Source organism: Miscanthus floridulus, chromosome 6 (assembly GCF_019320115.1).
Source record: "Miscanthus floridulus cultivar M001 chromosome 6, ASM1932011v1, whole genome shotgun sequence".
NCBI lineage: Eukaryota > Viridiplantae > Streptophyta > Magnoliopsida > Poales > Poaceae > Miscanthus > Miscanthus floridulus.
In genome coordinates this window covers 80143091-80215179 of record NC_089585.1, presented here as the reverse complement: position 1 = coordinate 80215179, position 72089 = coordinate 80143091, and the positions used below count along the sequence as shown (strand labels likewise).

General features: G+C 45.1%; 3 protein-coding genes and 1 pseudogene across 4 annotated transcripts; 1 reads left to right on the top strand and 3 right to left on the bottom strand.

Annotated features, from left to right (window-relative positions):
* Window positions 1-24068: 24068 nt before the first annotated feature.
* LOC136456206 (uncharacterized) lies at window positions 24069-30978 on the bottom strand. Of its 2 annotated transcripts, XR_010759382.1 has the most exons (3): window positions 30280-30978; window positions 25355-25401; window positions 24069-24412 (listed from the first exon to the last, which is right to left on the bottom strand). XR_010759382.1 is itself a non-coding variant. In XM_066455992.1 (2 exons), the coding sequence occupies exon 1, from the start codon at window positions 30955-30957 to the stop codon at window positions 30289-30291; it is 669 nt and encodes a 222-aa protein (XP_066312089.1). In that variant the 5' UTR covers window positions 30958-30971; the 3' UTR covers window positions 24069-24412; window positions 30280-30288. The 2 variants fall into 2 exon arrangements, 1 of the variants encoding a protein (XP_066312089.1); XM_066455992.1 differs by lacking the exon at window positions 25355-25401 and having other exon boundaries at window positions 30280-30971.
* Window positions 30979-36299: 5321 nt separating this feature from the next.
* LOC136456205 (protein MLN51 homolog) lies at window positions 36300-44029 on the bottom strand. The gene is made up of 12 exons (XM_066455991.1): window positions 43292-44029; window positions 40896-40995; window positions 40590-40807; window positions 39668-40503; window positions 39429-39543; window positions 38603-38722; window positions 37932-37975; window positions 37600-37645; window positions 37446-37515; window positions 37286-37363; window positions 36649-36729; window positions 36300-36561 (listed from the first exon to the last, which is right to left on the bottom strand). The coding sequence occupies exons 1-9, from the start codon at window positions 43882-43884 to the stop codon at window positions 37488-37490; spliced, it is 2100 nt and encodes a 699-aa protein (XP_066312088.1). The 5' UTR covers window positions 43885-44029; the 3' UTR covers window positions 36300-36561; window positions 36649-36729; window positions 37286-37363; window positions 37446-37487.
* A 5836-nt stretch (window positions 44030-49865) lies between these two features.
* Window positions 49866-50395, top strand: LOC136458451 (uncharacterized). The gene has a single exon (XM_066458386.1). The coding sequence runs from the start codon at window positions 49938-49940 to the stop codon at window positions 50289-50291; it is 354 nt and encodes a 117-aa protein (XP_066314483.1). The 5' UTR covers window positions 49866-49937; the 3' UTR covers window positions 50292-50395.
* Window positions 50396-58933: 8538 nt separating this feature from the next.
* Window positions 58934-61022, bottom strand: LOC136458450 (uncharacterized; annotated as a pseudogene).
* Between the last annotated feature and the right edge of the window lie 11067 nt (window positions 61023-72089).

Below are 72089 nucleotides of genomic sequence, written 5' to 3'. Positions count from 1 at the left end.
TTCGAACCTGATAAGCAGATTGGACAATCAGAAGTAGTAGACAGTAGTAGTAGGGAAGTAGTAGAAGTAGCAAAAAAAGCAACAGCTGCTTAGGAGAGGAGAGGAGTAGAGTGGAGTAGAGGAGAGTAGTAGTAGAAGAGGAGTACAGAGAAGACAGCAAGTACAGAGAAGATTAGTAGCCACCGGCCACAATAATATAAACAAACAAGTGCAAGGCTGCAAGCATACAAATGACAATGTAAGAAGAAGAATATAAATGCAAGGATTATTTCTACTCAGCAGATATTTATTCCTAAAAAAATGAAACTAGATGAATCGAAGTCCCACTAATTAAACAAACAAGTGCAGAAATGTATTGTTAACTTATGGACGTCATAGATACTCAAATAAATGACATCATCCAAGTTCTCACTTCTCAGGCATCAACTGCACATGCATTAGGATAAGAATAAATAAAAATACAAATTGATTTTATCTTTTACGTGCATATATATCATTATTATACGTACTACATATCCATCACTAGCTTCAATTTTCTGGTTGCATATTTGTTGCCTACAATTATTCATTAACCATCTTTCATAAAATAAATGGCAGGTCTTTCACTTTCTGCAGTGGCAATGGAGTTTTGTACCTGCAAATAGATATATGTAGGTGTAGGATAATATGACCATTGCATCGGTTATTCATTAACCATCTTCCATGCTTGATTCTAGCAAGTACCAATTAATTAGGGGGTGGGGACAATCAGGAATGGATAAAGGTGCTAAACTCATAGAACATGCACTTATATAGAGAACAGTCATAATAAACTATATAAAAGAAGAAAAAGAATGTGTAGCAAGCAAAACGCTAAAATTGTAGCACTAGCATAAGATAGTAGTAACACTAGCATAAAAGAAGACAAATCTGCGTGTGGCTTGATCACTCTATTTTGATGCAAAATGCCAAGTTAGAGTACCAGAAATAATGATGAGTTTAGAAGAGGTAATAAAGCGTAGGGGCAAAAGCTTGCCTTGCTGTTCGGCAGTAGCTTGTGATGCTGCACTAGAAGATTAGAGGAGCGCAGGGCTAAAAGATAAGTGGCTGACAGTATGTTCAGAGATCATCTTGAAGAACAGAACCGGCCCTGTTGCACTAAGTTTCCGAAAAGAGAAGCAAGGTTCGCTGTAAAAGTGGTTGAGGAGCAGAGTTGTTCAGTCCTGATACTTGCAGTGCGTGGACTTGATTTAGTTCAGCCATACAGATTTTTTTAGTGCAAAGCAGGCAAATTGAGAACTTTAGTAAAGAGTGGAGGTATTTGTGCAGCCTGACGAAGTTCATCAACGATGATTTTAAAAAAAATACAAGACAAGGAGATGCCAAATGGAGGATAGATGATCACAGGGCAGTGTATGACTTTTTTTGTTTGAATGAGAAGCTTGCGGCAAGTAGCACCGGTTATACAGCCCTTGATATAAGCAAGTAGTAAAGTCCAAAAATGGAAATGAATGAAACTGAAAAAAAAAAAGACTACTAAAACTAAACCACTAATAACTATAAGCTAATTAAGGATTCAAAAGGCAGCCAAAGGATTCAAAAATCAAGGATTCACAATTCCAGCAACCCCTCCACAGATTGTTACTTATGCTGAAAAATCACAGTAATGACTCGGGATTTTGAGAAATATGAAGTACCGACTGGTTCAGACATTGAGTAGCTATATATTAGCTGTTTAATGTGTAGTTTGAGAATATTTGAAACAATGGTAAACATCTGCTGAATTTTTTACAGCTCAAATACCTGGAACAACATAGGATCACCTTCAAATATTTAACATTGAGGCTAAGACTAAGATCAAGTCTCACCAGATGCCGGAGCAGGTACAAAACACTTTTCAATATGGTTGCATATGACATCATTTTTCTAGCTGTCAACAAGATGTACTTGAAGTAACATGTTCCATATATTTACTTTTCAACGGCAGGTTGTATTTTGGAAATGGATCACTCCCAAATTGTTGGGTTGAGTGACACAAACATATGTCTCAGTTTTATTTATATTTTTAATAGATACAGATGATAAGTACTACAGTTAGTTTTCTCACATGTACAGATGATAAGTACTACAGTGACAAACTGGAGTGCAGTGAGGAATTGGTAGATCTTGTCAAGGTAAGATGGGTCCTATGTTGTCTATTGATTTTATGGTTTTTCTGTACTATGCCAAACTACATTCATTTGTCTTGGTTGTTGCTAATAATTTCTTTTACCCTTTGATGTAGACTGTGGATAATGATTTGGGAACTCCTCTCTACCGACAAACTCACAAACAGAAGCAACGACCTAGAATGAAATGGCCAGCTAGGAAGGTCGGGGAATGGAGAAGGGGTTGGGAGTACCTGTAGAAGACTTGACAGAGAGGGAGCGCCGGTGTCGGGGATGTCGAACCGGGGGTGCAGAGAGGTAGCCTGATGGCGGAGCTCAAACCCTAGCCACCGCTGAAGTCGATCTGCAGCTAGAGCACGCGGCCGAGCGCGGCGTCGTGGCGGCCTGGGGATGTCGAGCTATGGCCTCGGGGTGCGGAGTGGGGGCGCCGGCGTCGAGAGAGGTCCAGGAGGCGGCAGAGAGGCGGTGCGGAGAGGGAGGCGGCGGCGTCAGGGATGTTGAGCTATGGCCCGGGGGTGCGGAGAGTGAGGCATCGGCGTCGGGAGAGGTCCGGGAGGCGGCGGGAGGCGACAGAGAGGCGGTGCGGAGAGGGAGGCGGCGGCGTCGGGGGAGGCTGTCTGGGGGTGTGGAGAGGCAGCCTGACAACGTCGGGAGGAAGAAGAGAGCGCCTACCAATTTGTCACCCGAGCGTCCCTGTTTATATACCAAGGGTGATTTATAGGGGCGGTTCCTAATCCACCCGCCCATACAAATGCATTTGTAGGGGCGGTTCCTGATCCAGCCGCCCCTACAAATATTTTCTATTTAATTTAATTATTAATTCTGTATTTTTTAAAACTTTGACTATAATTTTATGACATTAAATGAAATATAATGAAAATGTTGTAAACATTAAAAGTTGTATAACTCATCAACATATACACCTTTTATTTTGGTTATCTTGTCATGTGACTTTTTTTGAACGATTCAAAATTTGAAATTCAAACAATTTCAATTTAAAATAATATTTTGAAAGAGTAAATGATTTCAGCTGAAAAACTCATGAATACCAGAGTTGTAGAACTCATCAATATATACAACTTTTATTTTGATCATCTTTTCATTTGACCAAATTTGAACAGTTGAAATTTTGAATTTCAATAAATGGCAACTTCAAACAAGATTTTGAAACCTTAAATGATTTGAACAATAAAAGTCGTGAACATAAAAGTTGTTTAACTCATCACTATCTACAACTTTTATTTTGGTCACTTCTTCATGTGACAAAGTATTAGTAAACATTGTTCACAAATTCACATGACTCATAGTTTCCTGAACTATACGAGAAACATGTTGATTTGTGAACAATATTTACTGTAACTTTGTCAGATGAAGAAATGATCAAAATAAAAGTTGTAGATCTTGAAGAGTTATACAACTTTGGTATTTATCACTTTTCCAGCTGAAATCATTTAATGGTTGAAAATCTCGTTAAAACTTGTCATTTTTTTAATTTTGAAAATTTGAATTGCTCAAACTTTGTCAAATGAAAAGAATGACCAAATCAACACAGTAACTTGATAGGGCATGATTTTAGAAAATTTTAGGAAAAAATCATCACATTTGCAGTTAGTATGAGGAAGAAAGACTAGTTACAAAAATCATTACATTTGAATATAAAAGTTGTATAACTCGTCAAGATCTCCTACTTTTATTTTGGCCATTTCTTCATTTCATAAAGTGTTAAGTGATTTCATAAAGTTTTAGTAGTAATAGAGTGGATGTTCAAATAGAGTCATCTAGATGTTGCAAAGGGTAGTCTCACACACATGCATAAAATGTAGTCTCACACACATACAAAAATATGTAGTCTTACACACGTACATAAATATATAGTCTCACACGCATGCATAAATGAAGTCTTACAAACACACACTTATACAAACACTCCACGTTCAACAACTAGCTAGCCCGTTGTAACGACTTTTCCCTTGACACATTTTTGTTCCCATGGCATTATGTCTTTGGGAGGGTTCTTTTCCACAACACTGATCTTCTTAGGAAAGTCTGTGAATAGCGGCAGGGACGGACCTACATGGTATGCAGGGTGGGCCACCACATACCCTGGGGTCCGCCAGTGATAGAGATAGGTAGAAATTTTCAATATAAAAAAATTACATAAGAAATTTTTTTGGTTTACCAAATTACATCAGATTTTTTGTTGTTGCGCATACCCAGAGGTAAAAACCTAGGTCCGTCACTGAATAGCGGCATCTCATCGTAGTTATTGTAAGCTTCAACATCGTCCACGCCATCAACTCCAATAATGTGCTATTTCCCAGAGGCAACCACATGCTTTGTCTTCTTCTTCGGGGGGAGGTTACTTTATGGGTCAGACATATAGAAAACTTGTGCGACACGTGAAGCGAGCACCCAAGGGTCATCTTGGTAGCCTAGATTCTCGAGGTTCAGGACTCTCAATCTGATCTTGTTCAGTTGGTGTTGTTTGATCCAGCGGCATCAAAACAGGGCCACCGTTATATCCCTTCCATAGTCAAGTTTCCATATCTCTTCAATGATGCCAAAGTATTAGATTTTTCGCCCTAATCCATCGAGAGCCTCTATTCGAACGCTGCTGTTTTGGTTCACATATTTACTATCCTTTGCGTGGGTATAGTACATATACCCATTGATGTCATAAGCATTCCAAGATGTCACTTGTCTCGATGGCCCCTCTGCCAACCTACTGATGGTAATAGAGTCTATGGTTTCTCCAGGCGATATGTTTTGGTCCTTCAACCATGTAGTTAGTCGTTGCTTGTGTTATTTCATGACCCAATCATCCGAATGGCCATTTCTCTCCGCCATAATGATAGCCAAGTGTTTATCAATATACGGTTGCATCAGTTGTGTACTCTGCAAGACACTGTAATGCGCCCAACACACCTCTTTGTAATCATGGTCGATGAACACTTTTCTACCACTGGTGCCCTTCCCAGCCAGCCTACCCTTGTGATGAGAATTGGGTTTACCAATCCCTTTCTGTACTTTTAGGTACTCTTGACAGCACTCGACTGACTTCTTTAGTACTGTAACCCTCTATCATGGAGCCCTCTGGGTATGCTCGATTATGCACGTATCGACTTAGAACCGACATGAACCGCTCATAGGACCACATTTCATGCAAGTAGCAAGGGCCAAGCGCCTATATTTGATGAACCATGTGAATCATGAGATGTGGCATTATATCAAAAAAACAGAGGGGTAAACACATCTCCAGTTGGTTTTGTGTCTCCACCACAAATTCATGTAGGTCACTCAGCTCTTCCTTGCCAATCGTCTTCTGTGAGATCTTCGAAAAGAAGTAGCACATGCAGGTGATGGCCATTTTTAAGAACTCTGGCTTTATAGCCCTGATTGCAATAGGTAGAAATATTGTCAGCATCACATGGCAATCGTGAGCCTTGCAGTGTGTTATTGACAAGTCCTTCATCGACACAAGCTTCTTCACATTTGCTGAAAACCCAGTCGGGACCTTGATCCCTCTTAGGAAAGTGCATATAGCTCTCTTCTCGTCTGGTGTTAGGTTGAAGCACGCCAGCGAGCAGAGTGTATTTTCCATTAGCCTCAGGTACCGAGTGAAGCTGTGGCATCACGTTTAGCTGCACCATGTCTTTTCATGCTTTTAGACCATCCTTTGACTTGCCTGTGTCCATCAAGGTAACAATGAGACTCTCAAAGACATTCTTCTGCACTGCATAGCATCAATGGCATGGGGGACCTCCAAGTCTGGCCAATAAGGCAGATACTAAAAAAAGATCGACTATTTCTTGAAAGGTACGCCTTCGACAGGAGGTGTGCTTCTATCTATGTTCGTCCCATCTGGATTCTTCTTTCCATAGATGACGCATATGTTTTTTACCATTCTGTACACATGTTCTCCGTTATGACGTCTCTCCGGAGGGGGTTCAATCTCTGGGGCGTTGTCATAAAATCTAAAGAACAATTTGCTACGGTACTTGTGACTTATCTTTAAGAAGCATCGGTTCCTTAGGTAAACTATCTTCTTGGATGCATCCAGGTACACCCATGTAGTACCATCCAAGCAAACCAAGCATCCCATCTTCCCTTTGATCTGTCCAGACAAAGCAAACAGCGCGGGGTAATTATTGGTAGTAACAAATATTATTGCTCTACATATGAAGTCCTCCTTTCAGGAACGCATCGTACATCTACTCCCCATGCCTCCATAGCCTCTCCATTTCTTGCATCAAGGGCTCGAGGAACATGTCTATATCAATGCCTAGTTGTTTAGGGCCAGAAATAAGAATAGTGAGGAGAAGGTACTTTCTCTTTTGACACAGCCATGTTGGGATGTTGTACATGGTCAAGATCACTAGCCATGTGCTGTGGTTGCTCATCCTCTCATTGAAGGGATTCATTCCATCGGTGCTCAAGCCAAACCGTATATTCCTTGGGTCATCGCTGAATTCTTTGTGCTTCTCATCAAACCTTTGCCACTGACTACAATCAGCTGGGTGTGCAATCTTATCATCATCCACCTTGCGCTCATCATCCCACCATGTCATGAGTGCGGCTTTTTTAGGGTTTACGAAGATACATCTCAAGCAGTCGGTCACTGGCAGGTACCACATTACCAGGGCAGGAATTCTTCTCTGCTTTGCATCGTTGCCTAATGGAGTGTCCTCTAAGGGCTAAGATTCTTGTACCACCTTTTTGTACCCTTCTTATTCCTCTTTTTTCCCATGGAGGGTTCCTCCCCATCGTAAAGGTCATTGTTCTTGTACCGGCTGGCCCCACACCGGGGACATTTATCCAGTGACTTGAACGTTTCACCATGAAAAAGTATACAGTGGTTGGGGCATGCATGGATTTTTTTCAACCCCCATTGTCAATGGACTTATGACCTTCTTCGCTTGGTATGTGTTGGTGGGAACTGAGTTTGGTTATGGCAGCACCCATGATAGGAGATGCAATAGATCATTGAAACTATAGTCTGACCAGTCATACTTAGCCTTCAGGATGAGCAGCTCAAGCACAAAATGTAGCAATGTCCAATGTATCGGACAACCCTTTTCAACACCATACATAGTCTCCTTCGATGCTTTTGTCACCCTTTCCAAATTTTCTAGACCTTTTGGGATATTTAGTAAAATCTTTGGTCCAAGGGCTCGAATCATGTCCTCCAAATCATCTTCATCCCCGACACGTGCTCCACCATCATTTTTGGCACCACCTTCGTCGTTACCATCCCAACCACCAGCATCACCACCTTGTTCATTGCCAAACTCGAAATCCATTCATGCATCAAGCTCTGCTGAATATTGGGACAGGGATTCTATGGTTTCGTCGTCGTATTCCTCCTCATCCTCGTCAGTTAACAATAACCGTTTTACCATGATGAATCCACACTGTGTAGTCCTCAACAAATCCTCGCATAATCAAATGTGATCTAATGATAGTCACATCTATCCATGCCATACGGTTCTTGCAATCTTTACATGGGCAAATAATTGTATCCTTATTCTCTTTCAATGTCGTTGCATGCTTCTTTGCGGCTTCAATAAATTTATCCACCTCTTCACGGAAACCTACCTTGAACCTTAACGAACCATACATCCAAGAGTTCATGTACTACATCTTTTACAACAACAACAAAACAAACATTAAAGGAGTACTTATTCAGATATATATAAATGAAACAAATTAATAATTACTTGAGAATAATTGTATATACTTCAGATATATATGAATATAAATCTAATATAATTACATGAAGCATACAAACACACCATGGTAAAAGAAAATTAATTAACGGTCCCATTTATCCATAAATAATTAAAATACATATTTATTAATTACAATAAATAATTTCAAAGACAACAATTAGCAACAATTATACTTTACCCAATATCTTTCATACAAACCCTAGTCCAATTTCATTAAACATAAATTTACAAAAACTGAAGTTAATAAAAAAAAACCAAACCCTAGATCTAGATCCACATGCACATGAAACATCCATAAAACTAACTAATTGTTCACTAAAATCAAGAAACATGGACCAAATAAGGGTATGATCTTATTCCCCTCCCTAACTTACCCTAGTACATTTAAAAGGTGGGTCTAATTTGCTTCATAAATAGCTTAAGCACCATAGAAGAGAGAGAAAAACAAAACTCTAATTACTCACTAACCAACCATTAAAACTTCAAAAAAAGTATGGAATAGCATTTACTTACCTTCTACAACCTCTCCACCAAAGAATTTAAGACCAAAACCTTCCCCCTTAGTAGAGCAATTTTTGGGAGATGCCCAAAGCCTCCCCACCTTTTTCACGGGTTGGAGTGAGTGACCCGAGGAGGAAGAAGGTGCTACATCTATTTTATATGGGAGGCATTTGTAGGGGCGGCTGGTGATTGAGCCGCCCCTACAAATCGGTGCTATAAATATGGGGCCATTTGTAGGGGCTGGCTCAATCATCAGCCGCCCCTACAAATAGCATTTCCAGGGGCGGCTGGTGATTGAGCCGCCCCTACAAATCAGACCCCATTTAGTAGGAGCGGCTTGTAACACCAGCTGCCCCTGCTAGTTCCATTTATAGGGGCGGCTGGTGTCTGGGCACCCGAGCACGCCACTGTAGGGGCGGCTCCATCACCAGCCGCCCCTACAAAAAAATCGAACCATTGCTAAAAATCGTTTTCTACGTAGTGACTAGTAGATGGTCCTTTTTGTGTACAAATAAACATGTGAAAACAGCAATTTTCTTACTTGATCAACGATCTAATATAAATATGGGACCATTATATACTCTGGGCTTAGTGAATGCAGAGGCATGATAAAATTATCCATATTAATTAAGTAAAAGAAGGTGGAATATGGTGGTTTTCTACTGCCATCTTAGGGTTAGATATATTTTTTTTTGTCTTAAATGGACTTAGGCAGAGTGGAACAATAGTTTTATTGGTCTTGTCCTCTCTCCATGGCTGACCAAACTAGATAAAGTTTTATTGACATAATAATACAACGAGTACATTTAACTCTTTGCAATTATATGCATATTGAAAATTACAATTGGCGGATATATTATTGCATACTAAATTTACATGTGACGAAGCTATACTTTAGAACCCAATTGAGGAGCATAGGTCATGATTGATGTTCAAATTGTGCTACATGCTTATTTATGCTTTTCTCTCCCAGTCTCCATGTTGATGAACTCAGATCGGAAATGCGAACATAGCTGCTACATGTAAAATAGGGAGTATGTACAGAAAAATAGATTCATCTTAATAATCTCAGTGAAGGGCGGGCCTGGTGCAAGTGGTAGAGTCTTACCGCCTGTAACCGGAAGGTCCTGGGTTCGAGTCGTGATCTCCTCGTATTGCACAGGTGAGGGTAAGGCTTGCCACTGACACCCTTCCCTAGACCCCGTACAGAGCGGGAGCTCTCTGCACTGGGTACACCATTTTTTTTAATAATCTCAGCAAGCTTGTATCATTCTCCCTCACATTGAAGCAGCCCGAAGCACCTCCATCAGCTACAGTGAAATCTTCTCATCTTGTCTATCAGGTATCAATCAAGACCACTGCCTCTTTTTTCTCTGGCCAGAATCCTTGCAGTAGCAAGGAAAATGCAGCAACTTATTTGAGCACAAGCAGGATGAATATAGTCAGTAGAGCTGATGCATTTTTTCATTGCAGAACACAAAAACAGAGCCCGAGGTTCATGCTCCATAGCTTTTGGGTTGCTCACTTGATACATAAATCTGTTGACTTGTCGACCAAAATTTCTCACATCACATAGACTCAAGTTTTTCATATGCTTCTTCATCCATTGCTTGATGACAGCCTAATAATGACGGCTTTGGGCCTGCAATAGAAAACACTTACTGTTCAGTGTACACATTACCTGAGGAGGCATTTGTTTGATCAGCAGTTGATCATCGTCTTTTTGGGTGAGGTCAGTGGTGATTTTTTCTCGGATCGACACATATATCATTTTAAGAATCATATTAGAGGCAAACTTTAGGGCATACCAGCGCGTAGGTAAATAATATAATGAGCTGAGCATCGTATATTTTGGGTGAGCTCAGTGGTGAATTTTTATCGGATCTACAAGTATATCATTCAAAGAATCATATAAGAGGCAAACTTTAGGACATTGACAATGCGCAGTTAAATAATATAATGGTAAATCGCAACAATCAATTATATGCCTCGATCTTATACGAGTAAGATTTTCTAAAACTAAGCATATGTCACAGATTAGATTATTAATACGTTGGTATAAAAGCCTAGGCCATGTATAAGTATGCCCAATACTAAAATGTCTTCTATAATTTTTTTTTTTGTCATGAGCAAGGTTATTTGAAGGGTGATGCATTAAAGTTTTGATTGCCTAAGAATGGGGAATGCCACAGAGGTAATGACTGCATGTATGATTTTGCTAAATCAATTGGAGAATCTATGTCAGAGTCGATGTGCTGCACGAGATGCCATCCATAAAGGTAAGCAACAATTTAACCTTAACCAGCAGTTGGTTCGCCAATCAGCAAAACCAGAAGATCTATACAAAGATTTCTCTTAGAAATTACCAACAATTAAATCAATAGACAAATGTGTAATTATTGACTGAGATGGCATGATGTTTCGATAATTCATTTCTTATGTAAATGCCTCAATTACAAATCTAATGGATTGTTCTTTCTTCAATAAAGGGCGTACCTAGTGCAGAGAGCTCCCGCTCTATGCGGGGTCTAGGAAAGGGTGTTAGTGGCAAGCCTTACCCTCGCCTGTGCAATGTGAGGAGACCGCGACTCGAACCCGGGACCTTCCGGTCACAGGCGGTAAGGCTCTACCGCTTGCACCTAGGCCCGCCCTTCATTGTTCTTTCTTCAATGACCATTGGATTTTTGTTGTATATAATTTTCTTCTACACAGCTTCTTTGAAGGTTTGCTTGGAGGAAGTCAATCTAATATGCTAGATTGGTATATAACAGTTGGAAAGATTGTCAAATGTATTTTAGATGATATAAGTGTGCTGGTGACCGATTGAACCTGGATAAAGTACATATGTTGATCAGGGTAAAGCATCCATTACAAACTAGTGATAAACAGGAAATTGGAGGCCATGTCTTGGATATTTGAGCTAGCTCTGTACTATAGCACTATACATCTACTTGATTTTATATCATACAGAATCTAGAAGACCAGAAGAAATGGATGCTTGATCTAATCACCCACAAAAAAAGATTGTTTGATCTCAATTTGGCGTACTTGTCCAGAATATCTGTTCAAATATACTATATTTCTAAGCTACAGAAAGTTGCTGTATGTAAAATCCAACCCAAATGCTTGTCCTGCATTTCATCAAGCACGTCGAGGGTCTCCAGATTCTAGAAATCAACTATTGGCTCAAAATGGCACTCAAGATGTGCCTAGTTTTTCTAACGAACAAGAGGCCTTGCGTGTGCTAGCATACCTCCGCAGCACCAAGACAGTGGCGTCTTCCATGGGGATGTGCCGCCGTTCTTCAACGCGCGTCGCCGGAGTATTTGGAGCGTCGACGTCGAGATGGGACGAGGCGGATGCTCAGTGGCGTTGCGCGTGGGCTTGGCGTGGCCAGGGACTAGGGCCACTGTGCCGGGAGCCGGCGCCGTGTCTGGATGCCGCAGCGTCTGGAGCCCACTGCCGCGTCGAGAGCTCCCGCGGCGCCTAGGAGCCCGCTGCCTCGCCAATTCACTGGTGGCAGGGACCTGCGTCGGTGGCCTACCGCGCCAAGGGAGCTGAGCCGATGGCTTGTGCGCCGCCGCTCGCACCGGCGACTCGTGGCCGGCCGTACCCACGCCTTGATCGGGAGCCGCCATGCCGGGGGCACGCCGCCAGATCCCCGCCTCGTAAGACTGTCGCGCCGGGGGCTAGGCGGCAGCACCAGCTTGCCATCGTGCCATTACGCTTCGCCAGCTCGCCGGTGACCATGATTCTAGCCCGCTCCGGTGGCGCGACAAGCGGAGGGCGGAGTGGAGAGCATGGGGCGGCGGAGCAGGCGGAGGGGACGAGGAGGAAAAGGTGAGCGGAGAAACGCGTCGTGCGGCCCGTGAAGCGTCGCGATGCCTCGGGTCGAGAACGAAGTGGGTATGAGACCCGAACCGATCTGTATCGGACGTACCAGATTGTTTTGTTGCCCTATCTAACGGCTAGCAGGTTCACGGGCGACGTGGCCCTATCCATTAGCCCACTTTTAGAAGCAGGATTCCTATATAGAGATGTGTTGTTGTCTCTTGAAACATTGTTGCACACTTGCATATCACTTTTTCCTTTTTTAATAATAGACACCTATATATACATGTATACACACTCATCCTTTGAATCAGGCTAAACAGCAGGTTTCACCACAAGAACCCAACCACGCTCGTTTGCGCGCATCATGTGTTTAGATGTGTAAATGGAACTTCTTTTTAAAAAAATACAAACATGGAGACCATGTTTTTAGATTTTTACCTAATAAAATAGTTTCACAACAAATATAACCATTTAATACTTACTCCATTCGTCCTAAATATAACTATTTCTAGTTTTGTCTTAGGTGAAACTTTGATCAAATTTATTTTGAAAAAGTATTAACATTTGCCACATCAAAAAGTAAATTTCTTTGGGATAATTGGCATCATAATTTTTTTTGTTCCTTTGCACAAATTGATCCATTTAGGATATATAGCTTGACTTAGGGTACAACCAAAAATGCTTACGCTTTTGGAGGAAGAGCATAGGTACAAGATTAGAGTGGTTAGAGTAAACTGATGTTGGGCACCTCATGGTGAAATCTGTTCACCTGGTTCTAAGTCTCTGCTTTAGCACAGATATGTTGTTTGTCGATATTGAGGTAACTTCATCAAGCTTAAGATATATTGGTTCAGTCTCAAAGTGTATGGTTGTTTGCTTTTACTACCACATAGCATCTGGTCACTCTTGATATGGTGATGCATCAATGCACAAGTGCCTTTTTAATTTTTGAGCTTTGCAAGACACTCTTTGTGGTAATCCACCCACGCATGCCATTTCTCAGGTTGTGGAAATATTCTATATAGTTCATACCCATTAAGCAATAAATTCTTATACCACGATAATTTGACACACAAACACAATTCAAACTATATATTTTCTTGGACACATCTTATCTAATGGTGACTGTACGTACCAAACAGCACACATACAGTCACCCTCAGTGGAGAAAGTTTTATATTTGGGACTCCAAACAACGCGCTTCGCAGATTTGGGACTCCAAACATTGTCTTTGTAAAAATAACCCTTCAAACGTTGGACTCTTGATTTCCTTGACACTTGGTGTATTTCATCTCTTTTTCAATCTAAATACATGTATTTATGTCCTACTTTGACCCTTTTGCCCTTCTGGCGTTTTACACTTGCATGGATACGAGATCGATCGTTCTATCTCCCACCGCTCGACCCTGACGTATTTGTGGTAGAACCGCCCGAAATAATACATTTCCGGAGGCGCTCGTCTTCCACTAGATACTAAGCGCCTCGAAAGGGAGCTACATCAGGACAGTTCCGTCGAGCACACCCCAAGGGAGAACTCGAAACAATCCACGTTTTACATCCAGAATCCAATAATGAGTATGAGTTTATAATACTTAGTCCATTTCATACAATAAGAGTTCTTAGAAATTATTTATTACAATACCAGAGTTCAGAGTAGGATAATTAAACAGTAGATTGAAAATAAGCATCTAGCAAAAACGATATAAGGATCCATCTGTGCCCACCAGAAGAATCCTCCACACAAGAGCTACTCCTCAAGCTGCATCTGCAACAGGGGTAAAATAAACCCTGAGTACACAATGTATTCACAAGACTTACCCGACTAGTGGAAATAGTTTTCTGACTCCAAGGAGTATGATAGGCAATATGGGTTTGATGTTCTCTTTTTATTTGTGAAAAGCATTACTAATAGTTCATCCTTATAGTCAAGTTTTATTAGCAGTTATGATTATTTCATTAGCTAATCATTCTAGGTACGCACATGTTCTACTTTCAAGCAAGGGTTGAGCAATCAGAACTATTTCACCTAACTTTCATCTTTCAGTTCTTACTATGGTGCTAGACCATAGCCAAGTCAGTACCAGTCTCACGGGAATGGCGATTCGCGAAACCAATGTATCCTAGCTAGGAACCCCGAAACACACGTCCCATTTGTGCCCCATGTACAAACAAGACCAACCCATTCCACTCATGTCACGGGGTCTAGGTCCCCGTCTAAACTTAGACTCCAAGCCCCCACACTTTAGACCCAGTCTTAGTATGGTGCTTTGACCTCCACCTTTTCCCACCTCCAATCAGTCGGTCTGAAAAGAGCCAGGAACCTACGACAAGAGCATAACGAGCCTTTCCGCTCCCATAAGCAAGTTTGTGCTTAGGATAATAAGTCTGTGACCTGACTACCATACACAGCAACAGACGGTCCTTAATCAACACGAATAGGAAAAAACAGTGTAACCAAGCTAAGCCCCATTGGCCGTGGGACACAACCTGTTACACCCACCAATACTCATACCATATCTCTGCCCTGTCTCCATTTTTCCTTTCATCATTTTATCACGAGAGTAATTATAATAATCATCTATTGTGAGTAACGGCAGGTTACTCACGCTACCAAAAACCTAAGCATAGCAGCTACTTCAACCTGCACTAGTAAGACTCTTAGGATAGATATATTTGTGCAGGTGGTTTTCATAAAATTCCTATAATATAAATACACATAACATATATATATTCAGTGATTATAAAAAATAAGGGTTATGCACCGAGGCTTTGCCTTGGGCAGGCGCGGTGTCAGCTGAGTCAGTCAGTGGTGGCTCTGGGACCTCCTCCTATATGAGAATCTCCTTCTCATACTCCTCGATGATCTCCTCGAACTCATGACGCCGGTGGTCACGATCGCCGCCAACTCATTCTCTACATACATGCGATGATGATGCAACACTTAGCATTTATGCAACAGCAACTCTTAAAATAAGAATACGCATACTAAGCTACTAAGCTAGCTCTAATGACTAAGGTACTAAGCTAACTATCATTTTTACCAAGTAAAGTGTTGGGTTCAACTAACAAATACCTAGCTTTACAAATGAAGAATATATCTTTATTTCTACTAATGGTTCGATGTATATTGAAACAAAGAGCATTTAACAACCCTAATGCTTAGTCTATTCTAAAGCTACAAAAATTACAATGAGCACATAATAATTCAATGAAGCTACCATACAAATTTTATGACTAAAGCTATCACCAATTTACCACAAAAATTCCTACAATAATTCTCCTAACAATATTAAATATTTTCAAATGATTTAATAGCTCCTGGTATCAATATGTACATATATGAACTAAATACACTAATAGATAGAGCATAATTTTAGGAACCTAACAAAATTTATTTCATAATTTTTGGACGCCTACATGATTTTATATGATTTACCAAAGATCAGCTCAAAATTAAATTAGAAAACTATTTCTAATTCCTTACGAAAAAGAAAAACAAAACCTCTCGTGCTGCCCACACGCGCGGCCCACGCAACACCAGCCCACGCACGCGAGGCGGCCTACAGCGAGGAAGCCCATGCGTGCTAGCGCTTTTGTAGAAACACCCCCGCGCTATCCTCTATTAACATGATGACTATACGCAATATTTCTATAGACAGCGTTTATGCAAGAAGACCCTCATATTAACCCATCTTTGCATCAGAGAGGTCCCCGATGCCTCCGCACTCGCCGGCATGGCATTGACCGGCACTAGGCCACTACGCCGCCCAACTGGGGACCCCCTCAACCCATCTAGAGGACCGATGCTCACCTACAGGACAATGCACAATAATGGGCAACTGTTCGAAGACCGGAGATGAAGCGGGGCGACCTCTCCATGTTGGAAGACAACATGCAGTGGCGACGACAACGTTTCGATGAGCCACGATGCTAAGGAAGCAGTAGAGGTAGCGGGTGAGCATCAGTGACTCACCAAGGACCTGGCCGAGGTGATGGTTCGGTCGGAGACACCCCGAGCAAGGCTGGCCACGTACGCATGGCGAGCTCGACGATGAGCCATGGCGGACATGACTACATCAACAATGTTGGGACAGCGGTAGGGGTACGACTCAGGTGCACATGGCGAGGAGGGGTTTTAGGCGAGTCTAGTAGTGCAGGCAATTTGGCTCGAGGTGGTCAGATGAGAACTGTTGTAACACCCTCGGTGTTACCCTGTACAATCTTTTGCTAAAACACTGCATGTGCATCATATTTATGTGATAGTGTATGAAATATAATGTGTAAATAAATTCTTGTGACTTGAAACAGTTTATCGAAAACACAAAATGAATGTTGTATTTTATGTCGTGTTATATCGCTTAGAGTTCTAGATGAATTTTTATTGAACGAAAATGCTATAGAACGCATACCCAACACTTTAATAAAGTTTGTAGTGCAAACTTCATAGGTGGTGATGAAATACTTGCGGTCGAGAATGGGATTCGCTAGATAGCTTACTTAATAGATTGGAAACCGAAGTTGACGTGAATCCGAACAAAAACTTAGTCATTTTCTTAAGTCGGAAAATGGGTCGACGAAGCTAAGTCTGGGAATTTTTATAGGAGAATCGGGTTAAGTAGTGGCATGGTCTTAGGGTTTGTTTCAGTAGTTTGATATACCATCTCGAGCGTAAAATAGTCAGTTTAGCAATTGAAGCATTGAGGTGGGTTTTGGGATGCTTTAAAAAGCGTGCAAGGCACATTCCTGAGCGGGTGTAGTGTCTGGCTGTGGTCACTAGGCTACGGTTCGGCTTGGCGTGCAACACTGGCCTACCCTTGGAGCACACGCGCGCACCGCTACGTGGGCCCACACCACCACAACCATGTTCACACACGTAAGCAACCGTGCACGCACGAGCACACCGCGCCCGGCGGCCTGGCCGCTTGGCCACCCCCATCGTCGTCGTAGGCCCACTGCTCTGGCCTACCCACTAGCGCCGCTTCATCGTGTCACTGACCCTGTGCATTGCGTCACTGCGCTACTGCTAGCCACAACCTCTTGTGCGAAGTCGTCGCGTGCGCTCTGCCACCGCCATCACGTCCGCCTACCGCCCTGCCGCCTCATGCTCGCCTGTGCAGTACTGTGCGCATGTGGCCACACTTAGCCCTGCTCACACGTCGCCTTGCCCACCTACCTTGCTATCACATCGGCACTCCATGATGCTGCAGCTGCTGCCTCCTCGGACTAGCGCCATGCCACTGTGGCATAGGACCAGGTCGCTGTCATCAGTTTGTGGTTTATGGTCGTGCGGCCCACCATCCTAAGGCACATTGGTCATTTCCCCATCGCCTTGTAGCCCATGCATGTTTGTGAACCGAGTTGATAGCCATGTCCCACCACAACAGCGATGAGCCACGCCATGCTAGTCATCACCTGTTCCTCTGACGTCGTGGTCAGTCAGACCTGCTCCTCTAAATTCAGCTTGGTGGAGCCACCTTAGTCCAATTAACCCTGTCCACAGCTCCATAGTGTAGTCATCCAATCGCTCGACCTCACTTTGTAGCGAGCCTCGCCGTGCCATGCCCCAATTCGGAGTTTTCCTCTCGCCGGGTTGTTAAGACCGCCGTGGCACGCGTCGAAGGCAAGCTCCCTACCTAGTGCTGCTTGTGTCAATTCGTCGCACCACTAACTTTGCCTCCACCTGCTCATCACCTTGCGCACCTTTACCTAATCGCTACCACCGCCTAGCCTCCCCTGACACAGCCTTGCCACCGTCGTGCGCCACCGCACCATCCGTGCGCATGCGGCCAGCTCGGCTCGAGCCGCCTCCGGCCGAACCACTACCTCATATGTGTCTGTGGTGAGTTTCTTGAGCTCACTTGCTACCCCAACTTCTCCGGTGTTGTTGTAGCTCACCAGAACGTCGTCGTTTCAGTGACAAAGCTCTGCCGTCGTGGACCAGCCTTACTGCGGCATCCTAGCTCACGCTTCCTTCACCTAGTGCTTCGTGTTCAAGCCTAGTAAGGTATCGGCTCCATAGATAGGGCGGGGAGGGATTGGTGTGGCCGGCGTAACCGCCTGGTGCCAGCGTCGCCGCGCTGGTGCGCGCGTGGGAGGCTGAGGGTATGGCCATGGTAAAGAAGAAAAGGGCGAGGGGTCGAATTATAAGTTAACTAACTGTTAGAATAGTGTGCTTAATGCTCACGATATTACTGGGAACTCCGAGGGCATTTTCGCAAGATGATCGATGCGCGCGGGCCTCCCCGTCGTGGGCCGTCATCGCCTGGCTGGGCCGCGCCCCTGCATGGGCCACGCCGTGCGTCGTGCGCGCGCGCGTTGCACCGAACTGGGCTGAGCCACTCGCATTTAGGGCCGTGCGGTAGAATTAGGTTTTCCATTTTCCAGTAAGGTAATAAATCCTTATTCAATTTATTTTTGAGCTAAACTTTGATAATTTGTAGTAAATCTTATAGATGTCCAAAAATAGTGAAACAAAATTTGTTGGGTTCACGAAATAGAACTGATTGCTCAACTCTTGCTTGAAAGTAGAACAGGTGCTTACATCGAATGGCTAGATAATAAATTAAATATGGCTGTTAATAATAACATAAATAAGGATTCACTATTAGTATTGCTTTTCGTAAAAAGAAACCCAGCAAACCAATAAGCTTATCATATTCCTTGAAGTCGGAAAATTATTTCCACTAGACAGAAAAGTCTTGCGAGTATATTGTGTACTTAGAGTTTATTTACCCCTGTTGTAGGTAATGCTTGAGAAGTACCATTGTGTGAAGGATTCTTCTGGTGGGCACATACGGATCCTTGTTTCTTGTCGATAGATGTTTATTTACATTCCGCTGTTTAATCTTCCGCACTCTGAATTTGGCAATGTAATAATAAATTTCTAAGAACTCTGGATGTATGAAATGTATTAAGTATTGTAACTCATTCTCATTATTGGATCCTTGGGGGAAAATGTGGATCTTTCAGGCTTTCCTTTGAGGTGTGCCCGACGGATACCACCCACTGTAGCTTGCTTTCAGGGTGCTTAGTGTCTAGTGAAAGACGAGCGCCTCCGTAAGTGTGCTATTTCGGGCGGTTCTGCCACAACTACCCTTGGTGATGGGCGGACTCAGCCTTATCAGCACGGTGGTGGGGAAAAGCTCAAAACTTGAAGCTCGATCGGGCGCCATTCAAGGCAGGGGTGGGGACGGGTAGCTAGGCAGCTGTGTGACAGAGCCAACAACACGACGAATCGCCTTGAGGTGATCTCTCCCTGACGAATTTAATGGTGTGCTCGATGGCGGCAACAGAGGGAGAAAGAGAGAAGAGAGAAAGAGAGCCCTTGAGGTGATCTCTCCCTGACGAATTTAATGGTGCGCTCGATGGTGGCAACAGAGGGAGAAAGAGAGAGACGGGGTATAGCAGGTGGCTCGACTTCGTCCTCGCCTTGGTGGGACGCGATCAGGACACCCACGCGTAGGCGCTACAGACAAGGCATGCATGCGTCCGACCAGCGTGGCCCGCGTGGCCGCAGTGTCTTAAATGACAAGGCGACGGTGGCTTGGCCATGTGCGCGTGGCACTAGCGGCCTTGAACTAGGTCGGCAACAGCGCAGGTGGTACAGCGGACAAGCGCGGACGCGACGACGATGCGACGACAGCGGCAGCATCGCGGTGCGAGGCTAGTCGGCAGTGCGGCGAGGCGATAGCAGCGCAGCGCAGCCATGGTGGCACCAACGGCGGCAGCGTGAGGTAGGGCAGCAGGGCGCGGGGCCAGCGGCTCGCTACGACCGGCCTCAACCAAGCCCAGGTGGCCCGACCGACCTTCGTGGTAGCATGGGATGACCGTGCGGGACGCGGCCATGTGCGCAGCGTGGGGTGGTCGAGCGGTGACCACGCGCACGGCGCCAACCATCCCGAGACTATGACGTGCATGAATTTTAAAGCACCCAAAACGACTAAACGGTTGCTTCAGGAGCCAAACCATCTTCACCATGCTCCAGATGGCATATGAGACTACCAAATCGAGCTATAACACTGTACCACTCTTTAACCTAATCTCTCAAAATAATTTACTAAACATAGCAATGTCTAGCTATTGACAACTTGGAATCTTTCTAAATTTTTGAGCTGAACTTGATTTCAATTTTCAATTTCTAGGCTAGTAGAAATATTAGCTAGTAATATCATTTTTCGACATCAAGTATTTCACTGTCATCTAAAAAGTTCATATTTCAAACTTCATTTAAGTGTCACATGTGTGTTCTATAGTGTTTTTGCTCAATAAAAATTAGTTTACAACCCTACTTGTTAACTGTACGAGTTATGGAATAACTTTTTGTTTAACACTTTTATTGATCGTTTTAATTGCAATGCTTCATCTATGCACTCCATCACATGCACTAACACATAAATATGATGCTCATGACATGTCTTAGTAAATGATTTAGGGTGGCGTTACAGTATCCCTAATCGCGTGAGCCGTTCCATCTCCCTATCGCCACCGTTCCTCCACGCTTCGGCATGGATGGACATCCTCCCGATGATCTGGACGCTCGCCCGCTCGCAGGAGCCCTGGTGTCCTAGGAGCAGCCCTAGACGTGGTGGCCATGCCAGCTGAGGGCTTGACCGCACCGGCCTCTGGCCTGGCCGCGCTGGCCTCGCCGACTGAGGGCTTTGCCAGCGCTGGCCTCTGGCCTGGCCGCTCCGACTGAGGGCCTGGACGTGTCGGCTGAAGGCCTGGACGCGCCGGCATGAAGCCATGTCCAGTGCTCTAGCCCTAGCAAGAACTCATGTGTGCTTAATATTGTGTGATATGCCATGAATTTTCATCTATTACGTGTCCCAGCACTAGTCATTTTTTTGGCCAACGAGCCAAACCGAGCCCAAGGCCAGTAAGTGAGGCCACAGGGGCAAAATCGTCCATCCAGGTCACAAATACATGTATTAGGAATAAAAAGGGGATGAAATACATCTAATGCCATAAAAATCAATTGAAGGGCTATTTTTATAAAGACGATATTTGAAGTCCTAAATCTGCTAAGCAGTGTCGTTTGAAGTCCCAAATATACAATTTTCTCACCCTCGGTGGTAATGCCGGCGATTTATCGACACTGGGGTCATAATTCAATCCTGCTGGTTGTCCGTCCACACGTGGCCCTCTTCTCAGGTTGCTAAAAGTATATCTGATATGACGTAAAACAGCTCACATTAACTTGTTGCCCATATATATGTACGAGAATACTGGCTATGTTCGCTTCTTTTATAATTATTTTTTTCAACTTATTTTTTTAATTAAAATAATATCTTTTTTTATAAAAATATCAGTCGGGACATTATTTCGCTTCTCTTATAAGTAGAAAGGAGTTTTTCCGAGAAACATAATGCAAGGGTTCATCGTGAACTGGCCCACGACCACGAGATCTCTGGGTGGCTGGCTGCATGCTGCCGGGTATTTTGGTATCAGCGGCGCTAGCCCTGATCGGGCAAGCGCAAGGCAACCACCTCAAATCTCTCCGGCCCACGCACGCACGCAGCACTTGCACGGACCACGGCACTGCATCGATCGCGTTCGCCAGCTGGGTCAACATTTTAGACGAGCAGCAATCGAACTTCTTTTTTTATAAAGAAAAAAAAGAGAAGTCTAGTGATTATTTTAAAACTGTTTTAGTTGAAAAAAGACATGGAAATTATGTGTATAGTTAGTTTGCAAAATACTCCCTCTTATCCCAAAGTATAGCTGCCTTTAGGTTTAGGTTAGTCCTAAATGGTGCCAAACATCACATAAGCTTGCTTTGAGTTTATATATATATATATATATATATATATATATATATATATATATATATATATATATATATATATATATATATATAGAACTACTATCCTATAGCTGGCTACAGAATAACTTATTCTGTAGCCACTTTGAGTTATAATAATTACTATGTTAATTTACGAGATTATAGTAACTCCTTACTAAGTGGTTTAATATAATGTTATGGTAAATATCCCCATATGTTATAGTAACCCAACTATCGTAAATATGTATTGACATTATGGTAAATTAGTATATAAAATTATAGTAAATGGAGGTGGCTACAGAATAACTTATTTTGTAGCCGGCTACTGAATAGCCTCTCCCTATATATATATATATATATATATATATATATATATATATATATATATATATATATATATATATATATATATATATATATATATATATAGAGAGAGAGAGAGAGGAGAGAGAGAGAGAGAGAGAAAGAGAGAGAGAAACTTTAGAGTGCTACTAGAAGTGGGTGTTTGGTAAATCACGTGCATATATAGACTCTAGAGTGCTACTAGAAGTGGGTGTTTGGTAAATCACGCGCAGGTTTAGGAGATGTGCAAGAGCCGAGCTGGTTGTGTGACCCACAGGATTTGTGCCACTCTGACAGCTGCCAATTCGTAGGTAGTATTGTAAAGTGTGTTTGGTTTCTCTTTCTAAACTTTAGTCATTATCCTATTGGATGTTTGAATATATGCATGAAATATTAAATATAGACTAATTACGAAAGTAATTGCACAGCTTACGACTAATTTGCGAGACGAATCTTTTAAACCTAATTAGTTCATGATTTGACAATGTAGTGCTACAGTAAACATATGCTAATGCCGGATTAATTAGGCTTAAAAAATTCGTCTCGTGGAGTATCGACGAATTCTATAATTTGTTTTTTAATTAGTATCCAAACACCCTATACAATACTCTCACGTGACACCTCCTGAATTTTAGTCACCGAATCGAGCACACTGACGTAGGACCCAGGTTGGGCAAGCGAAGCGCAGTCTGGGCGCACGGCCGACCAGCTTACATCTCCACGCGCCTGTGCCGGCATACGTGGACTGTGTTCGCCTGTGCCGGCCGCCGCAGCGATCACGCTCGCTAGCCAACAAAAGCACAAAGGCAGCAGATAGATGCTCATGCTCTGCACCTGCATCTGCATCTGCATCTGCGCGCGCGGTCGGCGTCGGACACCACCATCGGCCCGCCTGGCGCTCCATTCCATTCCATGGCTGCATTTCCTCTGCCGGCCACTGGGTGGCTGGCCATCGCACACGACACCGCGGCACACGCTGCCATCGGCCGTCGCATCGGTGGCGGCATGGGCGCGCGACCTCTCCGGCAGGGAACCGCAGCAGCGACAGGGGCAGGGCTCGCTCGAAAATACGGACGGATCAAATACCCGTCGACACTGGCCAATTCTTTTTGTTGTGAACATTTACGTACATCGGTGTACATGTCAACATGTGCTGGGTTCGCTGCATCGAGCTCTCGAGGCGGCAGCCTCTTGACCCACCGGACCGGGGACTGCTGCCTCATCACCCATCAGCCACCCTCCACCTGACGCTGCGTGCAGTACAGACGAACGGTTGGGGTGCTCCCAGCTGCACCTGCACGCCACAATTCCTCAACAGCTTAAGAGAAGCCGGTCGTGCTCCCAGCTGCACACAAAGTTTACATGTTCTGTACTTATGTAGATCTTGCCCCACGTGTCGCCTTTTTTACAAGTTTTATCTACGTACTAGTGGACTCCCATGGGGAGTAGTGGCTTCTGTTTGTATCACTTGTTTACCTGGTGTGGCGCTGCACTTGCAAGACTTTGGACCAGTCATGCTCCGCGTGTGCTGTCATGTCAACGCTTCAACCAGTATTGTTGCGTTGCATATGGATCGGGGATCTTCATAACTCGTATAACTCTAAAAAAAGATGCCTCGACAGCTCAGAGACTGCTGAGGGCTGAATATCACACAAGGTTCAGCAATAACACACAATAAGGTTCAGCAATAAGCCAATAACACACAGGCTTCTGCAATAACAAAGATACTTCTACTATTCACAAAGACAATTGTATTCAGCACCTAGGGGTCTTGCACCTCAATTTTCTTCTTATGCCAAGTAGTCTTATACAACTGTTCTTAATAATAAGGACGATACATACAAGCACAATTTTCAAACCATGACGTAGGGCATTCCTAATAAAATGCAAGAACCACTATCGTGATCCCGGGTTTTTGGCCTGTAAAGGTGCCTTTATCGATCCAGTCTGTCCTAAATTTATACAATTACATTACAATAAAGACAGTTGAAATTAAAAACGCTGATGTGCTTGGCGTCCAGTTCAGCTGCCCTTTTAGGATGTCACATACTAATAGCATGGAACATGCGACAGGATACCTGGAAAACAAATGGACACCTTCACCAGATTAACCATTGTAAGAAAAGGTATTTAAAAAGACCATGAGCAGCATTGTTCTTGTATCAACTTAAAATCTGGATGCCAGACTGATTTTTAGTCTAGATGTCCATATCTCAAGTACCAAAATTCGCCCCAGCACTACTGTTAAGCAACCGTCTGTTTTGACAGTCCATGAATTTGAGGATGTTTTCAATCGACAAGCTATAACATGTTACGTGCATTGCATCTCATCCCTCGCACACCACCAGTTGTTTCCACATACACCCACTGGCCACTTCCAACTCACCACGTACAGTCTGATTTTTAGGCAAGAAGTATCGTGCATCACTTGTGAAGTTAATCTTCAATTTTTTGCTTATATCAAATGAAAAACACATCGTTCATGAAGTTTTAAATTGTGATATAGGGTAATAAATAGTGTGAAATGTCTTCTTCCTTCTAACATGAAATGGTGGTGTACTGGTGTTCTATTGACTCTATGTTTGTGGTGCAGGCTATCTTGAACAGAAGATAAAAGAAAACATGAACAGGCTAAGCATCAATCTGGACAACACATCATCGCTGCTGAAAAGATCTCAATCCATAGAGCTTAAAAACTATACATATAATTCTAAGTAATATACAAAGCAATGCAACAGAATTGATATTCTATACTCTTATGGCTAAGAATAAAATTCTGACTCCCTACTAAATTATATGTGCTTTCAGAAGTTACAGTGGAAAGGCATGCATCAGTTGTGGAAGCTAATAATTTCACTGCTCAAAGTTGAGAAGCTTATGGAGCCATGGCGATAACCATTCAGGGTCCCAATGGCTGGATGCAAAAATATGTCTTGGGCAGGTGTTCAGAAGCCTGCAAAGCCATCACACTTGCTTTGCCCCAGGGTATGGAATGATGACTTGGCTGAATAAGATGTTACCTTTCTTTAATAGTCCACCCAGCTTGCTTTGCTTTGCTTTATTGTTTCTGTTACATGCAAAAACAAAAACAAAAAACAAACTTGGTTCTTTCTAAACTTATAATGTAATGAGATTGGGTGAGAACCCTTATAACTCTTAAAAAAGGGGCGAAAAAAGAGCAAATGAAGCCACTCTAAATGCACCCCCTTAGTAAAAGCTAGCACGCAAACTAAAGCTCACTGCATATCCAGATTAGTTGCATTCAGTAGCGGACCCACGAAAGCTTTAGAGCCCGGGCAAATTGAAGTATGATGTGTATTTGCTATAGAAAAAAGTATATTTTCAATCCTTCAGATAACATAAAAACTTCATTGTGTTCCACTGCGTGTTTGTTGAGGAGCCCAGGCGGCTACCCAGGGTCATTGGGCAGTGAGTCCGGCCCTGGTTGCATTCAGGCCCAAAATCTAGAAATGCTGTGCAGATGATTGTTGTATCTTATCTTCTAAAAACAAAGTTGAGTCCTGAAATAATTAGTATTTCACTACACAGGAAAGTCACCACTTAGCTATTTGGTGTTCAATAGCCAGCATCACCTTGTTGCAACTTGCAAGACTAGAAAGTAAAGGACCAGAGCATTTGATCACGAGTATATTTGTCAGTGTAATGAACTAATCTCTATACTAGTAGTATGGGTTCAAATCGGTTCAAGAGGAAATATGGGCCTTCATCATCACAGCATTACTAACCATTTTGTCAATGGTATGATGAGTGTTGACATCACATTTTCCTTAGAAAAAAGGATCAACATCTTGAAAGCACAAGTTTTTGTTCTCAGTTATATTGCCCTGTCTTATTATACATCTATATGAAAAACTTTATCAGAGCATTGTAAGAAAAGGTTGATATCATAGCGTTACTTGAGTAATAACTAATAAGTGGTATTTGTGCTCACTATTAGAGATAAAAATGGACTAACTCTGGTTGCTTAACTTCCAATCTGAACACAGGACTGAATCTTTGTCCAAGATCTCACCTCAAGTACCAGAATTCCTATCAGTGCAACTGTTAACGCTGTTTTTTTACTGGATCCAAGAATGTTCTCAAGCAACTAGCCTATTATGTGCAGTGTTATACTGTTGCATTCACACTATATTATACCACAGGATGGTGTTTCCGCACGCACCCACCTCTGTCAGTGTCAGGCCTGATTTTTCCTTTTGCTACTGTGCTAAGCCTCAGTGATTATGTCTATGTGAGGCAAAAATACATGGATCTTAGGAAGGTAGATTGGCAGAGACAAATACTTGGGAAACTTAAGGATCACTAGCCAAGCCCTCTCACCATTGCCTAAATGCAAGAACAATATGCTGGGCTGGGGTTCAGAAGATTGAGAAGTCATCGCACCTGCATTTCTAGAACATGGAATCAAAACATGGCTGCAGAGGCTGTTGATACAGCAATGTCTTCCTCAACACATCTGACCCCACAGCCCACCTCCTAACCCTCTCCTGACCAGATTTTTCCTATCAAGCAAGCATGATCATCATGGGAGTAGGGGTTGCCAGCTTCAGAAGCCTTAGAGCAGCTCTAGTGTGAGCAATAACCGAACCATGAGGCCTGAGAATCAAACTTTCAACATTGTACCGTTCGAGTGTTTGATATGGCCAATGAAAGCGATGTGCACACTAGGACTAGAAAAATCTCTGTGGGCAGAGCGAACTTTAGTTTCCCTAATCGATTTTTACACTGGAACTGCCTTTAAGTGTGTACTAGTTGGACGCCTAGTCTGCAGTTTACATAACACGATGCGCTAACGCAACCACTCATCTAACACCAATCTGCCAAGATTGCCAACGGTCAGAATAGGCAGGATCTAAATTCCTTAATTATTCTTGGAGCCTTGTCACTTTGGATCCGTAGGAATCGGTGTGTCTTTGATGGTGCTTCGCCTAATCTGCAGTTCATCCTAGCTTCGGTCTCCGAAGAAGCAAAATTATGGGGTCTAGAGGATGCCAGGGGCATCACCTTGTTGACTGATCTGATACATGGTGTCGGTACAGAAAGTGATCAACTAGTAAATATTTGTAGTTTTGCGGTACGTTGTGATCGAAGGTGGCCTAGTACTCAATGACACAGGATTTATACTGGTTCAGGCAACGTGCCCTACGTCCAGTGTGGGTCGGTCGGTGACTTTATTCCTGAGCCCAGGTGCTCGGAGTCTGTAGTGGGGTTACAAACGAGAAAGAGAGAGAGATGGGGTGTCCGATTGGTCCGGTCGGAAGGGCCGAGATCGACAGGAGCTATGCTATGAACAAAGTGTCCAAGCGTGCGCTTGAGGGGTTGCGAGTTATCGATCTAATGAACCTGAACTTGAAGAAGTCGACTTGGGTTCACTCTCTGTGTTTGGAGGGAGCACATCCCCTTTTATAGAAGGGGATGGCTTTACAAGTGAGAGGGAGAGAGAGTACGAACGTTTCTAAGCCTTGTTGCCCACGCCGACGGGGACGGGACAATGGTGGGCGCCCGCAATACTGTTGATGTCGCTGCAGAACGTCAGGTACATGTGGGAGGTTGAGCTGCTTTCTTCAAGACTGGAGGATGTCGGTACCTGCAAAAATGTTGTCTTGCCGACTGGGGGCATGGCTTTACCACGCTCACCTGGTACGGTGAATTCTAGCGCCCACAATACTGTTGATGCCCAGAGGCACATGGGGGTCTTACCGTACGGGTGTTTTGACCGGCGCCTACAATACTGTAGAGGTAAACGTGGGCGCCTACAATACTATTTGTGGCAGGGTGGTTGTAAAGTACTGTTCCGCAGGGTATGGTCTCTGGTGCCGTGGTTTGACTTGCGAGCCCCGTCTTGCCTTCCTTCGTACGCCTTCTGGTTCTTTCCGAGCGGGCGTCCCCGGTCGGATGTCCCCAGTCAGTTCTGGCGCGCCAGTCGGAGAATAGCGATGGGCAGGGTTTTCTATGAACCCCAGTCGGAGACACGGGGTCGGAGTCGGAGGCGGTCCTCGGGTCAGGCTTTCCTAGTGGAGGCCGTGCGAAGGCGGCCGGGGCATGACGCTAGCGCTCCGATCGGAGAGGCCATTTGGAGTTGGCCTGAGCCTGAGCTAGTGCTCCGGTCGGAAAGATGGGCCGAAGGCGGCCAGGGCCTAAAGCGAGTGCTCCGGTCTGTTGAATTTAGACTCTCGGGCCGATCCAGAAGAGAAAAAGGCCGTCCTCCTGGGCCGAGCCCTGGCGTGGAAGCTGGTCCCCGAGGGACCCCCGGGTTTATGAACCCGACACATGGTGTTGCCTAATGGTTTGGCTCCTTGGTCGTTCGCCCCTTGTTTGTGAGTGTGTGCGGGGGCTTGTTGTGACTGTGTGTCTGGGTGTGTTTGTGAGTGTGTGTGGGCTTGTTATGGCTGTCAGGGTGTGTTGAGGTGTTATCTTTGTTGTCTGGGGTTTCTCATACCCCTTTTCTTCTTAATATAAAAGACCAACACCTAAGAGAACAAGCTACTTAAACTTCTATTAAAAAAAACTGAGAAAGCAAGCAATTGCTTTGTGCAACACAAAACATCTTTAGCCTTCACAAGTGCAGTAAGGATCTAATAAAAATAGCAGCAGTACAGTGCTGAAACAAAAAATGATGAAATGTTGAGCTACACAATTAAACAGGTAAGTAATCCAATAATCCTTGCAAGTTATATTGCGAAGCTAGTATAAGTGATAGAGGCTACGAACATAACTAGATCTGTAATCGCTACAACAGTCTGTGCCACCGTAATCCTACTCGTAACTGCCATTATAAAGAAGTAATCATACCTAAGGCCCAACGAGTTCCATGTTCTCCAGATATGGCTAGTTTGGGTATCGTGTTTAGTAAACGATTAGCTTTTGCCAATTTTCCCTAGTATAGTATAATTGTATAAACTGAGAAAACAACAACACTGTGCACATGTGTTCTGATCGTTTAATCTATACAAAATTAGAAATATACAGGAGCAATATGATCGACGCTGCAGGGGCGGACAGAGGGGGGGGCGCTGGGGGGGCCTGGCACCCCCCAACATCCCACTAATCCTTCATTATCTATTTAAATATCAGTGCTTGTTAGTTAAGTTATGAAGGGCTGGCCCCTCTCAATTGGAGCCCAACAACAAGAAGTGCTTGCAGCCCACTAAGATGCAACCAAATTAGCCTACAAGATGCCTCGCTTCCTACTCCATCCGCAATCCTTGACTCCTCATCTGTTCTGCTTCCGCACGCAGCAGCCAGCAGCCAGGACGAGCGGGAGCAGAGGCCGAGCCACAGATGGCGAGACTCCCCGCCTCCAACTCCGAGTCATCGCGAGTTCGCGCGACGTCGACGTTGCCGATGCCATGCCCAGACGGCCAGACGTCCAGGCCCCAGGCATGCTGCCTTTCACCTCCACCTTTTCCCCCTCTGTCTTTGTCAATTTGTGCCTTTTCTTCTTTACAGTACAATACAACCTCTTTTTAAATAGCACTTGTTTATAGTTTATTTAATCTAATCACTTGATCTGTATCTCAAATAGTCAATTTTGATTAGGTGATATGAAGAGAGAAGGTATAATTCATTGTTTCTTTAAGCCTGTTGGTTCAAGTGCTAATTTTATTCAAGCTAAAAATCCCAATGCGGAAACTCCTAATGTGGAGGTGGAAACTAATGATCATGTGGAAAATCCTAATAATCAGAGTAGACCCCGGTAAAAGAATTCAAATATTGGAATTTGCACCTGATGATCAAGATAAAGGTAGGAGATTTTATATGTGACTATGTCTATAAGGTCCGTAAACCCATGGTAGCTTGGTTATCTTTTACTTGCTTTTTATGCTGCCCCGTTCTCAGGTTCTATACTTCTATGGATGAAAGCCAGTGGCAATGAAAAGTGAGGCTAGAAACCCAAAGTATTGAGCACCCGTAGTAGTAGTACCTCGTTGACTTAGGAAGCGGCCTGGGCGGGGCACTCGAGGCTGGCGTTGAAGTCCCGGGCGGGGAACTTGGCGGAGACGGAGCCGACCTCGAAGACGAGCTGGTCCCCGTCGGCGCGGATCCCCGTGATGGACCACCAGCGGAAGAAGGCCCTGACGCGGATGCCGTCGAGGCCCGAGATGCGACGGTCGTCGAGGTGGCCCGTGAGGCGGTCGCTGAAGGCGGCGAGGTAGCTCCCCGCGGGCAGCACGATGCGGCAGCTGGAGCGGAGGTCGACGGCGAAATCCCCGGAGCCGGCGTCGAGCGTGTAGGCCCGAACGTTGGCCGGGAGCAGGCCCCGCGGGAACCCCCGGAGGCCGAGCTCGTCGTACGCGGTGGTGGCCGTGGCCGGGGACGAGATGGCGGAGGAGGAGTCCTCCGGGCGGGCGAGCGGGAGCAGCAGCGACGCCGCGAGGAGGGCGGCGAGGAGGAGGCGCGCCATCGCTGGTTCAGTTGCGCGGGTGAGAGATCGGAGGGGAACGGGAGAGACGTGTGGGGGCAGCGGAACAATGAGGAATGGGAGAGTCGGGCCGTTGAAATGATCGGGTCGGGGGTGATCGCATGACGATTTCTCCAAATCCAAACGTGAGCGCCGAAGGGTCAAACGGAGCAGGAGTTTTGGATCTTCGGCCAACTGCATTGTGGCCTGCGGATGGCGTGGCAAAAACGTAAAAGATCGTATAACTACGGACTCTGTTTTTTTTTTTTTTTTTTTTTTTTTGCGAAGTGACTCTGTTGATCTGTTGGAGGATCAGCTTGTAGCAGTAGCTTAGCTTATGTCAAATTTTTCGTCCGTGCTACTTCAGTTTATATATATATATATATATATATATATATATATATATATATATATATATATATATATATATATATATATATATATATATATATATATATATATATAATTACAGTACATAAAAAGGAAATTGTTCAGAACGAAATGGTTTGTTATGTTAAAGAGAAATAAAGAAGGGACACGTCCGTGCAGTTATGTATCGTTCTCATGAGTAAAGCCTGCACGCTGTCGACGGTTGAGTGAGTGAGTATCCGTAATCGTTGAGTCGTTATCAGTCCAGCACGCAGCAAACAGGTGAGAACAAATCGCCGGGTTTTTTTTTTTTTTGTTATAAAAGGAAAAATCGCCGGTTGCTTTCCACGGAGCCCTTGTAGAGCTCCAACTAAAGATGGGTAATGTTTGGTTGAGGATGTCCATCTGTCCGAACGAACACTAACCTGTCTGTGCTGCTCGCCCACGCCGCGCGCCGCTCGCCAACACCGCCCGCGAATCACAATCCGTCGCCGTAGCTTTCATGGTTGTGTTGATATGGATGGAGTCTCGATGGGTCGATCTGATCGGATCCTTTTCATGGGACGCCCTGCTTTTTTTTTTATAGACCAAGGAAAAGCACGGGAGCGGAGAAAAAGAGAAGAACGACAGAAAGAAGAAGGCCTTCAGGATCGCCGGGTCCTTCTTCTCCTTTATGCGGGTCCCGCCGATCCTGTAGATGTCAACAGGGATAGCTCCACGTCGCGGCTCTGTCCGTCACTGACGCCATGCGCTGGCGTCATCTGCCGGTCATGGCGTTGCATCCCGTCCCGGTGGACGTCGTGGTGAACTGACGCGCCTGTCATCGTTCGTACGAGGGTTAGGCAGAACAGCACCGGCACGCGCCGACACTGTTCTTGATGTAAATCCTTAGGTATGGCCCGTCATGACCACGGATTACATCGAGTCGTGCCAGTCTCTTCCCTGGTGTCAGAGTTTTGACCCAGGCCCATACGCTTGGACCTGGAGTGGTTGGCGGCGGTATGGGTCCCCATCGGGCGAGACGCAGTCTGCGGCCTTGGGGTCGGGCGAGGCGGAGCCCGCGTACCTGGGTCGGTTGGAGCTGTAGTCGCGCTCTTGACAGCTCGAATGAATCAATATTGATGACCATTAGCTCCTTCTCTTCGGGTACCATAGGATTGGTCTCAACACCCCGCGTGGGCACATAAAACAGCACGAGAAACAGACTGCATGCACGAGCATCCGGGCTAGCAAGCCCGACTAAAGATTGTACCCCTCCATTCATTTATGATCTCCATATTGTGTTGTTTCACCAAAAGCAAGGGTCTGTTCGCTTCTGGTGACTGGCTGCAACCACAGCCACAATCAGCACTGCCGCTCACGCGTAAGGATCTATCTATTGTTAGGCCACGTAATGGCTAGAAGGTTTCTATCCAAACAAGTCATGATCCGCTAGTTTTTTTTTTTTTTTTTTTTTTTTTTTTTTTTTGAGAAAGTCATGATCCGCTAGATGTTCCATATGATTCGTGGGCTCTGGCTGACATCCCACATAAAGCAACTGCATGTTTGGGCTATTGTACATTCAAAGATAATCCACTAGCTAGGACAATGAGCCAGGAGGTTCAGTGAAACAAATCCTGACTAAGTGTAGCTATAAGTGATGGCACGTGAGACCAAGGATATGATGAGTAACCCTCGATCCGTTAGGAATTTAGGCATCTTCAAGTTAAATTTATTCTAGAAATACCATAGCAAATTTATGACAATATGTATGTGTCCGTGTGTAAAAATACTACTCACAGATGTAGCAAATTCACGTTCAAAATAGTCTGATCTTGCTTCCTAGGTCTCCTTTTGTCTAATTAAGATCATAGTTTTTTAGGCTAAACACCACGTATGTTACAGGGGCTACATGGACTCGCCCCGGGCTACGGCCCGAGCAGCCCGAGCCCTAGATCCGCCCCTGGAAGTACTCCCAAGTGGCAATTGGTTTTGGGGCAGGGCAGAGACGAGGTGGGATATGTCACTTCTTCCGGTGTTTGGTTCAGGAAGGAAATATTCCTTCATATTTAGAGACAATCTTATCCCCAAAAATATAGAGGGACACACTCGTCCTCTCCTCGACATTTGTTTCTTTTGTCCACGCGTTCCTCTTCTTTCTCGTGACCGTGAGCGCTTCAGCGGAGACGAGAGGCCTCGGCCCCGATACGAGATCCACCCCGATGCAAGCAAACTCGGTCCCGGTGGGGTCAAGCGAGCTCAGCCTAGCGTGGGCGCGCGAGGTTCTCCTCGGCGTATGGGCAGGCGAGCTCCACCCTAACGTGAGCTTTGGACCTAGCGGCACTAAGGGTAGTGGAGGCGAAGGTGGGCGCTTGCCTCCTGTTCCTCCATGCGCTGATCATCGCAAGTTTTGATCTGTGCTTTTCAGTATCGGTGCTTGATGTGCAGAACTAGTGCTACGTCGTTGGATTTGAACTCAAACTGTCATACTACCAACTGCCCCCACCCCCCTTGGAACCACGCTTCGCCACTACCTGGCAGGCAGGTGGTTGCGGCAAGGGCCGCGTCGGTCATTTGACAGGGCTAGGGTCGATGAGGGCGGTTGCGAGCGCATCGAACAGGGGTGGCGGTTGATAGGGCGCTAGGGACGAGGGCATGGTGGACGTGGCTAGGGCCAAGGCAGCAGCGGATGGTGCGACTAGGGTCGGGATCGCTGTGTAGAAGAAGGAAGAAGCTACTGAGAGTGATTATCCTCACTTGACGATGTCTAACGGATAACAAACGGTGATGGCTTCTCTCTGTCATCGTCCCTCCAACCAAACATATGGAACAAGAATAATCTCATCTTCTCAACTAAACACAAAAATTGGGATTAACGCAACACTAAAGTCGATGACTTTACACATATATGACGTCATGTCTTGGTAATGGAACGACGGGTGCGTGGCGGGTCGTCAGAATATTGGTCATCTTCGCTTCTCTTATAATCCGTCTTTTTCAGTTTATTTTTTCAACCAGAACAGTGTCTTTCTCTCATAACAAATCAGCCGAAACAGTGTTTCGGCTTGATTTTTCAGCGAAGCGAACGGGGCCATTAGATGGAATGGAGCTTTGAGGCACTGGCCTTGGCGTCTTGCTATGTGCATGCTGATTTTTCCCCTTTTTTATACTCCCAGTCTAAATTATAAGTCGTTCTCGCTATACACTTAGATATATACTATATAAAAAATGTGTATCTAGAAAAACAAACGACTTATAATTTGAAACGGAAGTAGTTGTTGTGTATTTCGACTTGTTGCAAAGGCAGAAACCTTATTTTTCATAAAGCTTTCTTCATTAAAAAAAAAGTTATTTTGATATTATTACAGCAGTTGCCGAGAACAACTAGTTTTCAAAACTTCAAATCTGAATAAGGCAAGGTCTCAAAATCCTAGTCGGTTTCCAGTCAATTCAAATTCAGTTTTGTCACCTCTCAGTTTATCAAATTTTTTAGCTAAATCGGTGAAAAGAAGCAGCAAAAAACGATTGTCAGTTACTCAGTTGGGTAGGTAGCTAATATATAGCGGGTTACTATGATGTACAGTAGGATTTATTTCTCTTGCAAGGAGAATCACAGTATTTTTGTGCTACCAAATTAACCTCCACATCAATCCGATACTACTGCAATATGTATTGCACATTCACAGCTGTCTGTATCATCGGAACTGGAAAGATCACTAGGCAGCCTGCAAAATCTCTGCATGCTTCGTCACCTTGCACACGCACTCCAGAACTTCCGTGGGGCTAACATTTCCGACAACGGTCAGCCTCTTGCTCTCCAGCTCCACTCTGAAGGATACGACCCCTACACATGACACAGCCCAGTAGCAAAGAGAATTCATCAGAATGCTTATTCTTGCATCGTTAATGTACATATACAAGGACTGAGGACGAACACGAGCAGTTGAACAGTGATATGCTCATCGCCTACCTTGCAGCTTGGAGACTTGCTTCTCGACCTTCCTTGCGCAGCCACGGCAGTGCATGGACACCTTCAGTGCTACGGTCTGGATAGTTCAAGAAGAAGCAGTGTACTTTATCACGTGGGATAAGAGTGAGATAGACAACGCCAGATATACCACAAGATGACTCGAGTTTCCAAAGTTACCTTTGGTTCCGTATGGACAGCTAACGCCTTGGATGTGCCAGCAAAATCCGTGACCGGCACGATCTGATCCAAGTGGCTCCTCAGCAAGCCATTCCTCTCGCTGCGGTCGTCTTCGTCCTTGAAACCACCTGCAGAGGATCGCTGAAACCAGCGTGAAAATCTCTCGAAACCCCTTGCGGCCATGAGATGGATCTCCTTCCCGGGCTGAAAGCCTGAAAATGCAAACAGTTTGGTCAGAGCCATCGCAACAAGATTCATTCGTGTATATATAGATATATAGATATTCAGAGAGTCAACCTGCATACATATTCAAACAGCCAATGGCAGGCAACCCTTGTTCGTTGTTGTAGTGTTGTGACAGTGTTCTAGATGCGTTTGCAGCCTTGAGGAGATACTCGTTCGTGTTAACATGTCCGGGCCTCCGGGGGTTCAACCACCGGAGAAAACACAAGTCATTAGAAAGCTCAGCGGCAGATCTATCTGCCCAACCACTTTGCTGCCATTGCCGCCTGGGTCGGTATTGGGTGACCTATGGAACAATCCAAGTTCATATTCGGCAAGAAAGTTGGCACCAGCTCGATAGAAACAGATGGGCTACACCAGCACGATACAGACAGATGAGCTAGTAAGCATCACGAGGTGACCACTCTACACAACCGCCACGAACGATTGCCGCAAAGCTGGTCACAAAGAACTTGACACAATAGTACATATCGTACCCGTCGTGAACTCGTGATACATCTCCTAAAATGTATCGATGCTGCCACGGCAACTCCTAACAATCGTAGGCAGGAGGAAACAACGAAGCCTTCTAACAAATTATACGATGTCGAATGTTTTGATTCAAACTTTGCTCATTTCTAGCTTCAGTAAGATGGCATGCGTTTCATTCCCCAATTACATAATAGAACACTGTTCTTTGGAGCTTCTACCATGAAATAGAAATTTCCATCACCCGGGGTAAAAAAGACGGGCGGATTCCTCTTGTCGGCTTTTTCAAGCAGGTAACCGAAAAATCCATGTTGGACACGCTCATTCAAGCTGAAAATAGTCACAAACCGCACCCACATTTCAACGGATTCCAAAAGATACAAGCTGCGGCAATGAAGCCGCTTGGTCTTAAGCAGCCACTATATGCGGACCAGGTACATCAGAGTAGACTGACACCAACTGGAGTCACTAACAAGATGTACTTAAAAAGAAAACTCACTTTATCAACCAACGCAAACCATTATTTTCAAGCTCTCTTCAACAACCGTCCACATCTTCAGACGCAGCAACAAATTTGACATTTCCAGACAGCACAATACCTGAAATTTCATGATGACATCAGTCTGCATTGCTGTAAAAACTGAAAGTGAACTTCGTAGTAGTTTTCATGGGGACAAAATGCTTACTACAATTCAAGTAACGAATGCCACCCCTGCTCTGCTGTGAAGTAACCCATCAGATAACTCCAGCATGAACAGGCATAAGACCTGGTAGATGTAAAGCGCTAACAGTTATGCACAAAGTACATCCAACTGTCAAACATGTAATCATCTCTCAACTGGCAGTCAAAATTTGTATCCGAATTTTTACGGAACACAGCAGTGCAAGTCTAATTTAGATACAATTGTAGCTTCATTTGGAAAATCCATCATTTTAGCTTCCCTAAACCACTTGTCCACCCTAACAAGCTCAAATCCCCTAACCTCACACAGTCACACTGATCAATACGACCACGATCAGGATAAAAAGTGTTATCGATAGCTTATACAATATGTTCCAAGCAAGACCAAACAACAATGCAGTTTTCTTCCTAAATCCCTTCTAGTCATTGAATTGATGCTTCAACAAAGTACAAATATATCTGAGAAAGAAATTAACGAATGGTATTTAAAAGAAAAAAAACAAGCTGGACGGTGTGCACAATGATGTTGTATTTCAAATTAAGCACAGTGAACAACGGAATCATATACATTCCTCTGTCGAAACACATGCATTTTCTTATAAGCTCCAAACATGTATAAAAGCATTAAAGCAGGACATTACCTAACATAATTAAGGGTACCAAAGCCACCCAAAGTGCTCCGGATCAGAACTGGAGATCACAAAGGGCCTAAATAGGGCCTGCATATTAAATAAGCTACAGATAAGTTTAACCCCAGAGAAAAAAGAAGTTGATACACAATATACGAAACATGTAACTAACCATAAGCAGCTTATTCAGATGCAATCCACCTTACAAGATGCCTCACTGGCTGAAGTTCATCTCTGAGTATCTGCAACACAAGGGCATAGCATGCATAAGATTGTGTAACAAATACAAGTGATTTGCAAGTCAAAAATGTTGAAAAAGATCTTACCTCCTAGGCTTGTTCTGCCGCTGATCAAGCTCCTCATTCCCAATATCTGTAGTTCAAGTTTTCCAAACATTAGTGAAAAAAGGGCAGGGCAGACCCAGTGTCGGAGGCTCCCACATGAGTGGGGTCTGGGGAAGGGAAAAACCGAGGCAAACCTTCCCCCCGCAAAATCTGCGGAGAGGCTGCTTCGAACCCGCGACCTGGTGACTCAGTGAGACAGCTCTCACCACTGCACCAGGCCTGCCCTTCTTTCCAAACATTAGTGAAGCAGCTTAAAATTGTAGCATGAGCTAAAACTGTTTTCAATGCATAACAAAGACGCAGGTACAACTCACCATTTCGAGGAGGAGATTTAGACCCTCTATTAGCACTAGTTTCCCTGTAAGAATAATAGACTCAAAATCCTTTGTCAAGAGAAAAGTTTGTGGATAATGTAATAAAAGCATGGTACTACAATCAGGCAATAGAGCAAGAGGAGGAAAATGTATAAGCACTACAAACAGTTTCCTCCTAAAGTATGTGCATTGCTGAAGGAACTATTCAATACAGATACAGGAGAACGTGTTTCAAGTCCTAGGCATCCCCGTCACCGTGGCAAAATCAGGGGAGAGAGAGGGAGGCCAAGTGGCAGCAATATACCCATCCCAGGCAACTCCAGCTGGTGTCCAGTGCAAACATCCCTCTGGTGTGGCAGTGGCAATCTGGAAAGGGAGCGGCTAAAGCAACCCGATCTTGAAGGGGGCGGCGGCAGCAAGGGGGGGGGGGGGGGGGGGGGGGGGGGGGCGGGAATGCGACCTAATATACTATGGAAGGGGAAGGCGCCCAGGCGTACCCAGAAACAGTGGCGCATTGTCGCCTAGGCGTCCAGGCGGACCCAGCACTCACCTGGACACCTAGTCGCCTTTTAAACACTGCCATTTATATTACGCAATATGGTAGAAATAGCATGGCTACCTGGCAATTATATAAATTGTATGGTTACACAGGTCAGGTTTTAATATTTCACCTGGATGGAACTGATGATGATGTCTGTCCTGAAGATCTGGAGTAAAAACTCGGATCAAGGGCTATGTAGGGTGGATATGATCCTCCAAAAGCACCAGTTGCACCAGCCAATAATGGCAACCTGTACCAATTTTAAGCATTGTAAGTTAAAAAACATTATGCAGAAATACGAGCGCCAATCCCAGCCAATATATCATCAGAGAAGAAAAATCCTTTGTCAACATATCAGAAGTGATGTAGAATACATGACAGGTCTAAACATTTTCAGTAAGATTTTTCTTTTTACAATGCTGGAGAGCTGTTTCATTTCATTAAGCGAGAAATAAGATACAAAGGGAAGATAAAAAACTAACCCCTCCCAAACACATTCCACACACACACACAGCAGTATTTTAGGTGAACAAACACACCACTTTACAAACAATAAACAACCATGAAAAGCCTAAGACCTCCAAGGATTTAAGGCCAGCGATCCCACATCTTCAATATATAAACTAATACTAACAAGAAATTGAGTTTAAACGCCCCCATCTGTATTATTTAAGTGCATGAAAGTGAAAGCATTGCTACCAGGTGAAGGAAATAAACATTTTTAGGCCAAATGAAAAGTAATGGGAAACTGGACGGACATAATCACAGGATTTTGATGCAAATACTGCTGTCGCTTTTCCATTTTAGTGTCTTATTAGGGAACCCATGCAGTTAAGTGTTACTTTCAACAAACATGAATATACAACCGCAACATAGGACTAGACACAATCAAATATAAGACAGCAACATGTCAACACAACTGAAACACTAGTAATAGCAAGACATAATGAACATACCATGCCATTTCGTTGTTTCCCATTCCCATCTGCTGCTGAGCTACATAGCCAGGGAGGGCCATACCAACGGTAGGAACTCCAAGACCACCAGGATGCTGACCCCCAAATTGCATCACTGCATTACATTACAGGAGGGTAAATAGGTAATGGATCAGTTGAAGTGGTTATAAGAAAACTGAAAATAATGATCAAAACAGTAAAGAAAAATAAAGTGAAACTGAATGATGAAGGAAGCAAACCTGGCAGCAGAGCTGGAGTGCCAGGAAAATTTTGATCGCCCTGGGAAAGACCAGCGGCCCCAATAACTTGGGCGCCACCATACATAAATGAACCCATTCCAGTTTCCTGGCTATTGGCTTTTACCACCGCAGAAGCTGTCTTTGAATTATTCAGACTAGGGTATGAACCGTTCTCGCCACTTTCTGTTGACTTAACAGGTAGATGCTGAGCCGCTGGTGACGAATTGCTAGTCCGATGGCTCAATTGCTGAGTTGGGATTCTTGCTGCAGACTGATTCTGCACTTGCCCTGACTTCTGGTGCATCACTGATCCATGACTTTGTGGCTGTGTAGAAATCCTTGACATTTGGTGAAGCGATGAAGTGGGCTGATTATTTGAAGATATTCCGATGTTTGAATTGCCCCCTGAAGCCCTGACAATAGGGGATTGGCCAGGATTAACCGATGATGTGAATCCTGAATTCAGTGACGTCGTCGGCACCCTTCCAGGGGATGACCTAACAGGACCATCAGCATGAAACCTATCACGCCCACCATAATCCATGGATGTTCTCCCTCTAACCATTGAACCAGATTGTAGCTTTGAGTTATCATCCATCTTCATGGAAGATGGAGGAATCTTATTAGAACCCCTTGTTTGTAGGTCCCTCCTTTGAGCTGCTGCTGAAAAATCTTGAGTAGATGCACCAGAGGGATAAAATGGTGGGGACGCAGAATTTAGGCTTGAACTGATGACATTCTTTTTGGGAGGGGCAGCCTCTGGCTGTGCATGCGAAACTTGACCAGAATCTCTGGCTGCTGCAGCATTTGGAGCAGGTTCTTGAAATCTAGCTGCTCTGAACAAACAATGAGAAAACTGTGTAAGTGAACTTAGTGAGCCAGTGACTAAAAATATTTGTGTCCCAAGATAGTTATCACTCACTGTTTTCGTTGGGATCCAACAACCTCTCTGCTGTTCCTTGCAACAGCTTCATAACGCCGAGGTCCTCTCCCTCTCACTACCTTTGGGGGGCGGTTTTGGTTGTTGCCATCTTCATGGTAATTGCGCTGCTTTCCACCTCTGGAGAAACCACGGCCACCACCTCTTGCTTTACCTCGACCACCACGACCTCTAAAACGGCCTCTTGACATCCGCTGGTCCTGCAAGAAAAGATTTTTGCACCCTTAAGATTTGTTTAGCAGCAAAAGATGAGCTTGGTTTTGCATACGAAGGGCCTTGAGCAATTACTTCATAGCGATCATCATGCAAGTTCATCTCCTCAAATCTGTCATGCACCCAAGCTTGATCGTCTTTAGCATCCCATAACTTCCTCGCACCAAACATGCGCCTGTTTAGAGGGGGCAAGAAACAGTCAGTACACATGCAATTCAGGTACTATATTATATTATATGATGAAGCATTAAATATTACCATCCGCTGGCAGGTGGCATTATGACAAAGCCTGTTGGCACTACGAAACTGAATCAATAGAAACTACAGCGCTAAAACCTGCATGCAGTTGTAGAACACGCTGGGGCATGCTCAGTTGCTCATTACACCGTAAGCCATAAGCAGGCAATTTTTTGCTTAATCCCTCTTGAGAAAAGTGTGATAATGTTCACAGCTACAATTTCATCAGTCAACCCAATCTAAGGAGAATAATGATTAACAGCCCAATTACACTTTCCTGGAATTAAAAAAAAAACATTTCCAAAGTCTACCTATTTCCAGGCTTCCAGCCATGAAAACAATTAAAAAGCACAAATAATGTCACAACTGCCAGCACAGTCTATCACACAATAACTGAATATTCATACGAAACATACTTAACATTGAACTTGTAGAACTGTTGTCCCCCAAAAAAGGCCAAAACTAAGCGCTAACAAACATTTCCCTTTCCCAGTTAAGCAATCCCAATGCTCACTACCTAGCATCCACTGCCATTCCAGCAACTTAAACAACTACGGTCCAGAACTAAGAGCAATCCCATGTAACCATAAAATGCAAGAAAGTCAGAAACAGTAGAAGAGTGTTGCAACTCGCCACAATAAAAGGCAAATGACTTTATTTTATTCCATCAAACTAATATAATATAGTACCTGAATTGCAGTTATTCTCTCCATTGGTAAATGTATGACATTTTCGACATTGAGATGATTCTCAATATGAAAATTTTGACCGCTACTTTGTATATGAGATCAATATAAACATACTTCCCCACAATAAATTGAACGGTGTTGTCTTCATGTGAAGAATTCAAACGGCTTTCTTAATGAGTGGTCAAAGTTAGAGGCTTCACTGCACACTTTCTACGGTATCATCATACATTTACAAACAAAGGGAGAGCTGCCTAACATCGCTCCTATATGACTTCCTGCTCCGGTACTTCTGTTTTGATTTTTTTCCCCTGGTCCCTTAAGCCTTTAACAGTGTTCAAAATGAAGTTAGCCTAGAGAAAAACCCTGACGCTGCATAGGTGGCACCGTTTATAGCAGTACTACTCATTTACAAATTATTAACTATTAGTTGTACTTTCCATTATGACCTCATTCTCAGAAAGTAAGTAGTTAAGTAAATGTTTCAAAAAGCAATTGGTGCTAGGGAGGTGTTCAGGTTATGGCTAGCACAGTAGCACCTAGTCAGACGGCCCTAGGTAATTGTACTTTTTCCAGACAGCTCGAGTAATGTCATGTTAGCTAGAAGAAATGTCATATTAGTCAAAACAATGAATTTGACATTATCAGCGCCTTGTTTAGTTCCCTTCAAAATTCCAAATTTTTTCACTCTCTCTCCATCACATCAATTTTTAGCCGCTTGCATGGAGTATTAAATGTAGGTAAAAAAAATAACTAATTACACAGTTTAGTTGGAAATCACGAGATGAATCTTTTGAGCCTAGTTGGTCCACGATTGGACAATATTTGTCAAATAAGACGAAAGTGGTACTATTCATCAGGTTGAAAAAACTTTCAATCTAAACGTGGCCCAGGTATACAAGTTCCACAACCACAGTTCATCTTCCTCTGTCTCCCATTTATCCCACACTCCCACTCTCACATAGAGATAAAGCCCTAAACCATTCTAAGCAGCAAAACACCTAGACGAAATGTTTATGTGGTCAGCGGCTGCCTTTTGAAACAAAGGACAGAGATTGTATAGGCAACCTGATATTGTGGCGAGTGGCGACGATATCCAATGCCCTCACTTTCTCAAATTCTGTTTTTTTTTCTATTCACCTATGTCAAGAAAAGCTGTAACTTTTCATGCAAAGCTTTTGAGTTCAGAACTCCAAGCAATATCAGCCTAATACTAATTGTACATTAGAGTCTAATTTTACATTAGAGTCCCGTCCTCATTCAATAGCCTTTGATCCCTTTAACTGAAATCTATCACCATTTTATTTAGTGCTAATGAGAGACAAAATTTGCAGACTTTAATTAGAATTAGTCAGCATTTAGTTCAATGCCATTATCAATTCTAGGAGCTGAGCAGACAATTTGGTCGTGCTGGTTTTGACAATGCCGGACACAGAACAAACAGGCCCAAAACCCCTGGCCCTAGTTAAAACTAAGTAACAATAACTGTGATTCTACAGAAAGTATGAGCTAGAACTGAATGTGCAGTTTTAAGCGATCCACACACACCTGCGTCTGCCACGATTCTCCTCCTGAAACCGGTCATCGTGCATGTAGAAGGCGCCGGAAGTGGGCACGGCGAAGGGCTCCTGCATCTTCTCTTCCCCCTCGCCCTTGGCCTCCCCCTCCGGCAATCCCTCCTCCCCAGTCACTCCATCCTCTCCGCGCGAGACCTGGCCACCGCCGCCGTCCTCCATGGGAGGTGCCGCGCGCCCTTCATACTCCTCCTCGAACCCCTCTCCCATCTCCTCCTCATCCTCGTCGTAGTACTCCTCATCCTCCTCGTCCACCTCGTCGTCGTACGCCTCGGGGGCCCCCTGGCCGTCGTCGTCCTGGTCAGGGCCGATCCGCGCCCTGGGCCTCCCGTCCTCGGACCCCTCGTCGTCGCTGGCCTCTCGGCGCCGCATCGTAGGAAGCGGCGCATCGTCGGGGTCGCTCACGTACTCCTCATCCTCCACCTCATCCGCCGCCGCAGCGGCGTCCGGCTCCGGCGTGAGCGGCGCCGCGGGGGGCTTCTCCACCGGGGCGTCCTCAGCAGGGTCAGCGGCGGCGGCGGCGGGCGCTTGCTCCGGCTGTGCTTCGGGGGCCGGCGGGTCGGGCATGGCCAACAAGCAACCCTAGACTTGGGAGGGGCGCGTTGCGATGTGGTGAGATTTTTTTCCCCTTTTTTCTCGTGCCCTGCGGTTTTGGTTTTCAGAGAGTTCGAATCGATGGGTAGAGGCGGTGCGGGGGAGCAGGGTACAAGCGAGGGACTCGTGGAACGGGATGGGGGATGGATTACGGGGCGGGGTTGAGGCGGACGGGTACGGCACGGGGCAGGGCCGCAGGGGGCACGAAAGGGGTTTCTTTAACTCCCAAGTTCCAGTCTGTACATTAGTTGGTTGTCGTTGATGGAGGTGGTTTGGTTGGTTTTAGAGCGAACTCCAACCTAAAATTTGGATAAAAAACTTGAATTTGTTTTAAAAAGTAGCTCACAGAAAACTCTGAATTAGTAAAGTTTGGACATGTACTTGATAAGAAGGTGGACACGGGCAAAATATAGAACGGCGGATTAGCAATAAGTTGTTCGTCTATACGTGCCCATATAGCATGTGTGGCAACTGGCAATATAAGGTGGGGAACAAATAACATGAACAATAGGAGTATACTAAGTGTTGTTCTTGTCCCCAATGAGTCAAACTTATTGACTAAATATATACAAGAAAAAATTAATATTTATAGTACATAATTAGTATCATTAGATAGATCGTTAAATCTATTTTCATGACTTTGTGCTTATCCAATATTATGTTTCTATTTATTATGTTCCTAGTTTGCTCTAATAGTATGCTTGATATAGTCATGATTGATAATGAATTTATGCATAAGTTCGCAAAGCGCATAGCTCAGTACTCGAGTGAGTTGAGTGGTCGACATTATGTAAGTGTGGTGCTTAAATATTTTTTACCTGCGGATGCACCCTACATTCCGGGCTATGTGGTAGATCGTAAGTGTGACACTCTCATCGAGCCCTTTGTAGTCCACTCTCCGTTTGTAGTACAAGTAGGATCTGGTTGCGAAGGAAATCAAGTTTTGTTCTTGATCTTCCTTAGTAATGTTCCTTATGCTTGATATAGAGTTAGTTATGCTATAGATAAAAGCGTATATACTTGGGTGTACAAAAAACTTAGTAAATAAGAAATGACTTAGGAATTTTTTTTCTCTTAATTAATCTCCTGCCTAGCCATACTACATTTATGAGTATCTATTTCTATCTCTATCTCTAAATTATTATCAATGTCTTACACTTATCATTTATTTATCATTTGGCTTACCCCTGTTAGAGCACATGTTTCGATAATGGTTCCATCATAAGTATACATATTTATCAATATCTCTAGTCACCGCTCTTCCTTGTGGAAAAATATAAATAACGATACATGTTATACTCCCGGGTGAAATGCTATAATGGTATACTATCTATGCGCTTGCGGATTACTTCAATATATAATTTTTCCTAAATATACAAGTGTCATTAATAATTACCAACAAACATTTCTGGCATCATTGCTAGAGGGATGACAACCTAGTAAAAGGTGATGTTAAGAAATATAACACTCGGTAAGACGATCTTCCAGGATGAATTATAGAAAAATAAATTCCCCAAACTCGCCAAGGGCGGGGACAGACGGATTCAAATTTTTTTCTAATCAAAAAGCATATAAACTTTGCCCCTTTTCGAGTTTGTATGTGAAAGTTATGCTCGTTTTACGAACGGCCTCTGAATTATAGGATAAAACGGGAACAATGGACGATTGATATAAACAGCGGGGAAAAGTATCACAAATTGGGTGGCGAGGACTAGGGTTTGATGGAAAACAACAGGGAAGCACACAAACTCAAAGGTGTTGACGAGGATTTGATGAAAACAACAGAGAAGACACTTAAACTGGACTCAAACATGATCTAAAACACAACAGCCACAACTTGACCTAGGACACAAACCCAACAAAATGAAATATAAACAAATTTGCAAGGCAGAACAGGGCTATAGGACAAGAGATATGTGGTGATGTATATTTCTTTTTGGCTTTTTTGTGGACTCTAGGTAATGCAAAAACAGATCCAATCTAAAAGAGAAAACAGATGTATACCTAGCAGGTAACTCTTATACAACTTAATGTAGATGTGGCCCGATCTTCCGATAGGTACGATAACTTCGATTGGTGGAGAACTAGACGTTCATGATTTAGGTTTCGAACCAAGTCTGATTCGAACCCCCACAATGGTTACACCACTGTTCCATTGGTTATCAACCACGCACAACGCGATTGACCTTGCCGAGAAGGCTTTCCTATAAGCTAATCGAGAACACAAGTAAGAACGGGATGAACACAGTCTGAAATTGAAAATACAAATGAAGTATATGAGTCTGATATGAGGTTCAAGTCTTGATTCGAAAGGATTAGTCGACACAGACAAACAAGCTCATGAACAGGGGGCTCTGGTTCACAACAGACGATCTTGGCGATATAAGTGCAGCGAACAATGTCTATTTCGCGAGAAAAACAAGAACGCAACAAAACTCAATCCCTAATGAGAGTGACAACTGCTAAATATAGTGTCTTTGGCGTGCAAACCCCTAGACGCGCCTCTAATGGGCTCTAAGATGATACATGGCCAACGGGCCAAAAGACAGTGTCACGCAACACCCTGGCAGATTCTAGACGTTAACTTATTTCAACGATTCCCGTTGACTCCGAATGAATTTTGATGTCAAATCAAAGTCATTGTTTAGCTTATGAAATTATCTTTTCCATGCACATGTGGATCACCAAAAAGGAATCCGTATGGGCCTTGGGCATCCCGAGACACTGCTCCTGGAATCGGAGAACTCCAACTTGAGTTGAATAGGGCCTCTTGTGTAATGTGGACGAGTTGGATGCCCACATTGGTCCTCCTTGCCTCCTTGGCTTGTGTTTGAAGGAGCGATGTCCTCATCATAAATGTTGCAAACAATCATTTAAATTTAAAAATTAGCACTTTATAGAATATATGCTCTACGTTTTAACTCATGTTTAGATGGTTTTAATTTAATAAATCACCAAACAACTCTTCATATCTGATTAAGATTCCTTACCTACTGATATATTCGAAGACAAAACAAAGAAATTCTCACTTGAGAAATCACCATCATCATTGTACGAAAGCACAATAGCTCCTTATGCTTACTCCAGCCATCAGTTCATTGCGTTGGTATCTTTTTCTCTCACTCCCACCTTTATTCATCCCACTATCATCCATTTCTATTTGAGTAGTTGTAAGAGGCACTATGGGATCTATGTGCCTTTGAAATGCATTTGTTGCTACCCGTTATAGTCTAACAATGCTTGAAACATTACTATTTTTTCTGAATTTAACATAATTGGTGACTTAAAGGCTATATGAGGTTGACTATTTCTACTAATGTTTATTGAGATCTAAGCATATATGAGGTTGCAAACTTGGTTGATAATGGGAGTAACGTCTTAAATCCTTTATTCACTTTCTTCAAAACAAAATGAAATTAATATATATATATATATATATATATATATATATATATATATATATATATATATATATATATATATATATCAAAAAGGAGAAAACACACCTTTATCTATAAACAGGATTAATGAAAATATTGTCTTTGGTGAAAAATAAAACTTAATCCTGTGTTATGCAAAATAGAATTCAGATTGCCACCCTAAACAACTTAGCCTCAACTGGCAAAAAGATGACCACTAATTCCCCGACATCAGCTCTTCTAGTGTTGTAATGAGGTCATTTGGTGCAACCTCGGTACTCTACTTCCAAAAATCTTCAAAACCATAATGTATCAATTGCACCATAAATTAGTATTACATGTTTATTTTGAAAACACATATAGTTCCATTAAGGTAATAATGGTGAAGTTGACCCAACATCAGATCATTTTTTCTATTTTTTTTGGGAAATGAAGAACAAGAAATCAATACATATGAAAAAGAAAACACAAATATCGTAGAAAAGTCAACACAGCATTATATGCATAAACTGGGCAACATGACATTTGAAGCTAAACTAGGCATCTTAAACAAGTTATATAATTATAAATAAAATATATAAGTATCTTGAGGCATTGTACTTTAATTTGTTCTAGTCCAATTAACTAAAAAGAAGGCTAACCAAGCTTTTTTCTATGGATTTAAATGTTGGAAGATGCTCCACTTTGAAGGCCAACTATCAACATTTAGCTACCTAATATGCCTCTTAGGGACATACCAAACAAATAGAAAAAAACGGAAAGAATTCAGCACATGATACAATGAATGCTCTGTTAATAAGAGTTATTTGAAAATGTTTCATTGAGTGATGGGATTAGAGTATATATATAAATCAGAAAAAGATATATTGCATAGATTATGTACATTGGCATAACCTTTAAAATCTTCTACTTCTAGACCCAAAGCAAATGTAGCCTATCCTAGAAGGTTGAAGAATCGTACTCTATGCATTATGGATTAAGTAAGAAACGCACAAATGCCGACTAGAGGTTGAAAAAAAACACGAATGCATCTAGAATTGGATCTACCTGCGACTCAAAGATGGAAAAAAAGCAAATCTTAGAGGAGAGGATACAAATAATGCATATAGAGCTGCAGCTAAATAAAAAATCAAAACGAGTGTGCTTGGAATAGATAATCACACCATAAATTGACCAGATCTTCTAACCTCGCGAACAGAGGTAAAAAGTGGCGAGAGAATCTAAGATAGAATGAAGAGGAGATGAGAGAGATGCTGAGCACTAGAGAGAAAGAGAGAGAGAGAGAGAGAGAGTACGAAGGGCCAAGACGAGTAGATTTTTTGAAGCGAGGTAACCTATTTCCATTCAAGCAAACCGAAATACTACAGTAGTTTATGTAAAGTGCGTTTCAGTTAGGCTAACCATAGAGTAGACCTAAAAAAAGTGATATAGCAACAAAAGAGATATGAAAATGGGGGAAGAGCCTTTGATTGATGACTTACACAAATCTTGAAGTATCTCGCCTACCACTGGGATAACGTGTACATTCACACACACTTGTGGATGATGTACTCGGATGCTCAACATTAGGTGGAGCAAAGAAAATGCCCCAAAAGCCGATCGAAAGTTAGAGCAACTTAAATAGCTTATATGTGAACTTGGACATGTAAATCGATAGTCCCAAATAATTTAGCTCCATAAATTAGGAAATTGAAACTTTCCACGACAGCTCTTCTAAACCGGCTCTCTACTACTTTAAAAATCTGCCAACGCCAGAGATCAAACCATCCTAGAACTGCATAACACGTAGTATATGCGGAGGGCACAGAGTCACAGACTGGTGTGCAACAGCAACACGTGCATCACGACAGCTTAGTTGACCTCCGATCCTTTACATATTGCGTTCGCTGGTGTCGTCGTCTAGCGGAGGCATCTCGACGTCAACCTCAGCTGACTCATCCTTATTGATGCTCGGGCCAAGTTTGAGCATGCCTGCCTGGTGGGTGGATTGTGGTGCCGAAGTTGTTGGGGTCATCGAGGTTGAAGCTGGACGTCGATGGGGAGAGCAGTCTTGTCAGCCTCGGCGTGCTTGTGAACTGTGAAGCTCGTCCAAGTCCCAGCCAAAAGACAGAGAACTCCGTCACGGGGTACCCCTCGATCCGCCCTCGTTTTCGCGACGGCGTTGCCTTCACGTTTGGGAACAAACAAACGGCGGCAAGCACCGGAGCGCACCCACCTACAGGCTTGGCACGTTGCCGAAAGCTCGGTTCGCAGAACAGGTGAGGTGACGTACGTCCAGCCGCAGATCCAACTATCCAAGAGACGGTGTGCCCGAAGCGACGACGATCATGCCGGAACCATGAGCTGCCGCCCCGTCTCACGGTCTCAGCACGCGTACGGCCACACGCCACCGGCAAAGCCCCGCATCACATCCGCGTTTCCCGCCCCTCCGGACCTCCGACTGCTACCGGCCGGCGTCCCGCGCGCAGTGCGGAGCAGTACTCGTCCGTCCCGGGATCCCCGGCAATATAAACCGGACACCCAGCTGCCACGCTCAAGCCATCCGTCCGCGACCGGGGTCAGGTCTCAGACTCTCAGACGCTCAAAGCAACGGGGATCGGCAGAGGCATGGCCGCGCATTTAAGCGTCGTCATCGTCATGGTCTCGGTGGTGTTGTCCACGCCCGGGGCAGGATCCGCGGCGGTGGATCAGGGCGGGCGGCCTTTCTGCTTCCACGCGTGCTTCGACCAGTGCGTGCTGCGCGACGAGTTCTGGTTCTGCCAGTTCTCCTGCTACCACAGGTGCGCCGCCGCCGGCAGCAGGGCGGTCCGAGCCCCAGATCGGGACTGCGAGCACTCGTGCGCTCGCTCCATGTGCGGCCAACTCCGGCCCGGCAGCAAGATGATGGCCGCGTGCCGCGACACCTGCCGGAAGAGCTACGCGGTCGCGGAGTGCACGAGTAGCGCGGGCGCGGCTGCGTGAATCGTGATGACGACTTCAAATTGACCGTATCTATCGGATCGATTCGCCCAATAGTTGCTCACTCGGTTTCTAAATATATGACGTCTATGACAAGTTAATCAGTTTGATCTTGGCCTCTCAAGCTCTCAGCTTTTAGCAATCCTGCCTCAAAAAAACATGCTGATGGTTTCTGTGGCTCATAAGCCAAACTGATTTGTTATAATAGAAAAACACTATTCCATGCGGCAACGCCTGCGCCAACGTCTGCTGCACGCATAGGTGGGCCCTGCTCACACCACTCCCCCACGTTTCGCTACTTTCTGCGCCCCTCCACGCCTACTGCGCTGCTCCCCTCCATGCATGGCACCCCAGCAGCTGCAGCAGGCGGCTGCGACAGGTGGCTCACATTGTAACGTACATATACTCCTGATCTACTTTTGAAACATTTAAATGAAACAACTGCAACATGCGTACAAAATAGTTGAAACCTTTGAAACATGCGTCCGAAATACAAGAAAAACACTTGAAAAACAATTGCAAACATATGCAACATCCAAATAAATACTTGCAACATATGTGTGAAACATATGCAACATCCAGATAAATACATTTGCAACATATGTCTAAAAAAACAACGAAACATTGGGAACAAACACTTGCAATATACGTGTACAATCGTTGCAACACGAGCAACATCCCGATATACTTTTGCAATATCCGTATGAAACACTTAGAAACATATCTATGAAACATCTAAAACACTTAAAACATGGGCTTGCAACATTGGGGGGCCAGGGCTAGACGATTCTAGCCGTCGGGGTCGGAGCCGGCGCCGCGCGAGCACCACCACCAGCATCGCTTGCAACACCGGGCTTGGCTCAGCCGGGCGGGTGTCACGCGTGACGAGCGGTAGCGAGCGGCGTGGGATCGGTAAGCGCGACGGGTGGGAGCGAGCGGCACGGGATGGGCCCGCGGTAGCAGCGAGGCGGAGTGGGTGCGCGGCGTCCGGACAGGAAGGCTGCGCTGGAGAATGAAGGCCGTTGTGTTGGAGAAGGCCAATGGTGGGTGGGCGGCGCTGTGGATGCGCCCGCGACGGCTGCATGCGTGCGATGGTGGGAAAAGAAAGTGTCGTTTTTTTTAGAAACCGCATTGTACTGAAGGTGGAGCGGAGGAGGCCTGTTGGGCCCGATAGTTGGGCAGGCACGGGAACGAGCCGTCCGGACCGAACACGTCTGGATGCCTGTGTGCCAGTATTATCGTTAATTTAAGCATACATTACAATGCATAGCCAAACTCAGCACGTCCCCTCACATATGCACCCGTGCATTTGCTAATAACTGAATCTATCAGTTACATTCATCAGTACATAAACAAGCTAGAACCAGTTAGCTTAATCGTGTGGTATGGAAATATGGAGACGGTCATGCAGTAAAGCTAAAGCAGTAAGCCGTGTTTCCGTTCATTAATGTAAGACATATTATTATTTTTGCAACTTTTGATCAACACAATTAGCCTTTTTTTCCTTGGTATATATCATATTTGAGACACTCTTTTTAGTATCTTTATCAAACAGTTAGTTACACTATATATATGTTCAATGTTGAGACTTGCATTAAGTAGATTTGTAATCAAATGGATTTTGTGATAATGTTAATTATGTAGGAATTGAAATATATATTATAAGAGTTTAATATCCAAATATTTTTTTTAAAAAACTTCATTCTAAAAAGTAGGATTCTGATACATAATATAATATGAAAATGGTGAACAGAGGGATAAGTTAGACTAAGCAGTACCTTTTTTCTTTGAGGAAACACCACACTCTTTATTGATTGAGTTGGTCATACGAAATACAGGCGCCATCAGGCGGTGCTAACAACCATACATGCCTGCCTGTTGCAAAAGAGATGATGCTTCTAGCTAAATCATGAGCATCAATGTAACATTTGACTTTCTATTCTCATGAACAAAATCAACGTAAAGAAAATCAAGGCCTCTAGCCTTAATCTCCTTCACGACATGGCCATACGGACCCATGTTTGTTCCTTCAATACTTCTGATGACATTAGTACTATCTGAAGCTAATTGGATGGACCACAACGCTAGATCAGTTGCGTGCCAACGCTAAACCTTCCCTGCAAGCAATCACCTCAGCTGCTTTGGCATCAGTGATGTTAGATAATCTACTGTTACCTTGTATGAACATAGCAAGGGAAGACGGCGTCGAAAAGGCCCCCTGCTGTGATATTGTAGCCGCTGCAGGTGCAGGCGTCGCACGGCTCACCTGCAGCACTGTAGGCACATGCAGTGGCCGGCGCAGAGTCAATCCTGTATGTTATCTAGTCACTGTTGCAGCAAGGCAGCTGTACTGGGACTAGATGGATAGAGTTGTATAAATAGACTACCACGGCAACTCAGTAAAGAGAGTTTAGATTTACCATCTCACAGACTGGGCTTCGGCCAACGCTGGTGTCTTATATTGTGTGTGCTTGCTCTGTTCTCCCTTCTTCTAGCTCTAGCCATAGTGTGTGGGGACAGACAACGCTTGTTCGTATTCGGCACGGCTAGTGGGTGCTCGATAAGACTGGTGAGTGGTTCACTCACCTGAGCCGGTGATCCTGTGGTCCAACAAGTGGTATCAGAGTCATACAGCGTCGTCGCTAGACTAACCGCTGGTGATGACGGGCGGTTTGGAGATGGACGACAGCAGTGGCACTGCTGTGGCTGCCCAGCCACGACCGGAGGTCGTTCGCACGGTGCGGGAGGTCAGCGGCACCAGTTGGCCGACGTTGACTCGCACCAACTATAGAGAGTGGTCGGTGACCATGAAGATCAAGCTCAGAGCCCGACGGCTCTGGAATGCTATTGATAAGGGCACCGACAATGAAGAAGATGACATGTCAGCGCTGGAGGTTATCCTCGCTGCTGTACCGGCGGAGTACAGGGAGCCGTTGGGGGCGAAAAGCTCGGCTAAGGAGGCGTGGAAGGCTATTGCGGCGATGCGCGTCGGTTCCGACCGCGCAAAGAAAGCAACGGGCAGGAGTACGCCAATCTCAAGTTCAAGGATAGCGAAACGATGGAGGACTTCTCCCTCCGCCTGCAGACGCTCATCAACAAGCTGAAGAGCCATGGTGTCACCATCGACGAAGAGGAGGCGGTCTCCAAGTATATCCACTCCGTGCCGGTAAAGTACATCCAGATCGCTCTCTCCATAGAGACGATGCTGGACTTGTCAACCCTCACCATTGAGGATGTGACAGGCCGTCTGCGGGCGGTGGATGAGCGCCTGGAGCAGGCGACAGCAACGAAGGACAGCGGGAAACTCCTGCTGATGGAAGAGGAGTGGGCTGCTCGGAGGAACTCCAGGAAGGCAGCCTCCTCCAGCCGCGGTGGCGATGGCAAGCGCCGCGGTAAGGCTTCTTCGGAGAAGAAGCAAGTCGACCCCAACGTCTGCCGGCATTGCGGGAAGATGGGCCATTGGACACGGGAGTGCCCAAATCGCAAGCAGGAGAAGAAGGCTCAGGCTCATCTGGCGCAAGCTGATGATGAGGATGAGGCCACTATCCTGATGGCGACGTTCTGAACACTACATGACGTCGAGGCCGAGAAGAAGGAAGAGGTGACGATGATGGAAAGACCTAGAAAGGCCCCGAAGACTGTCAACCTAAGACCACACGTTTTCTTCCTCTCTTCCTATTAGATCTTCCAGCATTCTCCAACAATACACGCCTTATGATTAACATTCTGTAGGCCGAACTTACTGTTAAGACCCCGTTCTATCATGATGCCAAGCCCAAAAATCAGGTTGACGTCGATTGCACAAAGGTATAGTCATTATCGCCTCCCTATTAGCATTCGTAAAAAATTCTTGAAGCTTTGTCACGTCCAAGGTTGCCGACGTGTGGTCGATCAGCTCACTAACAAGCTGTGGAGGATGCCATATCCATGTTATGTAGCTTTGCCTGTCCCAATCCGCCTAATCAACCCTTGCTGAAGAACCTACCTCCCATCCAAAATCAAATGCCATATCCAGGAAGGAGTAGAGCCAAGGGTGGCCGCCAAGAAATCACCCTGCGGGTGATAGTCCGCCTTCAGAATATGGGCACTCAGGGATGCTGGTCCTGAAGGATTACGCCACGCCTGCTTCGCCAACAATGCAAGATTTAAATTTTTTTTAAGACCATACCACCAAGATATTTCGGCATAATCATGTCATCCCATGCAACTCAGCATGTCATTCTCTTGCCTTTTTTGCTGCCCCACCAAAACTTCCTCAATAATCCATTAATATGTTTGCATAACCTCTCGGCAATTTGAAGCACGACATTGAGTAGGTGGGTATTGCTTTAGCTACGGATTTGATGAGCACTTCATTGCCACCCGATGACTGGCACTACTCCATCCATCCCTGTACTATGTTCCAAATTCTGTCCTTCAAAAATTTGAAAGCGCCATTTGTTGCAGAACCAACATCGGATGGCATCCCCAAATACTTCTTGCTTAGGCACTCGTTCTGAACATTAAGCACCAACTTTATTTCATCTCTAACACTTTGCTGGCACTTCTTGGCAAAATGAATGGAAGATTTTCCTGTGTTGATTTGCTGTCCCGAAGCATCACAGTATTGCTGCAAGATTTCCTTCACCACCAAGGCACTCTCCCGGTTAGTTCTGAAAAACAGCAGATTGCATCCGCAAAGAGAAGGTAACTGACCATAGGAGCTGACAGCGCCACTTTAATTCCACTGAGCTCTAATGACTGTGAACGGGATTTTAATAGACACGAAGGGCCCTCTGCTATAAAAAATAAATAAGGAGAGATAGGATCCTCCTGGCGAATTCCTATCGACGGCTTAAAACTGCTCAAACATTCTCCATTCAGGAGAACCAAAAATGAAACTGAGGTGACTAGCCTCATGACCAACTGTACCCATAAATTGATGGAAGCCGAGTTTAAGCATAATTGCCTGTAAATAGTTCCATTGAACACGGTCATAAGCTTTCTTCATATCCAACTTTAATGCACAACACCTGAGGTCGCAGTGAATATATTATCTGTAATAAGCCTACTCGGAACAAAAGCTAATTGCTCTTTAGAGATGATCTTAGGAAGCGCCACTTTCAACCTGTTGGCTACAACCTTCGACACTATCTTGAAGATAAGATTGCATAGACTAATCGGTCTGAATTGACCCAACTCCTACTGACTAGCAACCTTTGGGATTTAGAATGGTAAACGTATCATTTATTAGAGCCATGCCAGGTCATCTTCATCACTCAATACACGCGAGACTACTGATGTAATTTCCTTTCCACATAAATCCCAATGACGCTAGAAAAAATGGGCAGGAAAGCCCGGCTCGGTGGATCATTTTGATTACAAATCTACTTAATGCAAATCTCAACATTGTCGCAAGGAAGGGCGCGGCTTGAAGCACAACCAAGCGAACTGATGAAGATATAAATGTTGACTCAGCTTTGTCCAAGAATTCAGCAAAGGTCGTCGCAGCGGCTGTTGCTCGAGATTTAAGGGAAATTCCTGGGTGCCTTGGCTGTGGTTCTGGAGGGTCGAATGGAACCAGACACGATAGAGGCCATCGCGTGTAAAGAAGGTCTCACGTTTGCCAGCTGATTTGATTCTACATGGTTTTAGACTAGCGTTATTAGGAGCATTCGGGAAGGAAGCAAGGGCGCTTATGGACATGTAGTTCAGGAGATCAGAGCTAGATCACACGAGTTTAGTTTTGTTGATTTTATCCATAAAGGGAGGCAATCAAATGTTGATTCCCATAATTTAGCTAGAAGTAGTATTTATGTTGATTATGGTAGACATGTTTGGTTAATTTCTCGACATGATGGCGTTTGTACTTATTATGAAGATCAATAAATGTCTGCTTCAGTTCAAAAAATAAAACAAAGGCTCCGTTCGCTCCGCTGAAAAAACAAGACAAAACATTGTTTCAGCTGATTTGCTGTGAGAGGAAAATACTGTTCCAGCTGAAAAAAAATGTTGAAAAGTACGGATTATAAGATAAACGAACAAGGCCAAAATTAGAGGAGGCCTAATAGTCTTGCAGGGAATAAACTTTACTCTTTGCACGTATTCACCTTGTCCTCTTTGTATGTACAATCTATCATGGTAAGCGACGCAAAACCTCCCTGCATGTATACGGCACACTGAGCCAGCCCAACTTTGTGAATTGATTTATTGCTTTCTCAAGATATTTGATTGTTTTCTCAAGAAATATGATTGTTTTCTTTTTTGCTTGATTCCAGCGATGTGTCATGCACTACCGGAAGCCGGCACTTTGCCGAGTGTATTTTATAGGACACTCGGCAAAGACGGTCTTTGCCGAGTGCCAAATAAAATACACTCGGCAAAAAAAAAAAAAAAACACTCGATAAAGATGGTTTTGCCGAGTGTTTTTTTTCGGCACTCGGCAAAGACGTATTTTGCCGAGTGCCATTTTTTTGGCATTCGGCAAAATGCGTCTTTGTTGAGTGCCTTTTTTCTGGCACTCGGTAAAGATGTATTTTGCCGAGTGCCATTTTTCGGCACTCGGCAAAATGCGTCTTTGCCGAGTGCCTTTTTCTGGCACTCGGCAAAGAGACATTTTGCCGTATGTATTTTTTTTTTCTTCGGCAAATTATTTTTTCAAAGCAATTTTTGAGGTCCTAAATGAATTCAAATGAAAAACTTTTCAACTACAAAGTTGTATAACTTCTCAAGATCTACAAAGTTTATTTTGGTCATTTCTTCATTTGACAAAGCGACAATAACGTTGTTCATAAAATCTACATCTCTCTCATATTAGTTTCATGAAAGTAGAAGAGAGATATATAAGATTTGTGAACAATGTTACTACCACTATGTCGGATGAACAAATGATCAAAATAAACTTTGTAGATCCTGAGAAGTTATAAAATTTTGTAGTTGGCAACATTTTGATTTGAAATCATCTTGTCATGCAAAAACGACGTTTGAATTTGAAAATTTGAATTTTTCAAAAGACCTCGGATGGAAAAACTTCCTAAATTAAAATTGTAGATCTCCAAAAGTTATGAAACTATGTAGTTGACAATTTTTTTATTTGAAATCATCTTATCGTGCAAAACTTCGTTTGAATCTCTCAAATTTAAAATTCAAATTTTTAAAACGACCTCGGATGGAAAAACTTCCTAAATGAAAATTGTAGATCTCAAAAAGTTATGAAACTTTGTAGTTGACCACTTTTTTTATTTGAATTCGTTTAGGACCTCAAACAAGTAATTTACTCTTGGATTAGTATAATATATGAGGATAGATAACGAAATCTAGACACAAGTGACAGTGTAGTGTAGTGGTAGAGCAGCAGACATGCGAGGGAGAGGTCATGAGTTTGAATCCCGCCGGCCACGTTAGCCGCGAAATTTGCTGCAAAAAATACAGCGACTTCGATGGATACGCGCTGGCCGGTGGCGGCCTCCTCCGAAATTTTTTTTTGCTATTATTTTGGGGTTTTTTTTTGTATTTTCATTTTGCCGAGTGCCCTTTGTCGAGTACGGCACTCGGCAAAGCCTTTGTCGAGTGTATTTTAGGTTTTGCCGAGTACCGCAGACACTTGGCAAAGTGCCGGTTTTCAGTAGCGATGATGTGTGGTTGATCTCTTTTTTTCCCACCCTTCCTTGGATTGCTTGTTATTACCGTGGATGACATGTTTGCCATGTGTTTCTCTAGCGTCATGGCGCCTCTGCCTAGACCCCGCCAGCACTCTCTTCCGGCCCCCTCCCCGGCATCACCACGCCATCCTCATCATCAGCGCATGTCTCGGTCAGGCCCTCCTGGAGGACGCCCCTCTCCGTCGATCGAGCAACAACATCCCAACCTCCTCCCGTCAAAGTTAGGGGAAAAAATTAGCTATTCTTCCTCATCAAAATATATACAAGACGCAAGTTTGTCAACACGCGCTGTGCACGGTTTGGTTGCTGCCCAAACCCAAAATAGATAGCAAGAGACATAAAATCAGCCTCCAACAGACTACTTATACGAGAGATCTATTTTGGGTTACCTGAGAGACACAACTTAAATATGGGCATTATTTCTCCTAAAAACCCATTTGCAGAAAATATTATCTTTTGGGTCTTGTTGTTGGAGAAGATGTCGAATATGTATTGAATCTTTTACCTATAATACTACCCAAAGGACGAATGAGTCTTGTATTTTGGGTGTGGTCGGTGAAGATAGCTTTAGCCCGTGGTTTCATCGTAGCGCCACAGAGAAAAAAAAATCGCAATCGACAACTTTTGTTGTAATTAACAGCGACGACGGACGCAGCTAAAAGAAATTCATCACAAGCAAGATTGTCCACGCGCCACGCAAGTTTCTTCGTTGCACAATCACTGCTAGATAGCAGGAGCCACCTCTTGTACATCACTGCATTTTGGCACGCTGGCCTTAATTATTCCTACGGCACACAGCTACTCGCGCAGACCTTCAGCCTGTTCGCTGGCTCGGGACTTCTTAGCCAACGGATAGTAATTTTCTCTTACACCAAATCACCAAATCATCCAGCAGTACTTTCAATCATGACTTATAAATCAAACCAGCTCAAACAAACGGGACGCTTATTCCTACGACACACGCTGACCTTAAGGTTCCACGAAGAAGGCACGGACTAGTAACAATTAGGAGGAGAACTTGAAGAGCATGTCGTGCCTGTACACCCCGCCGGGCCTGACGATCTCCGACGGGAAGTTAGGGTGGTTGACTGCGTCGGGGAACGCCTGCGTCTCCAGGCACAGCGCGCCGTACTTCTGGTACACCTTGCCGCCCTTTCCCTTCTCGTCCTTGAGCCAGTTGCTGGTGTAGAGCTGCACCCCGGGCTGGTTCGCCCACAGCTCGAACGCTCGCCCGGACGCCGGGTCCCGGACGAACGCCACCTGCGTGAACTCCCCCTGCCCGTGCACCGCCACCGCGTAGTTGAGGTCGTAACCCACCGCGGCGCCGCCGGAGGCGAGGTTGATGCGGGCGCCGACGGGGGTGAGCCGGCGCAGGTCGTAGGGCGTGCCGGCGACGCCCGCGACCTGCCCCGTCGGGATCATCGACTGGTCCACGGGCGTGTACTGCGACGCCAACACCTGGATCAGGTGTCCCAGGACGTCGCCGCTGCCGTGGCCGCCCAGGTTCCAGTACGCGTGGTTCACCAGGTTCACCGGCGTCGCCTTGTTGAGCGCCGTCGCGTTCATGTGCAGGCTCAGGTCGTAGGGGGCTGTACAGCTGGTACGTTACGTACACGTCTAGGTCGCCCGGGAATCCTGCACTTGATTTGAGCGTCAGCATGTGCAGCACGATGCGATGCGATTCGAACAAGTGCAAAGTCAGCTCATCATCATCGGCACTAACTGGACGGGCACAAGGTCACAAGCTAGTTAACTAAAATATATATTGTTTTTTTTGGCACGTTTTGCGTTCGTTTACCCTGCTCTCCGTCGAAGCTGTGGTAGACTGGTAGTAGAAGGTGATGTAAGGGGAGTCGCAGTGAGGCACGTACTCCTTCACCGTCCAGATGACCTTGCTGAACCCCTGTGGCCACCTGATGAACAGCGACGGCGAGACTAAGGCCCTGCTCGGTTACTCTGGATTCCACCAGGAATCAATCCAGATGATCAAAACTTATATAAAATTATGCAAGTAATGTTGGAGTTTAGTCCCACATCATGTAGCGATGGTGGGAGAGCACAACATATAAGGCGGGAGAACCCTCACCTATAAGGCTAGTCTTTTGGGTTGAGAAGGACCAAAGGCCTTATATGTTGCTAGCTCTGGTGGACCTGGGACCTGTAGGAGCGTAGGCTCGTAACGAGCCAGGCCGGCTGCAAGCCAGCTCCAAGATTATGAACTCGGTGGTCACCACTGGTTCCAACAATTGGTATCTGAGCCGGTACCCATGGTTAGAAAAGCTAAACCCGATAAAAATCTCGAGCGTCACATATGGCACCCCGATGTGATGTGTGACTAAGGGGAAGATTATTGGGTTTTAGTCCCACATTGTGTAGCGATGGTGGGAAAGCACAACATATAAGGCGGGAGAACCATCACCTATAAGGCTAGTCTTTTGGGTTGAGAAGGTTCAAAGGCCTTATATGTTGTCAGCTCCGATGGACCTGGGACCTGTGGGAGTGTAGGCTCGTAACGAGTCGGACCAGCTGCAAGCCAGCTCTAAGATTATGAACTCGGTGGTCACCACCGGTTCCAACAAGTAAACCCGCGGGGTTCCTGACTCGAAGCGGCCCTTGGCGACTCTGTTGGCCACGCGGCCGACCAGCGCCCCAAAGCAAGAAGAACCGTTCTGTTTGAACAGAATACTGCCGTGTTGAACACCGGAGGAAGAGGAAGCTCTAGGGTGTGAGAATAGAGAGATGTGTGATCTTACCACATACTCAGCAATAGTGTCATACCCAAGGACGACATCAGCCAAGTTCCCTGCAGCAAGAAAATTCACATGAACATGTAAACCAGCGTTATGATGCAGTCACAAAGCATGCATTACGCAAAAGGATTCTTGCTGGAAGGCTGCTAAGGAAACCATGCATACCTTTGGAGTCAGGAACGATGACAGAGGGTGGCTCCCCAGTTGGTGACCTTGATGGAGAAATCCCCCTTCTTGTTCTTGAGCTCGTAGACCCCAACCGTCTTCCTCGCAGCATCGGCACGGTCGGCCAATGCAAGGCACAGCAGTAGAGCAGCAGGGAGGACCAACGCAGTTCTCGCCATTCCTGGCAAAGCTCTGCTCGCACACACTAGGCCGGGTGCACGTTACAGAGAGGAGAGGGAGATGTGGCGCAGCTGGGATGACTACTCGCGGCAGCCCGTTCGTTTGGTCGTATTTGGCTTATAAGCCATGGCTTATCAGCCAACGAACAGTATTTTTCTCTTACACCAAACTAGCCAACAGTACTTTCAACCATGGCTTATAAGTCAAACAAGCTCAAACGAACAGGGGATCTACTCGTGTAGTTTTTGGCGGCTAGTCTCAGCTTAATTATTCACACCCATCGTTTACTTTGTCACATTATTCATGGCACGTTGCCATGTTGCATCTTTTGGCTCAGAGATCTGAGATGCTGCTAACCATAGGCTAATGAATGGTAGATCTCTTCAGTTCAGATCTGCCTCTAGTTCACTGACTTTGGTCAATTGTGAAAATATTTTGTTCAACAGAACTCTATAAACCAGCAATTGTTCTAGGGCAGCAATATATGTTTTCTGGCAGGAGCTTGCTCTGGTTAAGCTAAGAGCAAAAACTAGATATAAACCAATGTTGGATTCATGGTTAGAAGCCCATGTGTAACTAATTTTTTTCGTTTCCTATTTTGTTTCTTAATTGTAATCAGTGGAACACCATGCTTTTAATCTATATCTATATCTATACCTAATACTAAAGAGCCAAAATTCTTGACTTCTTTTTTTTTGTCCGACCCCCCATCACCGACTTGGTCTCGCCAGGCTCAGCGGTGTCTGTGCTGATTTCTTTTCTATTTTCACGGTTGCCAACAGAGCTCAGGAGTGGGGTAGAGAATAGAAAGAAATACGGGGTTACAGATGTAAAGATGCTAGAGAGAAAGAAAATGTGAGAGAGTCTTAATAGTTTTTGAAATATATCAGGTTCCTGGTGTAAAATGTCTAGAACCGAATGAGCCTCTCCTGGTGGGCTTCTTTTTTCGACCTGGGCTAAATCCTTGCAGTTGGGCTGACTTCGTTGTGAGCTGGATCAAGCCCATGCAAGCCTTTTTCCTTTTATTTTGTTTTTCTCTTTTTCTATAAAAATAGAGATCTTGCAAAATTCATCAAAAATCATAGAAAAATCATAAAAATGCCAAACCAGTTTTGTTAGCTTGATAAAAATATGATCTATCCATAGATGTTATGAATCTTGTTAGATTGTGTTTTGTCTATAGGTGTGTTAAATCATCCTTACATATGTTGCATACACATAGGTTCGGCGATGATCGAGAACGTGCCAGAGGCAGACCCTAAATATGTAGAGGTGGCCAAGGAATACGAGGAGGAGGTCCTCATCGTCGGTGTTCCTGAAGCCTTCACTCACTTTCCGCTGTTCGGTCATACCCAAGATAAGCTCCAGTGCGTAACTCCTACTTTTCAGCACTTATTATATGTTTGTTTGTACATTAAGTTTTGATTTGAGCAGAAGGATTTACACCATCTTATGTAGTTTTGATTAGAAATAAATTTATTTTTATTAAAATATGGATTAGTCAATGGTACAATTAATTATTTTGTGAACCAAAATCTTGAGATTATTATCTAATGAAATCTAAACAAATATATTTATGTAATTCCCGACGAGGACCGCCATGTGAAAATTCAAGAGAGGTCTCAATCATTGGTGGACAGACCTATCCTTGACACATTGATAAAAAAATTATGGAGGTTGATGTGATGCATCAAAAAGCTAGAAAGGTCGATATTGAGTTATAGAAACACATGGGTATCATGCAAAATTAAAGTTTGATATGTTATAGCTAAATCATTATGCACTTTGTTTTATTTTAATTTGATATAGGTTTAATAAGACATTGCCATTTATTATGAGCATTGACTTATATTATGGATTACATGATCATCATAAAATAAAATTATAAAAGGATAAAACATAAGTAGATATGTACCATGTACCTAATTTTTTACAATTTGACCATTTTTTTGAAGAAAATTTACATTTGGCTCCTGAGAGACGTAAACTCATCTTTGGACCCTAGGGGTCGGCGCCAGAAGTCATGGCGCCGAGGTAACATGCCTCGGCGCCACAGATCTTGACTTCGAGGTGGCTGGCTGAGTACATCAGGATATAGATGGCCATTCGGGCCGCTCGGCCTGGCCTGGCACGGGCCCATGCTCGGCACAGCCCGGAGGTCATCAGGCCAACACGGCCCGTCAGGTGCATCGGGCCATGCCGTGCCGGACCACGGGCAGCACTAACAGCCCAAGCACGGCCCTAAAAGGCCTCGTGTCATGCCGTGCCGGCCCGATGGCCCGACTGGCCCAGTGTCGCAGGCAATGCTACACAGGGGGATCGTCGCCATCGGCCATCGCGGGCACTCCGGTCCCTCAACGGTGGCTACCGCAACTGAGCAAGAAGCCTGCAGCCTGCAAAACGATAGAAGTTAGAACAAGCTACACAAAGTTTCCCATCTAGATGCCCGCCGCCAAGATCCAGATGCGCCGGATCCGCCCGAGGCCGGCCGCCGCTGGGGTTGCCAGCTCCACCGGGTCGCCAGATCCACCAAGGGAGAGGGAGGGAGGAGGGAGCCTGTCGGATCTGCATGGGGGAGGAGCTGCTCATGCCTGATCTACTTCCGGAGTTGATGATGATGCGTGCGGCCGCCGGCGTGGAGGTGGTGGCGCTGGATCCGCTGCCGAGGAAGGTGCAGGAGCTGCTGCTGCATGGATCCGCGTGCCCACGACCCATGCGAGCCCGCCCTGCGCTGTTGTGGTCTCCATGCGTGTTGATGAAATATGGTCGGCAGTCTACCTAGGGGTATGCCCAAGGTAGTAGATTATCGACAGACAGATGCGCAAGCCACAAACAAGACGGTGATGCAAGACAAACACGAGGTTTTATCCAGGTTCGGCCGCCAAGAAGGCATAATACCTATGTCCTACGTCTGATTGTATTGCTGTATGTCAATGAGGGATGTTTTTGAGAGGGGTCCCCTGTCCACCTTATATAGTCTGGGGGATAGGGTTACAGATTTGGAAACTAATTCTAGCCAGTTACAATTGCCATAGGTGGCCGGATAAGGATTCCTATTCTAACCGACCAGGATCTTGCTTGATCCTAAATCTGTCTTGACTCCTTGCGCGGGACTCTGAACAGGTTGGCCGGGCCGCGCGTCGTCTTTTGGTGGACCGGACCCTCTGATTCGGGCCGGCCCAAGCCTAGCCATAAGGGTATAGGGGTTAATACCCACACAGCTAGTCCCCAAGCACCATGTATTATGCTGCGACACGCCATTTTAACCTTCTCCGAACATTGAGGCTTGAGTTCTTGACATCTCTGACCACCATATTCAACCGGAGAAGTAGGTTGTCCGAAGAATGTATGGTGCTCTTAAGAAAAAAGAAAAAGATTTCCGTCCTAGGAAGTGTACCCACTTGTATTTCTGAAAAGAAATGTAAGTGTGTCTCGAAGCATAGCGTCCTTGATAATCTATGGCGTAGTAGTCGAAAAACAAACACATTCACTATAAGGTGAAGTGTGCCCACTTAGTCCCCGAGCCTGGTAGTAGGTGACGCAGGCACGTGGTGCCAGGGTCTAAAAAGAATTCCTAGTTAAGTTGAGAACCCAACCATCGTACAGGCGATACGAGATGCACCGGCAGGTGCATCGTATCGATGTAGTCCCCGAGCTTGCTGGAAGGCAAAGTATGAGCCTTGTAGCAAGGTCTAAATAAATGTCTCTCAACTGTATGCGAGCACCAATCACATGTAGCCAAGGAGAGCGTTATCCAAGCAGTGATCGGGACAGATCCCGAGCACGATAGTAATCCTAACAATCAGTCAAAGCGTAGGGGTCGATTAAACAAACACATTCACCGCAAGGTGAAATGCGCCCACTTAGTCCCCGAGCCTAGTAGTAGGTGATGCAGGCACATGGTGCCAGGGTCTAAAAAGAATTTCCACTGAAGATAAGAATCCAATCGTCATACAATCAATACTAGATGCACTGGCAGGTGCATCGTTCCGATGTAGTTCCCGAGCTTGTTGGAAGGAGAAGTATAAGCCTTGTAGCAAGGTCCAAATCGATGCCTCTCGACTATATGTGAGTACATGTCACATGTAGCCGAGGAGAGCAATCGCCGAGCACTATTCAGAACAGACCCCGAACATAGCAGTGGTCGGGGCAGTCCCTGAAGACGATAGTGGTCGGAACAGTCCCCGAGCACGGTAGTGGTCGGAATAGTCCCCGAGCACGGTAGTGGTCGGAACAGTCCTCGAGCACAGTAGTGGTCTGGGCAATCTCCGAGCACGATAGTGGTTGGAGCAGTCCTAGAGCACGGTAGTGGTCCGGGCAATCCCCGAGCACGATAGTGGTCGGAGCAGTCCCAGAGCACGGTAGTGGTTTTGGCAATGTCCGAACACAACAGTGGTCTAGACCATCCCTGAGTACGAGATATGCGGCGAAGAAACGAATGTCGCTTGTACTATTATTTGGTGTATTTATTTACCTTCTTACTCTGTTAAGTCCAATCTAACACGTCTGGTCAAAAAAGCAGACGGGTATAGCACGTCATACTGTCTTCTTACCCTTTCTAGCAAACAGTCGCTTGGCACCTGTAAGGAGGTGCGTCAGTGTGGGCCCTCTCACACTAGCAATGAAGAGGCGTGTACACTGGTAACGAAGGGGCTCGTTTATTGGTATAGATCTTGAGGTTGTGAAAACAACCGTCTGCGACGCGTGCGCACGTCTCCCAAGAATCTCGGGCAGACGAAATGGCGGAACTCTTGGTTATTTATAGTATAGAACTGGTAAGTTACTTTTTACCAATCGCCATTACCATTCACCGCCGCAGCCTTCTTCTTCCTCTTGCCAACCCTAATACCTCCGAAATCATTGCCAATCACCCCTCCACCGCATCCATTTCCATCAGCAAGGGTGGATTCATGGCAAAGAGTGACACCCAGAAGAAAGCTGGAGTCATGGCGAAGGAGTGGTGGAAGTCAAGAAGTAACGAACAGACCATCGAAGACCTCATCGCCATCGGAGTACTCCACAACAAGGAACTTGTGGGATGGCGCACGTCGGAAGGAGAAGAGTACCCCGATCCACAAATAGGTGAGATTGTGATTTTCAAAGATTTCTTCAAACGAGGTTTTGGGGTTCCAGTACACCCTTTCCTTCAGGGGCTCTGCTTGTATTACGAGATTGGGATTTGCAATCTGCATCCCAACTCAATTCTTCTTGTCTCCACCTTCATTCATCTTTGCGAAGCATATGGTGGCTTCCAGCCCCATTTTGACTTCTTCCGCCATCTGTTCTGTCTGTGGAAGAAAGGGAGCGGCGGCTCGAAGATAGCCAGAGGTGTGTACCTCAATCTGCGTGATGGGATGAAGGCCCAATACTTGCACTACCCTTGGAACACATCGCTGGAGGACTGGTACAAGAAATGGTTCTACATCCGCGAGGAGCCGAACACAATCACATTGTGCGACGTGGGGTTCATTCTGGAGAAGAAGAACAGCTGGTCAGAAAAAGCCCGAGCACCTGGCATAGATCCAAGAACTAATTGGTTTGATCCCATGGAGGAAATTGGATGGTCCGAGCATGGTCGATAACTTCGTTAGCCAAAGGATCCAGCCTTGCCAGAGGAGGGTACATCCCGGCTATGAGTACCAAGGTAGCACAGACCCAACGAGGACTAGGCAAGAGGCTCTTGACAAGATAGAAATCAAAGCCAGGATTGGAGAGCTATTCAACTTAGCTAATCCAAATTATGTCAGGTTAAGCGACATCAAGCACGCCTTCAAGCTGGCCCGACCTCCCCCAAAGGTAAATTATGCTGCCTTGTACCTGTAGAGTTATGTTGTAACAAAAACTGACTGTGTTGTCGCCTTTATGTCTCCCAGAGTAATGGTTGTGACAGGGCAGCAATGTTCGTGTCTCCACCCCCTGGTGTGGATTGGCCACAAGTTGCCGGCTCAACCGCCCAAACTAGTGCCAGGGTCAAAGACGTCGACTGGGCCATACTCGGGGTTGGGGAGGAGGCAACTGCCAGAGCTGCTGGCAAGCGGCCAGCGGCTAGCAAGCATCGTCAGGCCATCTTCCCACTATCAGATGATGAAACAGAGGATGCAGACATCTTCCGACATGTCCCTCAAAAGAGGAGAAGACAACTGGAGTCGACGGAGTAGGGTGGCTCCTCCATGCCAGCGGGGATCACATCACCGACCACTACAACATAGAGGACCAGCGGTAAAGGGATCGAGCACCAAGCCCCGACATCGGTACTAGTCGTGGAAAGAGACCCAGTGGCACGCACAGAGCACGTGGAGCAAGCATGGACGAAGAGACGCTCCTTCGCCACATCATTCCGTGCTTCCAAGCTATAAGTATTTGTAACCTTGATGTAAGCTTACAATTTATATTGAATATTGTTGTCTTTTGAACTTATTTCTGATATATTAGGTCGACATCCACCAAAAATCCTGACCAGCTAGCCGGGTGCGGCATGGCTTTGCCAGCAATGGCAGAGAACTGCCCAGCAGCCGGCTATGGAGAAACCTGTAGAAGAAAGTCCACCAGAGCCTTAGCAGATGAGCAGCCAGACGATAGTCCCCAAGCACCTGGTCGAGAAGAGAGCCAAGCCAAGTACAAGTGCTCTAAGCACTAACCTTGCTGAGGGGGATACTTCGGCGCCAAGGGAATCAGGCCAAGCTAAGGAGCAGCAACCGGAGGTGTCACAGAGCACGCTTGCCGATGCTACGGCTCGTGGGAAAGCCATAGTGCTCGCAAAGACTACAAACTCCAGACAAGCACCACTACCTGAATAAGAGGCCGAAGAGGATGAAGTAGAAGAGGTCCTAGGCCTCCCCAAGACAAGCAACAACATGTATATATGTCACGCTGGTGGAATGACCAATGGGTTATGCATGAGGAAATCCCAGAGGTCGAAGAGACCATAAAAGTTGAACGAGCGGCAAAACGTCTGGTGACGGAAGTCCAGGTATGTTTGGCTTGACCACTTGATCCTGCTATCTAGTCGAATTATCTGACTTAGCTTTTTTGCATGCAGGACTTGATGAAGACCGCAAGTAACCAAAAAAAGTGCTTCGACCAGATTGAGAGGATCACAGCAAGCAATAGAGAACTGGCGGCCGAGGTGGAACGCTTGCACCACCAACTTGAAGCCGCCAACCATGAGAGGACGGAGCAAGAAGCACAGAACCAGAACCTAGTCGTCCAACTCGATAACAAAGAGCAGGAAACAACAAGTAAGCTGTCACTTTATCACAACAAGTGTTCTTGCATTGTTGGTAGTAACGACTGTAGTGCAGGCTTAGAGGCCGAAGTAGTCTGTCTCCAAGAGGAGAATAGCCGTGTGGCCACAGAGTGTGGTCGCCTGAAGGAGGACAACGAGAAACTGGCGCGCGACCAGTCCCAACTCTGGGACCGTACAACTAAGATGAAGGAGGAACTAAAAAGTAAGTGTTCTAGACCACCTTACTCATTCTGTTGCCCGCCTTATCTTGTCGTGGCGTGACATTTTAATGTCTTGTGCGGTTTGCAGTTTTAAAAGTTAATGCCAAGAAACATCTAGAAGCCGTGATGAAAGATCATGACGGCTGGAAGGCACGATGCCTAGAGACCACCGAGGATCGGGACACATGGAAGAACCGGTGCCAGGAGGTGGCAACTGGCATTTTGCCCGTCCTCGACCTTATCGACCCGGCGCTTACAGAAGAAGTGCCATTAACACCATAGCTCGGACTGGTCGAGAGATGCCAGAAGGCGTGGGGATGGTTCCAAGAGTTCGTGAAGGAGGCAGGTGAGTACACAGGCGCACATGTGCTAAGCATGGTGCATGCCCACTACCCCTTGACCGATCTCAAGCGCCTAGAGGCTGGGTACTCGAAGGAGGTAGATCCAGACAAGGCCAAGGAGCTTCGGATGACCCAGCTGGACCTGTCTTCAAAGATAATTGGCGATATTAACCTATGTGGAGGTGGGACAACACCTATATAGGGTACGCCATCAATAAGTCAGCTAGAAAGGCCATCAATTGCGAGCCAACCGGTGAAACCTACGGTCTCAACCAGCCAGGCATCGGCGGGGCCATCCTCTTCAGCTCGACCATTACAAGAGTCCCTAAGACTCGAGCAGGATGTCGGAAGCAGTGAGCAGCGAGTGCCGCGTGCCCTGACCAGCCAATAGAATAGGCTAGAGCTGTAGAAGAAGGACATAGTTGTGTTATTGTAAACTTGGGCCTCCTCAGGCAAGCTTGTAATAACATAACTGTATATCATTATAAGCTTGTTTGCTTTGTATAAAATGTATTTAAGCTTGAAACTCATGTTGGTGTAACTAAGTGAGAACATGTAAATGTTCTGTTTAGTTGTACCATTTTACTCGACATGTCATCCTGAAAGGTTTGTATGGCCCGAATTTGCCATGTGGTTGGAGTGTGAGGTGCGTGACCTGTGCACACGTAGACATGGACAAGTCAAACCAGGGGGACCTGCCGATCACCCATAGCGTAGAGAGCGGATCCCATGCACACGTTGGGAGGAACCAGAGATAGGGCCTGCTCCGAAAACCCTAGAAGGAATGGTGGTCGGCTTTGACTAGCTAAGTTAGAATAACCATTAAATTAGAAGTGACACATTAGAGTGGTCGGAGAAATCATAATAGCTTTATTGAATGAAATCGAAAATACAAGAGGAGTACATATCTTAGTAGTTAAGCATAGAAATGCCTAAGCTTGTCGATGTGCCATGAATTGGGTACGTTCGTACCGTCCAGGTGGGCTAACCTATAAGACGTTGGTTGTGTGACCTCCTTGATCATGAAGGGCCCTTCCCATGGAGTTGCGAGTTTATGGACACCAGCCTGATTCATCTTCCACTTCAGGACCAGGTCCCCGACCACAAAGAACCGCTCTTTAACGTTCTTGTTGTAGTACCTACGCAAAATAGCAAGGTATTTGGCTGTACATACACAAGAATTGAGCCGCTTCTCTTCTACACTATTCACTTCTAGCTCCCGCATTTCGTTGACCCTACCTTCATCGAAGTTCTCAACCCGTGCTGATCTGAAAGCTATATCTGCGGGGAGGACTGCCTCAGCGCCATAAACCATAAAGTATGGTGAGACGCCGGTGTTACGACTGGGCTGAGTTCTAAGGCCCCAGACCATGGCTAGTAACTCTTTGAGCCATCTTTTGGGAGCTTTGTCATTTTCTCTGTACATCCTCTTCTTCAATGCATCCAAAATTATGTCATTTGCTCGCTCGACCTGTCCATTAGCTCTGGGGTGCGCCACAGAGATGTATTTTACTACTATGCTCCTTTCATCGTAGAAGTCCCAAAAAGCGTTCCCGGTGAACTGAGTACCCAGGTCAGTAATGATACTGTTAGGTATGCCAAAACGGTGGATGACCTGGTCGAGGAACGTAATAGCCTTTTCTGAGGATGCCTGTACCAGAGGCATGCATTCTATCCACTTAGAAAGTTTATCGATCAACACAAAGACACATGTAAATTTTCCAAGAGCCGGTTTGAAAGGCCCGATCATATCTAGTCCCTAGCATGTGAAAAGGTCAAGAGGCTGGTATTGTCTAGATCTCATGTGCTGGTATGTGATTCTCTTGGTGAAGAACTGGCAACCCTCGCAGTGGCAGACCAACTTCTCTGCATCAGCTACCGCTGATGGCCAATAAAACCCTACTCGGAAAGCCTTGCCGACCAGCGTTCTCGAGTCTATGTGGTTGCCACAGGAGCCGGAGTGGATTTAATCTAGGAGATGCTCGCCATCTTCCTAGGTTATACACTTTATCAAGATTTCCTCCTTTGCGTTCTTGCGCCATAGCTTTCCATCGACGAGTAGATACTGCTTACTGTGACACATCAGGGCTCGTTTTCTGTTCGATCAGTATAACCGCTACCATCTATTAGGTACTTGATGAAAGGTATTCTCCAGTCAGGCTCATGAGTGGTCGGAGGTGGCTCGATTGTGCTTGATGCCGGAACCGTAGCCACCAATTGCTTGTCTAGAGGCTTGTCGACCATGGAATCTTCCTCTTCGATCGAAAGGCGGTGAGCAGGTCTTGGAACGAATATGCCATGTGGGACTTGGCTCAGGATGATCCTAACTTTGACCAATGCATCCGCTTGCTTGCATTTTTGTCTCAGACCACGTGTGTGTACTCGATGCCATAGAACCCTGCCTTCAGTTTTCTATGATCGATTTGCAGTATGCATCCATCCTTTCCTAGTTTTGTGTCCGGTTCCTTGTTAAGTTGGTTGTGACCAGGCCAAGTCTCCATAGCTGAGTTTAACACGAGCTCGACCAATGCGCAAAATTAGGCATCTTCGTACCATTATAGAGCTAGGAAAATCTAAGGACGTACAGGCTCCTTGGATGACACAAAGATCTGCCCTATCGTGTTAGAACACTGAGCATCTTAATACTCGTTGGGCCCCTGAGAAGTAGGCGTGCTTAAGTCTATCCACTCGACGATGAAATCGATGAGCGCCTGAGATTTGATTGTAGCACGGCTTGCGAATTCCAAGGAAAAAGGACATAACTCCATTGCCCACTTGATGATGCGCCCATTCGCATCCTTGTTGCTAATGTTGTCTCGCAGAGGGTACTCAGTCATGACCACCACACGATATCCATCAAAGTAATGTTTCAACTTTTGGGATGTTATCAATATGGCGTAGATCAATTTCTAGATTTGTGGGTACCTAGTCTTGGATTCATTGAGCACCTCACTGATGAAATAGATTGGCCACTGTACCTTGTAGACGTGGCCAAGCTCATCGCGCTCGACCACCATGGCAGTGGAGACCACTCGATCTGTCGCCGCAATGTAAAGCAGGAGTGTCTCGTTTTCTTTGGGAGCAGTAAGGACCGAAGGCGATGTAAGGTATTGTTTTAGCTGTGTGAAGGCAGCGTTTGCTTCCTCTGACCACTCAAACTTCTCGGATGCTTTGAGCAGTTTAAAGAACGGTAATCCCTTTTCGCCTAATCTTGATATGAAATGGCTGAGAGCGGCCATGCATCCTATAAGCTTCTGAACATCTTTCACCCTTTTGGGC

Excerpts from the sequence above, each read along its gene's own strand:
- LOC136456206 (XM_066455992.1), bottom strand. The coding sequence starts at position 30,957 with ATGCAGTTGGCCGAAGATCCAAAACTCCTGCTCCGTTTGACCCTTCGG.
- LOC136456205 (XM_066455991.1), bottom strand. The coding sequence starts at position 43,884 with ATGCCCGACCCGCCGGCCCCCGAAGCACAGCCGGAGCAAGCGCCCGCC. Across the intron at positions 40,808-40,895 it reads TGCATGATGATCGCTATGAA|GACCAGCGGATGTCAAGAGG; the intron begins GTAATTGCTCAA and ends CTTTTCTTGCAG. Across the intron at positions 37,516-37,599 it reads CGGCAGAACAAGCCTAGGAG|ATACTCAGAGATGAACTTCA; the intron begins GTAAGATCTTTT and ends CTTGTGTTGCAG.
- LOC136458451 (XM_066458386.1), top strand. The coding sequence starts at position 49,938 with ATGGCCGCGCATTTAAGCGTCGTCATCGTCATGGTCTCGGTGGTGTTG.